Source organism: Urocampus carinirostris, chromosome 4 (assembly GCF_059441175.1).
Source record: "Urocampus carinirostris isolate Australia breed hairy pipefish chromosome 4, RoL_Ucar_1.0, whole genome shotgun sequence".
In the NCBI taxonomy this organism is placed as follows: Eukaryota; Metazoa; Chordata; class Actinopteri; order Syngnathiformes; family Syngnathidae; genus Urocampus; species Urocampus carinirostris.
In genome coordinates, this window is record NC_142352.1 from 15529623 (window position 1) to 15601711 (window position 72089).

The following is a 72089-nucleotide window of genomic DNA, read 5'->3' on the forward strand; positions in this document are numbered from 1 at the left end:
ATTTACTGTTGTCAGGCCAGCTTGCCTTGCAATGTCTGACTGAGAAGAAAGTGTGCACGGCTTGACCTTTCCATTCCTCTGCAAATTGTCTAGCGGGCCCAACCATTTATCATTTTACACTTTTAGTCACACATTTAAATTGCTGTTTATCGTGCAGAGTCCAACACAACGGTTTTCCTTATCCTAACTCGCTTACTGGAACTTTGTGGTGAAACTTTGGAAAAACAAACAAAAAAAAAGTACTACTTGCAATTATTTATCACTGAAAGCAAAGTCAAAACACGTTTAAAGGAAACAGAACCGAACTGTCACTGTCTAAGTTCTGCGATTCCTTGTTTATCCAGGTTAATGGGGAATAAAACCCCATGAGATATTCGAAAATCCGCAAACTAGCCCCCACGTATTTTATACGGGTCTGCTGGGACCCAAGGCAATAGTCAACCCCCGATAATGGTTCGCGGCTGCAAGGGTGCTGTCCATTTTAGGTGAAAAGAATGGGGGAAAAAAAGGGCCCATGCATGACACAACGTTGTTCCCTAGGGCCCAACTTTAAGCAATAGTCGACTAGGGATAATGGATTGTGGGCGCATGGGTGCGGTTCATTTTCGGTAGAAAGGATGACACAAATTCTCTGACAGCCATTGACCCCGGCCATAGTTGACTGGGGATGACGGATCATGGCCAAATTATTGCAGTATATTATTGGCGGGCCGCAATGGCACGCCTCAGCGGCCCACATGATAAAGAAATTAACTCTTCTGACTGCTGCTCTCAGCAACAGTCGACCGGGGATAATAGATCATGACCATAACCATGCATTTTATTTAAAAAGCCTTCTGCTGATCCTCACTCATAGCAATACAGGATTGATGATAATGGATTGTGGCCACATGAGTGCAGTTCACTCTTAAGATGCCAGCCTGGCAAAAATAAGGCAGTCAGGCACCACAAAATTAACTTGCAACGATAGTTGACCGATAATGTATCACAGACGCAAGGGTGCTGACCATTTTAGGCTGAGAAATGGAAAAGGGACCCACCACGTATCATACAAATTTACTCTCTCGGCCCACGCTCTCAGCACTAGTCGACTGGAAAGTGACAAAACTAGCATACAAACACTGATTTAAAGGAATTGATTTTATTTTTTAAAAAGTGGTTCTGCTTTTTGTTGTAATTATTTTCTTTTAAATGAAAATGTTTTCCAGTATATCGGAACTTCACTGATAGATTTCATATACATTTTAGAAGGAAGATAATGCTTCTTAACCCTCTTTTTGACACTTTTTATGGACATATTTGTACCTTTTCATACACCTTAGATAAAAATATGAAAAAAAAAACATTTCATTTATTCTACTATAGGGACCAATATAAGAAAATAATAAAAAAATCAATTTAAGGAATATTTTTGGGGTTTTTATCAACAAAGTGGTCCGTCAATTTGACCCAAGGACAACTAGAAGGGTTAAAGTTCTGCAAAGACACCCAGGTTCCTTTTTCTAATCTTGTATATTTTACATTGCCTTTAAGTTAAACAGTACTTCTCTGACTTTTATTTTCAGTTAAAAAATAACACAGAGGTGGGTTTACTCAATGTTCTCTGGTTGATTAATAGTAGTCAACAGATACCGTGGGTGCTTTGTGAGTGGCGCCTGGTTTTGGCAACATCCAGTGGACATATTAAACCGCAGGTCATTGTTTGGCCCACTTTTATCTTTTGCTTCTCAGCCAGGGTTGTGGGGGTTCACTTTGAAAATGTAATCTGATACATTACTAATTACAAATGGTAAGGTAATCTGGTAATACCATAATATTGCAATACTGAACTTGATTATTTCAGATTTCTTTTGTATAACTCCAATACTTAATATGCTGATAAAAGATTAAATTAATTGAGTATTAAAATAAATACAAATGTTGTATAAAACAAATCAACATTCTAACCTTGAAAAAGAAATACAGAAAACCGAGATCAGGTAGTTGCTTGTCGTCCATCAAAAATTGCTCACATTCTAACCATGTACAGTATAGTACAGGGTTTTGACCAAAAATTAAATTTTCTCTTTTATGTGGTGAATAAGATATGTTTTGTTTTAGTTCACATTGAGCCAAGTCAAGTCAAGTAATGTTTAGTTGTATAGCCCTTAATCACAAAGAGTCTCAAAGGGCTGCACAGACCACAGATGATTGCAAACCACAGACTATTATGACACAAACCCCTGATATAAAATGTACATGAGGGCAAATAGTACACAGATATTGTCAACATAAAATTGAGAGCTTATTGATTACCCAATATTGTTTTGTTATTGTTGGCTTTCTTAATTTTCAACATACTCTGGGACTTCATTTCTCTCTATCTTTGTAGTGCAGTAGCTGAGAATATGATAGACACAATTAGTGCATTATATATAGATACATGTACGGTACGTGTGAATAACTGCATGAAGTGAAATAATGGACGCTTGAAGGGATTCTCTGGAAGATGGAACGTACTCCCAGGCATTAAAAAACATTAATCCTTTAGTTTATGTTATTTCATTTATTCATACTTGTTTGTTGATGTTGTCTTGTTAGTTGCACTTTAAATTCATGGCAATTTTTTGTTGGTTTTGCGATGTCTTTAGTCATGTATTCATGTTTTGTAGTCAGGCACCTTAGGCGGCTCTGCAGGTGAAGTGGGGTTTCCTGAGTGTGCTGCGTGGGTGTGGAATGAATGAATGAATGAATGAAAGAGAGAGAGAGAGAGAGAGAGAGAGAGAGAGAGAGAGAGAGAGAGAGAGAGAGAGAGAGAGAGAGAGAGAGAGAGAGAGAGAGAGAGAGCGCGCAACAGCAACACGACTGGACATGGCAGTTGCAAACAATCTAACGCGAATGAGGAAAATAATAAAACTACAGTGGTACCTCGCCACTTCGTGGTTCCACGTTCACGGGTTCAGAGCTTTGCGGGTCTAGAAAATAATAATAATAAAATATAAAATTTTATATATATATATATATATATATATATATATATATATATATATATATATATATATATATATATATATATATATATATATATATATATATATATATATATATATGTTTGTATTTTTCTTTTTTAAGCATTTTTGAAGGGGCGTCACTACTTCACAGATTTTCACTTTTCGCGGGGGGTTTTGGTCCCCTTAACCGTGATAACCGAGGGATTACTGTAGTTCAAATTAAAGCACACCGGACTTGTCCTTTGTAGTGTGCAACAGAAATACTTTAGAATCCAATTGTTAATCTGCAATGTAATCCTTATTTTTACAAAATATACCTGTTTTTTTTCATCTTGTTAGTATAACAATACAATTACCGTATTTTCCGCACTATAGGGCGCGCCGGGTTATAGGGCGCACCCCCCAAAAATATTTTTTGGTCCTATATCTTCCATAGATAAGGCACACCGGATTATAAGGCGCTACAATGGGAACGTCGACAAAACAGTCAGATGATTCAGTCAAACTGATTACCCCTTTAACATTCCCAAAGCTTGCAAAGAAGCAAATACGTGTCGTAGACACGTGCGGATGCGGTGTCCGTACGATGTCACTCAAATGCATCATTTCAAATATCATTCCGAAGGTTAAAGTCTTGGGATTCAAGAAATGCCAACCATTCCTTAGTTTCTATTTTCTTTTTCCCTCGCAACTTTACTGTGCATATGACAATAAACACTTGGAATTGAGTTTAATTCACTCAACTCATCACAGCAACATCAAGATCGTTCTAAAACAAGATACCGGGAAAATATAAAGCCGCATAGCTCACCTAAGTTATCACGTTCAATAATGATACGCAATAATGGTCTTCTTACAACCGTGAGTGTAGTAAATCCAGGAGAGTAAAATATTTACAAATACAGACTAATGAAACATGTTTCTTTATGGCGTAGTTTAGCAAGCTTGCTATTCAGTCATCTTTTTCGGCCAATTGCAGGGTTTGTTTTGGCCCTCTAGCCTATCCGAGGATCCGAATAACTTCAGCCAATAGCGATCGATTTAACGAATGATTGACACATCTTTTTCGGCCAATTGCAGGGTTTGTTTTGGCCCTCTAGCCAATCCGAGGCTCCGAATAACTTCAGCCAATAGCGATCGATTTAACGGATGATTGACACATCTTTTTCGGCCAATCGCACGGTTTGTTTTGGCCCTCTAGCCAATCCGAGGCTCCGAAAAACTTCAGCCAATAGCGATCGATTTAATGGATGATTGACACATCTTTTTCGGCCAATTACAGGGTTTGTTTCGGCCCTCTAGACTATCCGAGGCTCCGAATAACTTTAGCCAATAGCGATCGATTCAAATGATGATTGACACATTGGTTAGCCAATGAAATGCCGGTATATAAATCCCAGCATACACCGCGGACTACTCCATGTTCGGGGGAAAATCGAGTCGGCGGCTGTTGCGTAAGTTGCGAGACCTTGCGATTTAATATTGAGCCATATATAAGGCACACTGTATTATAAGGCGCATGGTCAGCTTTTGAAAAAAATTAAGACTTTTAGGTGTGCCTTATAGTGCGGGAATTACGGTACATTGTTTTTATTCGGATTACGTCACACCATCATGCCGTATACATTCGCTGACTCCCCAAACCAGTTCTCAGAATTGTCCCGCAGGCCCCTATCTGGCCCACAAGCCATGGGTTTGAAAGTGGGCTCAACATGGGACATGCAGTGCCGGATTCTGACAACATAATTGATAAAGGTTACAAAGTTATTTGGGGAATGGGATATCATTCATTTGGTGAAGTGATTTTTGTTATAACATAGCTAAAAATAAGGTAATACATGTGAAAATGTATCCCCAAATATAAAATATCCGGACTCATTGGCAATGTCCTTAACATTTTCTGTTGAGCGTGTTTCAAAGTCAGGTAAGCAAGGAGGCGAAGACGTCACGGTGACAGTTTCGCCTTTGCAAGTGTCACATAATGCTATAATCTGTTGCTGAGTAATACGGCAACACATTTCGAAAGCTTTCAGGAACACGTTTTATCCAAAATTCCCCAAAATTGGGCCGGGTTTCATGGCATGCCGCCTCAGATATGCCTACATAGCGTGAAATTGAGTCACTCAATGTGTAAAACGGGGGGCGGGGGTTAACTCTTCTCTCAAAAAAAAAAAAGACTACATCTCCATGAGAATGGCAAAAGTATTATATGAGGATTTTTTCGAACAAATTAAATGGCAATCTTAAGTTTGTCACGATTCTTTAAGGGGAACGGTGTGCATTACTTGACCACTAAATATCACTGTATTGTGACATGCATGCGAAAATACGTGCTACAAAGCACAAGAAATAATGCAAACTACGGAGTCTCAAAGTGACAAAACTGCTAAATTTTTCTTTTCATTTTCTTGCGAGGTTTTTGATTTTTGGCGGTACCCATAGCAGCAAGATGGCTGACAGTCATGTCCACTCCCTTTTGGTGAGCCTTGTAACTTAAATGTAAATTCATCGACAAGCATTTTTTTTAGATGCATGTTTATTTGCTAGTTTATGTATTTTTGCTTACTGTTTGAATCAATATATATATATATATATATATTATTATTATTTTTTTTTTTTTCCATTTTACTTTTTTAATGAATAATATTTGTTATTACTACTAGGCAATACTCACTACCCCTTTTAAAGGGACAGTATGAAATATTTAGTTCTTCCAAGGGGTACAAAAAAACTCATTCATTAAAAAGAAAAAACAAGATTTAAAGAAGCAAAAAATACATCCACCATAATATCAATTTATTTTCATTAAAAATCATAGTCTGTAACTTGGAGATTCTACGGGAAAGAAATAGTTTGCTTCCTTTCTCAAAGCATTGAGTCGCCTTGCAATAGACTGACACATAGTGGTCAAATGTGGTGAGCACATTCGCCTAACACGCGAAAGGTCCCCAGTTTGAGACCGAGAGGAAGTATATGTTATCCTGGATGAGATGGATGAGTGCCACCTGGCTAAACTTGCCCAAGACATGCCACAATAAATGTGGTGGTAAAGGGATGCAACCAACCAACCAACCAACCAACCAACCAACCTTTAAGAATAAGCCCATCTTTCTTTTCATATTTTACGAAAAATAAAATCCGACCTATTAGGAAATGTATCAATTTTCTGGTCAGCATTTAGTTTGGATACAGCATTTTTTTATATCAAAATTTGAATGGTATAACGTCAGGTATTAATACAAAAAAAAATTGCGGCTAGATGTTATTTCCACAGAGCTAGCATCAGCATTTGTAGTAAAGGTTTGTGAAACTGGCTTTAGCTGCTAAATTATTTAGCATTATTTGCTTAAGGGATGCTGGTCGCTAAAGCTAAACTATCCATTAAAGCAATGCTTTTCCCAAATATGGATTGCTGCTACCTTTGTCAAAATATGCTAAAAATCCAGACCACGGACTCCCATAACTAAATAGAATAAGCTCTGACGATCTTTAGATATTTAGCTCAAGATGTTTTTCCAAACCACAATGGCTAGTCGGTGCATTATCGAAAATATGTACTAACTCCAAGACAGATATGGCCAGAACTGAATACTGTGCCATAAATCCCAAAGACGATCTGACAATCTTACTATTCTTTTTGAAATAATGATCTTCTTTAAATTCTTCACCATCTAATATCATTGTATTTTCCACAAACAGACCAAAGTAAACCAAGATATTTTTCTGTATCAAGCTGGCCAACATGAATTAGCGAAAATAAGTGTTGAGTCGTGGCCTCAGACTGCCAAAACTCAAAAGAATAACCCCAAAGACAATATGACGATCTTTTATTTTTTTTAAAGTAAAAATCTTGTTAAAATCTTTCACCATCCATTATCCGCGTATCGCCCACCCCTAGACCAAGGTAAAGCACAATGTTTTTCAATAATCCCGACAGCTAGTAGTTTGTCAACCAAAATTTTGCACCAAATCCCTGCTCAGGGAGTGCCACAACTGAACAGAATTAATCCCAAAAACAATGTTACCATTATAATTATTTTTGAATCAGTATTTTCTTTAAATCCTTCATGATCTGTTGTTGTTATATCACAGCTCGATCTCTCATCTCATTACCTGCACCGCTTATCCTCAGTAGGGTCGCGGGTTTGCTGGAGCCCATTCCAGCAATCTTTGGGCAGTGGGCAGGGGACACCCTGAACTGGTTGCCAGCCAATCGCAGGGCACACAGGGACAGACAACTCGCTCGCTCATTCACACCTAGGGACAATTTGGACCGGCCAATCCACCTAAAATGCATGTCTTTGGAATGTGGGAGGAAACCGGAGTGCCCGGAGGAAACCCACGCAAGCACGGGGAGAACATACAAACTCTGCACAGGAAGTTCGGTAGCTGGATTTGAACCCACACGGGAGGTTCCCAGGACCTTAGAACTGTGCCTGCACACGCGTTAACCACTGCGTTGCCGTGCTGCCCTCTTAGACTAAGTAAACAACTATATTTCTCTATATCACAATCTTTCATGATCTTTTATCCTTATGTAGGTAAATTATTAAGTTTTACCATATGGGATGAGGTAATGGGTGCGTTAGCAAAAATATGCGCTAAATCCTGGCCAGGGGCCGCCAGAACTGAATCGAATTAGCCGGTAAAATGATCTTATGATCTCTCGATTTGTTTATTTTTCAAATCACGATCTTATTTAAATTCTTCACGATAAAATTTCGTATTGCCTACCCCAAGACTACAGAAAACCAGAATATTTCTCTATATCACTCTATATCTTTTTTAAAATCATTAACAATGTTGTATCGTTTTATAAGTCAACCACAATATATTTTTTGATTTTATTGTTTTAAACCTAGGTGACTTAACGGCAGGTATCATAAACGGCAATATAACACAACTATTCCCATGATTCCCTTTGTTTTATATTAAAAAAAAACATCTAAAAAAGTCCAAGTGGCAGATGTGCAGCAATTTAAATGTCACGGAAAAGCATGTTTTAATGAAGCAGATGTCAGAATTATATTTTGTCGCCGAATAATATCGTCCGTCCAAGCAGATGTCGCAGTTTCAATTTGCAGCCAGGTGCAGCCGAGCGTGGATGACGCCGACACTTCTCCACTACGCTTGCGATGTTCAAAGTACTTTTAATTATATCCCTTTGATACTTTTCTTTATCAGAATAAAAGAGAAACCTGTCTTTTTGTGGAGCCGTTTTAAGGGTTTAATTGAAAAATGCGTAACACCTGCATACAGATAGTATGCGCACAGGACTGTCAGAAAACGTGAATACTGCAATCCCTCATATAAAGTTTTTAACATCGGCTTTGCTAGGCCCCGCTCGCAGCAAACGTCGACTAGGGATAATGGTTTGCGGCCAAAATCGTGCAGTATATTTGAGGCTGATATTTGCCCCATCGGTCACCGTTCTCAGCAATAGTTGACCGGGGATAATGGCTCACAAGAAAAATTCAATCTGCCTGTCTGTAGTGATCCATTATACCTGAACGGCCTATTAGCTTTTTTTTTTGCCTTTACTGTAATCCAGCCTCACATGTACTGATCCATTATCCCCAATCCAAAAATGCGAAAAACACTTCATTCGGGATGTGTGCCATCTAGCCCGAAAAAAAATGAAATGAAATGTTTTGGCTTTCATGTATCATCCCGATTGAAATGTTGCTGAAAATGGGAGCATAGAGAACAAATGTGTCATGCTTGGGGATTTATTTAAGTTGTTTCATTCTAAAATGAACAGCATCCGTGCGGCTGAGCAGGGAACTGCAGAGTGGACCTGTGTCGGGACTGGCAACTCTATTTGCTGTTAATTAGGCTTAAGATGAACTGCAATCGTACAGCCGCGATCAATTATCCCGTAATCCCATATTTTTGTAAGCAGGGACCACCACAAGGCACTTTTGTCAGGGGGTGGGCCACTCTGGCTCGCCTAAAATGACATACACGATTGTGACAGTGATCAATTATCCACAGTTGACTATTGCAGAGACCAAGGGCCAGCAGAGTGCTTTTTTTTAGTCCGGCCAGTTGAAGCACGCCCTTCTGGCCTGCCTAAAAAGAACGGGGCTGTTTTGGCCGGAATCCATTATCCCATGTCGACTATTGCTGAGAGCAGGAGCAGAGAGAGCAAATTTTTGTCGTATGTGGCAGCTCAAATTGTTCGTTTTTTTCCACCTAAAGTTAACAAAACTTGTGCTTCTGAGATCCTTTATCCCTAATTGCATCATTGCAAGCTGGGACCAGCAGAGAACACTTTTTCTGGCGGCTCTTTTTTTGCCATTATAATTTTTTACCGCAATCCATTATCCTTGGTTGACTACTGCTAAGGCTGGCATAGCACTTTTCTTTCCAGTTTGCTGCTGCATGCCATTTTGGCCCGCCTAAAATGAACAGCACTGTTTTGGCTGCATTCCATTATCCCCAGTCGTTGCTGCGAGCCGGGGGTCAATAGAGAACATGTAAGAAATGGGGGGGAGTTCAAATTTCCACATATGCATGGGATTCTGGTCTCCACCTACTGTAATAAACGAGGGATTACAGTATCGACGTTTCTCTTTTTACAAAATATCCCCACATTCACTTTTCATATTCACACCTATTTGTGCACCAGGTCTCCAAAAAAAGCAATCAAATAAGGGTTTGTTTAAAAAGGCTCTCCAACATCCGTGATGTATATATAAGAGCCCTGTCAATCCTTTTCTGAATTACATTCGACACGTTTATTCTGCAAGCCTTAATCATGTAAACATATTACTGTGGCGATGCCCGAGACAATTATGCGTGATGAGAAAAAGATGCCCGTGTTGTGTCTTGTTGCATTATGATTGTAATTGCTCATGCATGCCATTTACATGCGACCTTGCTGTTCCCTACTTATTGTATGATTTAAATATAACTACCAGAGTCTTAATCGATTATGTGATTAACTTTAACAAAGGTTTATTGGTCCATGAACAAAGGACCATAAATTTGGTTGGTTTTGCCATACTCCACTTCCTTGATTTAAGTGAAATTGCAATTTTACATTTTGGTATTAGTAAGTACTCAAAATTAGGTGCAGTAGACCCCCGGGGATACTACCTGAATCTGTTCTGAATTGTTTTTAAAATGTTATCTTTGATGTGATGTGGCTTGAGCTGGTACAGTGTATTAGGGGTTGAATGCAGATGTTTTTTGTATTAATACTGTTTTTAAAAATTCCACTTGTGAGGATTGTCTCGCCCCTACTAGTCCTTGTACGTTTCGGACTCCTTATCTTTAATAGTCTCAGTCGTCAATTTATTAAGGCAAAAGTTAACTTGTCTTCTTAGTATTTTTGATAAATGCAAGCTTATTTCCATGGTTATATTTCCTTCCTTCTCCCTTTGGCATTACTGCAAGCCTTACTCATTTATTTATCCATCTATTAACACTGGTCATATCCCTCGAGAGGGGTGACCAACAGCAAGACAAACACATACAAAAACAAAGAAAATAAAAAAGAGAAGTAGCAAAAAACACACACAAAAGTTTTTTGGGCCATAGCCAAACCAAATGCCCAAACACCCAAACAAATTAAGCACCTCGGCACCCAAGTTAGTCATGCTTTCGTCCCTCCGGATGAAACGGGACTCAAGAGAGCGGCCATGTCACTCGGGTCAGGGTGACACAACACACTCTTCTGTTCAACAGCAGGGCCCGACAGCTTTCACTGGTTTACCCCTGCCCCATCATACATGTGCCCATCCCATTCAAAAAGCAATATCGAATAATAAGATAAGATTCATGATGTATCATATACACATGCATTTGTTAAATACTCTTATGTCAAGAAAATTGCATTTATTCGACTTATCATTGCAAATAACGAAACATAGAGAGAGCTTAGAGCAGCACGGCGAAGGAGTGGTTAGCCCGTCTGTGGCACAGTTCTGAGGTCATGGGATCTAATCCAGGAACCAACCTTCTTGTGTGCAGTTTGAATATTCTCTCTGGGCTTGCGTGGGTTTCCTCCGGGCACTCTGGTTTTCTCCCACATTCCAAAAAACATGCATGTCAGGTAAATTGGCCGCTCCAAATAGTCTGTGAACCCTGCGACTGGCTGGCAACCAGTTTAGGGTGTTCCCTGCCCACTGCCCGAAGACAGCTGGGATGGGCTCCAGCACCCCCTTGACTCTACTGGGGATAAGCGGTGCATATAATGGATGGATGGATGGAGAGAGAGCTTAGAGGGAACTGAGATACTTTACAACCATCTTGATCAATGGGTAACCAAAACTTAAAAACTTCATGACAGCCTAGAAAAATTGTGCTTTTTCGTCACTTTGACTCTTTGTAGTATTGAAATATTGTCTGTGCCTTTTAGCACTCATTTTCGATTGTATATCCGGACAGCGACATATAGTGGTCAAATAATACACACTGTCCCTTTAACGAAGCACACAGGCTTCTGAACTTAATAAACAAAAAAATCATTGTGGGGGGTATTTCATCCATTAGCATGTCGACATTTTTATGATGCCGTGGCGCAAACTAATAGCAGAACCGCATTTTAAATGATGTCAACCAATGGCAGACAGGCATCATTAAGACACAACCCCTCTTACACAAACACTGCAAAGTTAGACTTTGCATTGTTTTTGGGCAGGTAAAATCATTTGTCATTGATGTCGTATAGGGGCGAAAATGCCGTAAAGAGGGGCTGAAACATCTTATTGAACACTGTAATAAGAAATTATTATAAGATGGGGATGCTGTATCCCAGGGTTCTACTGTATATTCAATTTCACTGTTCGTAATCTCCGTATGACTTATTAGTACTTGGTATCAGTCAGTCTTCAAAATTAGGTATTAAGTGGCTAAACCTTTGGCATTAGCTCAGGAGGTAGAACGATTGTCTTGGGATCAAGAGGTCGCAGGTTCAATTCCCAGCTTCTTCGTGTTATATGTCGAAGTCTCCTTGGGCAAGACACTGAACCCCGAATGCCCCCGATAGCAGGTAGTTGTCTTGCACGGCTAACGCTGCTATCGCTTAGTTAGTGTGTAAAATGGAAAAGTGTAAAGCACATTGTAAAGCGCTTTGGGAGGTCCTCATTGACTTGAAAAGCGCTATATAATTGCAGACCATTTACATTTACATTTAAACAGCATCCACCAAGGTAAGCTTCCATCAAAGATCCTGAAATTAACTTTATCAAATGCTGAGCACGAGAATGTGTTTCTTTCAATTTTGTCTATTCCCACAGCAATACACTTACATTGTATTCAGGCCTCAGTGTGGATCAGCCCCTGCGACTGCTACATAATAGAGTCCAGGATTATGGAGCAGCAAAAAGGAAACATTTCTCTCTATTTTTAATTTTTAAAGTAGGAACTTAAAGAAAGAGAGTTAAAGCATGACACGTTGAATTGTTGATCTCAGATTTTGCAATGAAGCTATTGAATTCCTCGCAGCAGTAATTAACGCGTGTGGCACTAAAGTGCTTTTCTTGGGAGTGCCAGAACCCACTTAGGATGACGATATTCAATCATTCCACTTAATGAGGGATTTTGACAGTATATCTGATTAACTGGGAAGAAGGATCTTTTACCAATTCCCTGTGGAGTGAAGCGCGGCAGAACAATGGCGTCAGTACTTCGACTAAACATAATACCTGCTGTTCTCAAGAGGAAAAAAACACGACCTTGCTTAAACAAATCTGCAGAGTAAAGTAGGGAACTATCCATCCACCCATTACCTGCACCGCTCATCCTCAGTAGGTTTGCAGAGGTGCTGGAGTCCATCTCAGCTATCTTCGTGCAATGGACACCCTGAACAGGTTGTCAACCAGTCACAGGGCAAACAGAGAGACAAATCACTTCCTCATTCACATCTAGGCACAATTTTGACTGGCCAATAAGACCCACGCAAGCATGGGGAGAACATGCAAATTCCGCACAGGAAGGCTGGTAGCTGGATTTTATCCCATCGCCTCAGACCTTTCAGCTGCGTGCCTCAGAAGAGGGAGCTAAATGCTAATTTATCAATGATATAATGGAAGGCACCTGGAAATAACACAAAAGGCTGGAGGAACTGATTGGCTGAAACAATGGACAGGAACAGTACACAGAAAAATGTAATCATCCAGAGACCTTATGGTTCACAGGACCTTAAACCAAGAGCGTATGTTTGATCTTGGCATTAGTAGGGACATAGCACATTTGTTATGAAGTGATCACATAATATTATTGAGGACAAAACAATGATTGCTTGATATTGGTGGGGGCATATCTCCTCTGTCCATGCCAAAAGTACACCCTCGGTATAAACCATCTCAAACAAAAACATAATGCAAAGTTGGGAACTGCTGTAAATATAATCTTACTGACAAGTCAATGAAAGACACCTGCACAGAAGACAGATGAATGGTCGACACAATGCAGAGGTAGAACAGACACAAAATGACACGAGCACATTTGATGAGCCACACTAAAAGAAACACAGGACACTATGGATAATACATAACATAGACACAAAAATGGGGAACTAAAAAAAAGCTGACAAAACAATGAGAAACTCCTGAAACAACTGTACAAGACTAAAGGAAACACCGAATGTGACTGAATTTTAGTATTTCACAGCAAAAAACACAATGATTGAGGTAACACAAGGCATGAAATAATTTTAGTACAAAGCCTGAAAAGGACCAAATTCAAAGAATTCCCTTAGTAGAAACAGAGACACCTGGACACAAGACAGCAAGAAGAAGAAGATGAAGCTGAAAGCAGACTCACAGGAGGGGACAAAAAAGACACAGAAGGACAAGGCAAGAACCGACCAGCCAGATATTTGAGGAAACACAGGACATGGCGGATTTTAAGTACCGTTACTTGACCAAGACAGAACACAAACCATTGAGCTAAATAGAAGCTAACTGAGCTGAGACACCTGGACACAAGACATGAGGTAATAGGTTGTCACAAGGGAGTGGAATAACAAGACACATGTGGACAAGTCACAACGTGACAATCCAGAGGATCAAGGAACCACAAAACATGACAGAAATGGGCACTACATGAAATTCAGTGACGAGATAAGGCACTGACTGAAATGATAGGCTGACTCAAGGGAGAGGAACAACAAGTCACAGGTCATGGAAAGACTCGATGATCCGGAGGCAATATGGGACACACGTCATGATATAATCTAAATACACAGTGGAACCTCGGTTTTCGAACGCCTCTCAGTTCGGACAAATCGGTGTTCGACCAAAAATTTCGGGAAATTCTTGCTTCGCTGTTCGGTCAAAAAATCGGAGTTCGAACGCCAGTACGCTAGGCTGCGATGCTGAGCGGCGTACGGGTGTTTTAGCCCCCAATTATGCCTCCGAAGAAGGTCGGTGCAAGCAGGACAGTTGTTCGTACAACTATTGCCTTTAAGAAAGACATAATAGCTAAATATGAAAGAGGTGTACGAATTTCCGATCTTGCTAGTGAATACAGCATGGCTAAATCTACTATCAGTACGATAAAAATAAGAAGGCTGTGAAATTGAGTGATGCGGCTAAGGAAGTTAGCGCAATAAGCAGGCAACTGCCGCAAGTTTTGGAAGAGGTTTAAAAACTTTTGATTATTTTTCTCTCCCCACCGTCCAGCACAAAGGTAAGAAATCCTATTCATAATCCTTTTTTTTATTTTTACACGTTCATGTTAGCATAATCTTTTGTACGGAAGATTACGCTAACGCGAACGTACGATGAGCCTGGGTTAGCTTCATGTTTACGTTCATGGTAAACATTCAGGGTGTTGGAACGGATTAAAACGGTTTTACATTACTTTTAATGGGAAAAACGATTTCGGTGAGTGAACAAATCGGTTTTCGAACAGGGTTCTGGAACGGATTATGGTCGAGAACCGAGGTTCCACTGTATACCATATAAAAAATGCAAAAAGGGAAACTGAAAAAATGTTTTTTTAAGGACAGACACATGGACACATGGAAGGAGGGCAACAACAAGACACATGAACACACTACGGAACACAATATATGACAATATAGTTGACAACCGCAGAACACCAAGTCGGGAACTGAATAAAAACTTGCTGACGTTACAACAACTGCTACAAGACGTGACTGAGGGAACTGGTTTGTTAACACAGGGTAGCTAAACAACAAGACACAAAATCATCCAGAGACAGATGAAACAACAAATGGTGATTAATGTATCTACTACCAGTATATAAACCATACTTAACAAAGACAAAGCACATAATGGGAAACAAAATTGAAACGTACTGACCACGAGTGTCACCTGGACACAAGACACAGATGTAGACGACAAAACTTGAGAGGCCAGACAATAGGTAACGCATGACTGCGTGAGACAAGTAACAATAAAAATGTGGGTTTAGCCAATTAGATTTTGAGTTGATGACATCAAGAACTTCATACAGGGCTAACAAAACACCAGCTCAGGGGACGTAATGCACCAAGGGGATTGCGTCGACAGCCGTTAAACAAGAAAATATACTGTTGCGTTGATTTGGTAGCAAAGGTCGGACAACTCAACTGTGTGAGCCTTTTGCAAGAGGTAACATGTTTTATCCGCCACTTTCAGCCCACGAACTACGAGTTGTACCCTAAGCTCGGCTTTCCCGAAATATTTACAGCTTAGGAAGCAAATGTGCATGGAAACGAAGCTCCATTACCAAAAATAGGGAAGACTTGTAGGCTGTGCAGTAAAATTGGGTGGTCGATAAATTATTTTAACCAAAACAATATCGACCAATTAAATCAAAGAGCCGAGTTTTTTTTTTTTTTTTTAATTCATCTTGCCACTTTGGAGCACATTTGTTTTTCAGATAATTATATCAGAGAAACAAAAAAAATACAGTCCCGTAATTTGAAGGGTTGACTACATAGCAGTTTAAAGTGTTTTTTTTTCTAAACTATTTTGAAGTTCAATACACTTTAATCAAGACACACACACTATCGGCTTTATGGAGTTTTTTTAATACTCTTCTGCAGAAGAGTCTTGAAAAGAACAGAAAACCAAAAACTTAGTGGACAAATAAAACAGAAAAATAGGATTTGGGATCTAAGCTGGGGCCATTAATATGTAAGGAAATTACTCCAAAACGTATTAAATTATCGATTTTGCATTGATTATGGATTGAAAAATGTCTAGGTACACAAACAAATGAAGAACTTGCAGTGTTAAACAATCAACTTACTTAGAGGACTGAGAATTATTTCATAGCATGTCAGAAATATTATTTGCCACTGCACCAAAAACACTTGTGAAAATCTTCTTTTGGTTTTCCTTTTAGGACAAAGGCGCATTGGCCTGCTCTGGTTTGTGGCTGCATGGAGTCTCGGCCTTCTTTGGTTCTTCTTTATGCAAGGAAGACACAAACTAGCTCGTGCGCCCCCCTTCTCTGGCTCGGGGGAAATGGTCCTTAGCTGGGCTTACATGGATCATGCGCGCCTGCCAGAAGAAAGAAAGTTTGGAGCTTGCGTGTTTGTTTTATGGGTGGGAGACGGGAGTATGACCTTAAAAAGATTGGTCGACCACAGGCCAAACCATTCATTGGGGAATTTAATCACTTTCTGTAAGGAACGCTCTGTTGGATAAAGCTGGCTGGGGTCATCGTCCCTACAACTGTGTCATTTTTGAGAAAACTGGAACTTTCATTTTGGGGACATGATGAATGTGTTGAATCCCAAAACCTAGGGAACTAATGTGCTTATTTCCTTAATTGTCACAGACCAGGAAGGGAGGCGGGACCCAATAGCGTTCGTTTGACACAGTTTTATTAAGCGAGAGAAGAGTGCTTGCATCCACGATCCGATGATCGTCGGTCATGGGTAGCAGATAGCAGGAAGTGGCACTTTCGTGTCGAGTGATAGTAGTCGTTGGCAGCGAGAAAAACAGGTCGATGGCCGGGGCAGAAGAGCAAAACAGAAACAGGTCTAGCAAAGAGGCCGGCAATAGGTATCAGGCAGGAAACAGGGCAGGATAATGTCAGAGAGTACACAAGCTTGCCTAGCTGAGAGCATAGGTTCGCAGACGGTCCGACGGGTTCCTTTCAGAAGCGAATTTAACTAAGAATGGTTGGTTTCTGTTACAGTGGATGATAAGACAGACGCGAGTAACGCGGCGCACTGTTACATTACGGTCATAGGTGTCATTCAAGGAGTGCTTCGTCCTATTTGAAAATTTAAGCAGTAAGAAGCAAGCAGATTACATTGCAGGTCTGTGTCACGGTTGCCCATTGCGCCCAATTGATCCCGCCCGTTTGGCGCCAGCTGCGGCTCGTTGACAATTGGCTTACTTCCTATTTAAGCTCAGTGCTCTCACTCACCCTTTGTCAGCCCGTCAACGAACCTCTGCACCCGCAAGACGTGTGTTTTGACTCTGTCCGGTATCCTGTTAGTGTATTCTGTCCGGTATCGATTCCGTCTATTTCTTCCTGTTTTGATATCGGTCTCCGGTCTCCAGTGTCTGGTATCGTTCCCTCTTATCTTGTCCTGTCTGATATCTGTCTCCAGTCTCCCATATCTGTTATCAATCTTGTCAGTCCCGTTCTGTCCAGTATTGACACCATGTGTCCAGTATTGGCTCGTGTAACTGGTATTGTTCTCATTGGCTTCCTGTTGTTCCACGCCAGGTGCTGTCTTTCTTTTTCCGCCCAGCGACCGCCAAATCACTGGCGTTTGTGTCATTGTGCATGACTGCCCCATTCCCGTGAAATAAAGCTTGTGTGAGAAACGTTACGAATCTGGGTTCTCCTCCTGTTCCGGTTCCAAACAGGTCTGATCATCAGATTTGGATGGGAAATGAATGTCTGGGTAAAGTTGGGGCACAGTGTTAGAACGGTGCAGCTATCATGTCTTTCAAAATTAAATGGGGTGCAGGCTAAAGTTAAAGAGAGTCCACCGTTTGCTTTTTGAGTTTTATCTTTTTGCTTCACACGTTTGATGCTATTTAGTACTTGACAAATTCAAAGTCAACAACCCAGAATCCCTGAAAAAAATATGTTGCGGACGACACATCGCTAATTCGGACTGGAGTGAAGGCCCAAGTTTAAAATTCCTGGAACGCCACTGCAATATCCAATATATCCTTTGCTTTTTATGGGGGTTAGATACAATAAAGTATCTGAGAAAGGTCAAATCTTTGAAATAGAAAAAAAAAGAAAAATGACCAGCATCCAAACATTTATACACACTGGAGCATTTGTTTCACATATAAATACCTGAGATTCCCACTCGAGCTGTACAAGCTACACAACACAAAAAACACTTTCCATACTTAGCGACAAAACCGCAGTTACCATTGCAGACCAATTAAAAGCAATTAGTCTTGGTGAGGTTATAAATTCATCAATACTAATCCTAAATATGTCAGGGCGAACTCCAAACGATGCAAGTCGGATGCCGATCAAGCTTTCTTTGGAGCGGGTCGACCGCTGGCACGAAACTGCGTATTCAAATGATTGTCTGTCTTATTTTGTGGAGCACTCCCCAGAGTAAAAAGCACATTTACACGCCTGAAGGATCTTAATTGTACTAGTCCTGACAGTTGGCCGCAAATTGATATATGCAACCGTGAAAATAAATCACAGCCAGCAAATTATGTTAAATTAGTGTAAACAGCGCACCGGTGGTTCATTCTTTTCTCTGGGAGATTTGCTGACCGATATGAGATAAAAGTTGAGTGAAAGCTAAAGGAAATATCCCCTGTACTGTTTATGAAATATATACCAAGGGATGTGATCATGTCATGAACCAGAACAGGATCAGGACCCAAATGCGTGACGTTTCTCACACAAGCCTTTTATTTTACGGGAAATGGGGAGTCATGCACATTAGGCAGCAGTCTGGCGTGGAATGACAGGAAGCCAGAGGCCGACGAGATCGATACCAATTGCCTGAGCAGATATCGGACAGGTGGGGTCGATGCAGGACGGGACGGACAGGATTGATATGAAAACAGGATATCGAAATTAAACAGGACAAACTAGATGGGAACAAAAACTGGAGATAATAATAAACGGGACAAAAATAGACGGGAACAATACTGGACATGAAAAGCAGGCAGGAAAAGTCATAACAGTCATAACCCACATCTTGCGGGGTAGAGGTTTGTTGACGGACTGACAACAAAAGAGTGAGAGCACTGAGTTTAAATAGGAGGGAAGCCAATCAGTCAATGAGCCGCAGCTAGCGCCACACGGGCAGGGGCAATTGGGCGCCATGGCCACCGTGACAGATCAGTGTTCTTTCAACATTTAGTTCAGGACTAAATGTTCATTAAGGTAGAGTTAAAAGTTTGTTCTTTGTCTTCAAATTTAACACGGTTTATTTATGGTACTCAGTTACAGTGTTTATTTAACAACTAAAGAGTAAACTTTTAACACTACAGGAGTGAACATATAGTCCAGTGGTTGGTAACCTTTTTAACCCAAAGGGCGTAAAAGCAAAAATATGAAAAAAAAAAAAAAAATGAAAGTCACATGTTATATTTTAAAGCAAAATTCACAAAAAGCACAAAACCTGCTCTCTATTGTATTTCACTGTGTGACATTAAGTGATTTTATCAGATTTGTGAAATTATAATTCCAGAGCCATTTTCCCATATCAATAATATACCGCTTAAAATTCGTCTCCCTCCCTCATTTACTCAAGAGTGTCCAAGTTCATCTTGGCTGTCATTTTTGTCCCAAATAAAGGTTTCAAAACAAGGTGCAAGCAAAGTTCTTTTGTAAATGTGTCACAAAATACTGCAAACAATAAGGCTGGCGTTGTATTTATCTTTAGCGCAGTCTGCAATGAGGGAGAGAACGGAGGGAGTGCTATGCGCTGTGTGCGGAGATGCACCCATCTCTACTGCCCAACCAATCAAATAGCTCTGAGTGGTTTGCTGGTATTTACAGTTTGTGTAAGGGTTTTCATCATGAAGTATCTCAACGCTGAACGTAATTAGTTTAATGCGGTTCTATTTAAAGAGTTTTTTAGTGCGCTACTGTCAAAACGGGGTAAGTTAGTGTGACACTCTTGACTGCAAACTCTAGTACAAAGGGCCTCGCATATACTGGACCTAGTTCCTGTGTGTTGCTTTGGCTTGGTATGTACCCCTATTGGGATTTTTTTTTTCAGAGTTTGGAATGCAGAGAAACGTGCTGTGGTTTTATTCTATCTCTGAGCCATATGCACTTATGAAAAGGGCCATATATGGCTTTGGAGCCATGTTTTCTCATGAAAAGAGCAATCTATGGCTCAGGAGCCATACAGTGCATGGCTCGGAACCCGAATATAGTCCCTATCTACAGAGTGTTAAATAAAGCTACAGCAAGTAAAATGAAACCAATTTTAGAGCATTTTATTGCAAGGTTTGTCATGCTCCTCTAATATTTCCTTACTTTAATCGCCTGCTTTTTTTAATAAGATTCCAGATTGGTGATTGGTTACGGCCATGCAACTTAGGGGGTTATTAATTCATGAGCCCTGTTCGTATTTCTTGCAAGTGTTGTTTCCATGGTTATTGTAATATTGTATCCCACCCACACGTTAAGTGTTAATGAAGCACAGGAAATTTAGATCTCAAATGAGAGAAATGCATTGTGGGAGGGAGATGAGCCAATAGCATATCTGCATCTTATCAAGCCTGGCACAAGCCAGTAGCAGACCATCACGTTATATGACGTCGACCAATTGCTGACAGGGATACTAAAAGGCATTACTCTACACCACAGGTGTCAAACAGGCGGCCCGCGGGCCAGATCAGGCCCGCTAAGGGATTGAATCCGTCCCGCGAGGCAACACTCAGAGAAGCGCAAGAGAAAGACGAGCTGCAGGTTGAAAAATGTCCACTCTTGATGTTGCCAAAGCCAGGTGCCTCTCACAAAGACACTGTATTTGTATTTATTTATTTATTTCTCTCTCTCTCTTTCTTTCTTTCTTTTCCACCCCGTTTCTCCCGCTCTGTTCTTTCACTCCCTGTCTCTCTCTTTTTCTCTTCCTTTGTTGCTCTTTGTCTCTTTCTCTCTCTGTGTCTTTTGCTCTAACTTCCTTTTTTCCTTTTCTCTCTTTTCTCTTTCTCTCTTCATACCCTTTGCGCTTTCTTTTCTCTTTTCTCTCCTCCTGTCTTTCTATTTCTCTTTGGATTTCTTTCTTCCTCTCCCTTTCTTTTTCCCCTCTCTCACGACTTTTTATCTTTTGTTTCTCACGCTCTCTCCCTCCCTCTCTTTTTCGTTCTTTGTCCCGCCCTCTCTCCTTTTCCCTCCCTCTTTCTCTTATTTCTTTATCTCTCTTTTTCTTTCTCTTTAATCTACTAGTCCGGCCCCCGACAGAATGTTTGTTCTATGGTGTGGCCCCCGAGTTAAAATGAGTTTGACATCCCTGCTCTACACACATACAAATGCCGCAAAGTTAGTATTTTAAACATTTCTCATCAAATGGAAAATGAGTTGTTTGTATTGTACAGTATAGCAGTGTTCTCGTTTGCCTGCGTTCCTGCGTCCTAGACGAATAATTTCTGCTGGGGACGCATCGTGTCAAATTAACGTGCGTCCCCGGGACACAACTTTTTTGACACGGAATTGTCATTATCATTTTTTAACAAAGATTTACCGCACTCCAAACTTTTCGTGAGGCAGATCCGCCATTGTGAGTTTTCGTCTGCACGCTGATCTCCAGTTCGAGTTGTGTCGTGAAAGTCCGTTTCTTTTTAGAGAACCGGCTTTTTTGGCTCAACTCATTAATGACAGCCAGCTCTCAAACGGCTCACCTGCTTTGATGCATTACATTACGAATTATTATGTTGTACAAAGAAGTTAAGAAAAAAAGAAAGTATAAAAGGAGAAAATGAAAAAAATACAGGTTTGTGGTGATACCTTTTAATTAGTATATTACCAACAATAATTTAATGCAGAAAATGAATTAATAATTTGCATAGGAAAATGTATTATTCTACTTAATTATATTTGCATGTATTTTTTCCTTCTACAGTGAACGTCCAAGCGACTTCATTTTTGAACTTTTTTTATAATAAACCTCATTCATGTCGAGCAACTCAGTGTCTCACAACAAAATGTTCATTAACAATATATGTGATATAAGGAAACACATGTACAATATAACATGTTAAACTACATAAATAAACACATTTGAAAAAAACAAACATTTTTTTGTATTTTGGAAGGGAAAACACGACAGTTTGTAAAGGGCATGGAGCACACTAAATTTTGGGGACCCATAGATCTCTGTTGGGACCCATAGATTTGGAGCATGCAAGTCCCCGGGACCCATCACTTTTCAGCGGTAAAATGAACACTGGTATAGTGAAGTAAATTGTTATGTTTTTTTAAATGGTTGGACCCTGAATGCAGAGACTTGAGACTGAAGCAGTTTTACATAGTTTATTACAAGTGTGGCGGCAGACAGCGGGGGCCAGGATCAGTAAGCCAATACGACAGGGAGCAAATTTCGGGAAATGAGGAGTAACATACGATGAAACTCACCGAAAGGAAATCTTGGTAAGCGCTGCGGTCCAGGGCAGCGATTTAATATATCACCAGTGTCTGAAACTCATGAGAAAAAGTTACCGGACAGAAGGGCCGACAACTCTGAAAAGTTGCCTGCCCAGCCATAAAGATGCCTGCCCCATTTTTCAAAACTTAAAACACAATAAGACAGTTAATTCCAAAAAACCCGTTGTTGCAAAGCATCAAGGATTGATTATCAGAATATTTAACAGAACAACACGTTGATTATAAATCTACTTATAACATTCATTGCATGTATACGGCATCGCTGTTTTCCATCTGCCATCAGTATATACCTGTCTTTACTCATCTTCATTCATGCAATGTTTGCGTTGCGTCGTCTGCTACAAGCTACGTGAACTCCTCTTTCCACGATGCCTTTAATGTACGTTTACATTTTGTAGCGTCATCAATTTTGTTAGCTTCTTTTGAATCTTTCTTCCGGGGCTGAGGTTTTGGCTTGATTCAAAACCACTTATCCAATTTTCTTGTGTTCTCTGTACATCTACTTTGGGAAATGATATACAAATGCACGACCTTATTACGCTCGGGAAAGTCCGGAAGCACGATGTTATTGGATTCAGGCTTCTGATTATGCAAATAGCCTAACGAACTAAATTTCCGAAATTTCCAAATCGGATGATTTTGAAATCGGAATAACGCAAACGTTTGATTTGAAAAAAAAAAAAATATATATATATATATATATATATATATATTTTGAAAAAGTTGTGGGCCACCTGGGAGGAAACGTTATCTCAGACACCGCTATCACTGTCATGCTTTTTCTTCTTCTTTAGGTTTATGGCGGCTGGCATCCATCTCTTTGGTGCATTACCGTCCCCTATCACCATATCCTTGTCACCATACTCAAATCTAGTCCCGCATTACCCAGAAAATGTAAAAAAATCCTCCGTTAGGGTGCACTGTTCGAGTCCGGCACTCCTTTCATTGATAATCCCATTACACCTTCCTGCATCAGCCCTTTCATCATTTCCTCCCACTGAACATTTTACTTTATGCAGTCCATTAATATATGCTCCACTGAGTCTTCCCTTTGACAGCCCTTACACAATCCAGTGTCATGTTTCCCCATTAGTTTCAATGTTTTGTTTAAAGAAGAGTGTCCGATCCTTAAACGTGACAACACAGTCTCTACTTTTCTGCATTCACCATCAAGCATCAACCCTTGCTGTCCTAACATCGCATTGAATCCCATACATGTGTTGCCCTCTGAACTCTCCATCCCACATACTCTGCCATTTCTTCTTAAGCAACTATCGTTAATTATACTATTAGCTTCCCTTCTGCTAATGCTCACACACATTTCAACACCTTTGTGCACCCAATGCCCTTCTCGCCAACGTGTTCGCTCTTTCATTACCCTGCACCCCACATGTGCCAGCACCCCGCACAATGTGACCTGCCTTCCCTTTCTATGTATTGTTGTGATTGTTTTAATAACCTGATTTAGAACATCCTGTGTATTTGCGAGATGAAATGTCATAATGCTTTTAAGGGTTGAGGCAGAGTACTGCAATGGACTCCGGCACTTCATCACTCTTGCTGCTGACGGACCTTAGTGCTGCCTTTGACACTGTGGACCATAATATCTTACTAGAACGGTTGGAAACATGGATTGGTCTCTCAAGAACCGTCCTCTTATGGTTCAGATCCTACCTCTCAGATAGGACGCACTGTGTGAAATGACATCTGAGCTCTTTAGTTTTACCTGTGTTCCGCAGGGTTCAGTACTTGCCCTCCTTCTTTTCAGCATACACATGCTTCCATTGGGTATTATTCGCAAGTATAATATCAGTTTCCATTGCTACGCAGATGACACTCAACTATATCTTCCAATGGAGGAATCTGCCACACTAAACTGAGGAAATTTGGAGGCTTGCCTCATTGAGATAAAAGCATGGATGTCACTCAACTTCTTGCGCCTTAACTCTGAAAAGACTGAAATGTTAGTTATTGGTCCATCTAAATGCCGTCACTTGTTCTCAAAAACAGCTCTGAACATTGACAAATGTATTATCACCCAGAATGACTCAAAAATGTAGGTGTCATATATGACCCCAATCTGTCCTTCCAAACACACCTTAAGAATATTACTAGAACAGCTTTTTTCCATCTTCACAACATTGCTAAAATTTGCCCTTTGCTGTCTCAGTCGGATGCGGAGATTATAATTCATGGGTTTGTTACCTCCCGTCTCGATTACTGTAATGCACTACTCTCCAGTCTCCCGAAGTCAAAAATCAAGAGCCTTAAGCTGGTACAAAATGCTGCATCGAGGCTTTTAACGAAGACAAGAAAGTTTGATCACATTACCCCGATTTCAGCTAACCTGCATTGGTTCCCTGTTAGCTTAGGAGGTGGTTTTAAGGTTCTGTTGGTAGTATACAAAATCATGCATTGACTTGCTCCCTTATATCTTTCAGATATAATCTCCCTCTATGTTCCGGCCCGGAGCCTTCGCTCTGAAAATGCTGGTCTACTAGTGATCCCAAGAGCCAAGAAGAAATCCACAGGTTCTCGAGTGTTCTCCAATCGGTCCCCGGTGCTGTGGAATGCTCTTCCCCCTGAGATTTGACCTGCAACCTCAGTAGAAATGTTTAAATCTACGCTTAAAACACACTTCTATCCTATTGCATATGAATAACCTATATTTTATAGTGACAATATCTGTGTATTATTTGCCCTCATGTTGGTTTTAGATCAGGAGATGGTGTCATAATAGTCTGTAGCAATAGTCTTTGATCTGTGCAGCCCTTTGAGACTCTTTGTTCCCTTAAACATGACTTGACTTGACTTGAACATATTACTGTTTTTTTGTGCCCTATTTCCACCCACTTAGGTGCCACCAACTCTACAGTCTACACTCCTAGCCCTTCACTCCCTCTTTTCCCTGTACCAAGGTATCACGATGCTCCGAACGCCAAGCTTTTATAGTGGGTTGATGAGCTGATTAGAATTAGGTATGAAGCAGAGAAGCAGCCAGCCACGCCCTCTCCCACACACGACCTGCAGAAAGGAACGCAAAACACCCCCCCAAAAAAAAAAACAGGAACATAACAGGACATGCCTTAAAGCTGTGTCAAACATGATATCCCACCAATCTATTGAACCAGGCCTGCGAGACAATGCTGAGAGAGGCACAGGATAAAAATGAGCTGCAGTTATACATACGTCAACTTTTTATATATATACCGTGGCCATATCCCCCTAGTGGGAGGTGGCTAGAGTCATTTCTGGCTCTTTTTGGGAGATTGATACAGAGGAGGGGATTCCCAGCCCCCTCGCTCAACCCAACTGAGGTGTTGGGAGTCATTAGGTGACCAAACCCCCCAATTCCAACCCCTAATGCTGAACGCCAAGCAGGGAGGCAACGGGTACCAATGTTTAAGTCTTAGGTATGACTCGGCCGAGGCTTGAACCACAACCTCCCAGTCTCGGGGCGGGCGCCATACCCCCAAGGTCACCAAATCCAGGCGCCACTCCCAAAGAAACTGTAGCTGTATTATTTTCTCCTTTTCTCTTACTTTCTCTCTTTGTTTCTTACTTTCATTCTTTTTTCCTCTCTGTATCTGTTTTTTTCGTTATTCCTCTCCTTCACTTTCTAATTCCCCCTCTTTTTTATCAGCCTCTTTCCTTTTCTTCCCTCTTCCCCTCTCTCTTTTTATGGTCCCTATTTATCTCTTTCTTCATTTTTTTCCTCCCTCTTCCCCCTTCTCTTTCTCTTTCTCTGTCTCATTTTATTTTTTTCTCTCTGTCCATGTTTTCTCTCATTATTTGTTTCTCTTGTTCCCTTTCTTTTTCTTTCTCTTTCTTTCTTTCTCCCTTTCTTTTTTTCCCATTCTGTTTCTCTCCCTTTCTTCATATCTCTTTCTCATTCTCTCTTTCTTTTTATTCTTTTTCTTACCATTTCTTCATCTCTCTCTCCCCTTACCTCTTTTTTTGGTTTTTCTCTCTTTCTCCTTTTACTTTTCCCCATCTTTCTCTCTCTCTCTCCCTCTCTCTCTCTCTCTCTCTCTCTCTCTCTGTGTATATATAGGTAGAATTATATATCTTTCTCTCTCTCCCTTGTTCTATTTCTTCTTTTTCTCTCTCTTTGTTACTCTCTCTCTCCCCCCTTTCTATTCTCTCTTTCTCTCCTACCTCTTGTTATTTTAGTCGTTCACATTAGCTTTGTTTACATTCGCTCCTCTCTTTCTCTCGGCAGTGTCATTCACACAGGCAGCACACTCAGGATCAATCAAGTTACATTACTTTAATATTATAGTATTCAGATTACCTTACTGATTACTATATTCAATAGGTAATTAGTAACTGTATCGGATTACGTTTTTGAAGTCATCCTCTTAACCTTGGTGTGCGGTATCCTCAAACTCCCTATCCAAACTCAAGTAAGTTACCTGCCAATATTTGTTCATTGGAGTGTGTAAATTGCGGGTTAATTCAAGTGTAAGTGGTTTCTCCTCGACACAATATCAATATGCTTGTAAATACCCCTGTGTTCTTTTTGGTCAATAGGGTTTTTTTGATGAGTAAATACATACTAGCAATCAATCGGGGAGTTTAATGCCACCTAATTGTGTCTGGCAGTAGAGTTGGACTCAGTTCCCTCCTCTGTGACTCCGTATAGGCCCGGTCAATAACTATTTTGATGCCCAAAAACAGAGTTTCTGAGGATCTGGTTTAAAAAGTGATGAATCTGTTATGAAGCAGTTCCACCCTTCTAGTTGTTTCGATATAATCAACCCAGTTTTAGCGTGGGCAATTCTAATATAGAGCAAGTACAACTCCGGAATGCAGAATGAATCTCTTATCTAGAGATTACAAATTGAAATTGGCGTGGAGTGGGGGATAGAAACCACTAATGATTACCCTTGCAGACCCAGACTACATAAAAATTTTAATATACTAAATACAAAAATTATTATAAAACTAAACGAAAAATAAAATGTGATTTACTTTTGGTGTGAAACAACTTGAGTTGGTTGAGTGGAGTAGCGGGTGGATGCAGGAACAAAGAGAAGACTGAGACGCTGGATTACAAATAAAAGTAAAACTTTAATTTGCGCTGATTGCATTCCCTTAAAAGATTATTTGTATAACGCACACCAGATTATTAACGGCAACCATTACATTTATAATGAAAAAACATTTTGTACGATCATAAGTCACCGACGTCGACATTTTAACATTAGATATCTGCACATAAAGTTATAGCAAACATTACATATACTTATCTTTCCCCTAAGTACCACAGCACTAAAAGCTGAATTGTTAAAAAAATCCATGCTGATCTTCATTTGTATAGTTAGTGCACCCCCTGGTAGATGATTGTTTGAAAGCACTCCATCTGTAACAGGTATGATTTCAGCAACCTGTAAATGTTTCTTAAGAGTCGAAGGAGTCAACAGCAAAGTTTTTTGCGCAACCTATTTCCGTACCAAATTATATACCTTTATGCATTCATTATGTCACGGTTGCCATGGCGCCCAATTGGCCCCACGCCGAGTGGCACCAGCTGCGGCTCATTGGCAGATTGGCTTTCTGTCTATTTAAGCTGAGTGCTCTCATTTTTCCTTTGTCAGTCCATCAAGGAACTTCTGCCCCACAACACACAGGTTTCGACTCGGTCCTGTTCCTGTAGGTATTTCCTGTCCGATATTGTTCCCGTTTATTTTGTCCTGTTTAATTTCAGTTTCCAGTTTTGTTTCTGTCTATTTTTGACCTGTTTATCATTTTATCCAGTTTTCGTTCCCGTTTAGTTTGTCCTGTTTATTTTCGATATCCTTTATTCATTATCTATCCTGTCTGTCCCGTCCTGTCCGGTATCGACCCCATCTGTCCGATATCAACTCGGGCAATTGATATCGATCTCCCCTGACGTTTTGTCCTAAATACAGTATTTTGAAGTCAATGTCGAACGAAGTTGAAAAGTAAAGTCAGTAGAGTTTGTGGAGAACCGGCTTCTTCGGCTCGGCTAACTAAAAGGAACCGGCTCTTTCGGGGTTCTAAACGGCTCTTCTGGTTGTTTTTGCTTCTTTAATCCCAACATGACCAAATTTTATGTAAAATTATGCACAAAATGACTTAAAGGAAAGGGGGGGAAATAGAACAAAAAAAAAAAAAATACCAAAATGAAAAAGTAGTGAAAAGCTAAGAAAAAAGAAACAAAAGGAAGAGAAAAAAGAAGGAAAAATGCAAAAAAAAAAGCCAGAAAAAAAGAAAAGAAAGAAACGAAGGAAAAAAGTAAATAGAGAACAAAAAGAAAAAAATGTAACAGCTAGGAAAAAATAAACACAATGGGATTTTTTTTAACGGAATTAAAAAAAATAGAAAAAAAAAAAGGAAAAAAGAAAAAAAGTTTGTGTTGCATTGAAATCATTTCCAATTATACCAAGTCAATCTTGTTGTACTTCCACTAAAAAATGTGATTAAATACAGTTATGTATCTTGCGACCGACTAAATAAGCCCCCAACAATGTTAGTCAAGTCAAGTCATTTTTATTTGTATAGCTCTTAATCACAAAGAGTCTCAAAGGGCTGCACAGGTTATTTCACAGAGTATTATTTCAGACTATTATTACACCATCCCCTGATCTGAAACCAACATGCGTCAAAAGATACCAGGAAAAAAAAAAAGAAAATCTTGTGAAAGAATTGTTCTAAAAACAAATGACGTTTGTAGGCAGTAAAACCTTAGCAATAATACATTAGTCAATTCATTCAAAACTGAAACACATTTTTGCATTGCCGGAAACTCAGCAAAATGTAACTTGATGTCAAGTTTTGGACATGTTTGATAACGATTTAGTTGCCACACTTGGGATTGCCGTTGCTCACTGTTGTTTCAAGCATTGCTCACCGACTTTGTGTGAACGCTCAGACTCCTAGAAAATTAAAGGGAACATTGGGCGCAATCCTTTCTCTTTCTTCCAATAAAACTTGTGAGAAACACAACGCAAGTGGGTCCTGTCTCCGTTCTGGTCCTGACACCGCAAGGTTTGCCTTTGTGATCGGTGCCCCGCTTAATCTTCCAAATGGACGTACTGTACATTTTGTAATTACCAGTAACAAAAGTCCTTGCATTACCCTTGATTTTATAACCCTCCGTCATTATCTTGAGTATTCCGCTTTGTTGGCCGCAGGAACAAAACGAGGTGAATAGAAGCGACGTGAAAATATTTTTTATGAGTGGTGAAATAAACAGAGGCCGCCTTCCGGAGGATCCTCCACTCTAATAGAGACGGACTGGGGATGGCTCGAGGGGGCTGCCATTTTATTGAAGCCATTGCGACGATCCAATATCTTTTCTAAGTTGGACATTATTAGACTTCAAGAGAAATTGAATGAGATGCATTTGAAATCTACGGTAAGACTCCAGAAGTTTTGCGCTAGCCTGTTATTTTTACACTATGTCAGAATGTGTAGAAAAAGCAGCTAAAGTAGAGACGAATCAATAGTTTCAATTTCGCAAGGAAAAAAAAAAATATATACAAGAAACTTCTGGGTTATGGCATAGCTAGTTTACAAGATTTTCACGTTACGAAGTAGAACATGTTTTTAGAAGATTAAAGAGAAAGAACTTTTTCTAAAAGAGATAAAGAAATAAGAAAAAGAGGGAGGGAAAAAGAGAGAGGGCAGGACAAAGAAAAAAAAGAGAGAGAGGGAGAGAGCGTGAGAAACAAAAGATAAAAAGTCGTGAGAGAGGGGGAAAGAAAGAAATCCAAAGAGAAATAGAAAGACAGAAGGAGAGAAAAGAAAGCGCAAAGGGTATGAAGAGAGAGAGAAAAGAGAGAAGAGGAAAAAAGTAAGTTAGAGCAAAAGAGGTTAAAAGACACAAAGAAAGGGACAAAGAGCAACAAAGGAAGAGAAAAAGAGAGTCACAGAGAGTAAAAGAGACAGAGACAGAGTGGGGGAAAAGAAAAAGAAAGAGAGAGAGAGAGAGAGAGAGAGAGAGAGAGAGAGAGAGAGAGAGAGAGAGAGAGAGAGAAAGAGAGAGAGAAATAAATACAAGTACAGTGTCTTTGTGAGAGGCACCTGTCTTTGGCAACATCAAGTTGACATATTTCAACCTGCAGCTTGTTTTTCTCTTACGCTTCTCTGAGTGTTGTCTCGCGGGCCGCCTGTTTCGACACCTGTGGTTTAGTCCATTATCTGGTGTGATTTGCAAAGACTTTGCAAGTCAGCGATCATACTCTATTTTTGGACTGTGTTTTTAAGCTTAGGGTCCAAGGCTAAAGTGATGCAAAAGGGAGAAGTAAGAAAAGGATAAGCATGGATAAGCTTGCAATCATCAAGAAATACGACAAAGATACTCACATCATTACCCTCACTAAAACTATGGATGGAACCAATCAAATATTGGGACTATTATTCCACAAATATGGCAATCTTCTAAGGGCATGACAATCCAGGTAAGTATGGTATCTGTTTGAATTTGAATCCACAGTCTGCTACTTCCTCTGCATCCACCTGTTACGCCGCTGTACCAGCTCAAGTCACACCAGAGCTAATTCAAACGTCATTTTTTCTTACATGTATTCTTAAAACGTTATTCAATCATGGGAAAGTATGTTACACATTTCTGACCCAAGGGTTTTTATTTATTTTAAGGTTTCATCTGGGGTAACAAGGGTTTGGAACACAATAAAAAAAAAATCAAGCGTACCTGGGTCTATCTCGGCTGCCGGGAATCAAAGGTTGCGGAGACAAGCTAGGTTTGTATCCCCTACTATATGGTAAATTTTAATTTACTTCACCTCATAACGGATTTGTTTCATATCCTGGGGTCTAATTCTCTAAAATCTGATTCCAGTTGATAAAAAGATACATGAAATATAAAATAAATTCAAAATACAAAACATAAGAAACAAAGAACTATATATAACAGCAAACAATTGTTTGAAATCTTTTTTTTAACTTCCAGTTTGCGATGTTAAAAATACACAAAAAGACTTTATATTGACAAACATCCCGAAATCTGCTTTCACCCTCTCCTCCTCCCTCTGCATCCACCTTCTAACTCCACTTTACCAGCTCAAGTCACGTCATATCACAAGTAAATTTCGCAATATCACCTTACGGTCTCGACCTCAGAAGGAAAAATAACGTCATGTCCAGGGGGTTTATTATACAAACTCCCAAATATAAATCTGTATGTATTAACAAAGCATGCAGCCACTAATTCATTTTTTTTTTCCTAACCGACTTAACTAACTGATTTTTCAGGCCAAGACTTGTATGACACGTTTACCTCGGTCATACTAAATGAATGAAACGGCTGGCAAACTATCAGTCGCGAGGGTTTGCCCCGCCATATGCGTCACGCTCCGTTGGCAGTCGAACACCTTTAGCGGCTCTTCATTTATGTGTGGAAAATCAAGCGTACCTCGGTCTCTCTCGGCTGTGGGGAGTCAAAGGTTACGGAGGCAAGCATAGGTTAAGTTTCCCATTTCTCAGCTCGATGTGTGAAGAAAGGACGAGCAGAAAAGAGGCCGTGAACGGACGCTCGCAAGTTACTGCCGCAAGGTCAAGTGTTGTCCTTGTGTGTACACGACAAATCTTTTCCAGCTCTTGGGGATACACAACTACAAATCATTAAGTATTTCGAGTACAGTGGAACCACGGTTTCTTGACCATAATCCGTTCCAAAACCGTTTTGTTCCATAACCGAAATCATTTTTCCCATTAAAAATAATGTAAATCATTTTAATCCGTTCCAACACCCTGAATATTTACCGTGAATGTTTAACGTTAACATAAAGCTAACCCAGGCTAACCGTACGTCCGCGTTATCGTAATATTCCGTACGAAAGATTACGCTAACATGAACGTGTAAAAATACAAAAATCTGGTCGTTTACAAGTCATTTAGCACCCGGGTCTCCACAACAAGTGGTGAGTGGTTCATTGGAAAGGGGGCTCCGTTCCAACACCCTGAATTTTGGGCTCCGTTCCAACACCCTGAATGTTTACCTCGAATCATAAAGCTAACCCAGGCTAATCGTACGTTTGCGTTATCGTAATCTTCGGTACGAAAGATTACACTAACATGAACGTGTAAAAATACAAAAATCAGGTCGTTTACAAGTCATTTAGCACCCGGGTCTCCACAACAAGTGGTGAGCGGTTCATTGGAAAAGGGTCTCCGTTCCAACACCCTGAATTTTGGGCTCCGTTCCAACACCCTGAATGTTTACCTGAATGTTCAACGTAAACATAATGCTAACCCAGGCTAATCGTACGTTCGTGTTATCATAATCTTCCGTACGAAAGATTACGCTAACATGAACCTGTAAAAATAAAAAAAAAAGGATAAAGAAAATAATTATGAATAGGATTTCTTACCTTTGTGGTGGTCAGCAGAAGGCGCAGGTGGAGTAGGTGTACGCACTACTTTTCTTTTTTCACCTGTAGCAACCTTGCTGCTTGCACTGACTTTTTTCGGGGGCATAATTAGGGGCTAAAACACTTTGTACACCTATATTAAAAGCGAAAGCAAATCGAAGCACGTCCGCACGCGATTAGTCAGGAAAAGAGCCATCTACACCCGTACGCACTCACGCATCACCGGCGTTCGAACTCCTATTTTTTGACCGAACAGCGAAGCAAGAATTTCTCGAAATTTTGGGTCGAACTGCGTGCGAAAACCGAGGTTCCACTGTACTGTAATCCCTCGTTTATTGCGATTGATGTGGACAAAAGAACACCAACCGTCCGCTACCCGCCCATCCCCGCAGCATGCAAAAATCATTGAAGTTGCCAATCCACACCCCGCCCCTTGACTTAGAGCACAGGTGTCAAACAGATCAGGCCCGCTAAGGGATTGAATCCGGCACGCGAGACAACACTCAGAGAAGCGCAAGAGAAAAACAAGCTGCAGGTTGAAATCTGTCAACTTGATGTTGCCAAAGCCAGGTGCCTCTCACAAAGACAGTCATTGTATTATTTTCTCTCTCTCTCTCTCTCTCTCTCTCTCTCTCTCTCTCTCTCTCTCTCTCTCTCTCTCTCTCTCTCTCTCTCTGTGTCTCTCTTTTTCTCTTCCTTTGTTGCTCTTTCTCTCTCTCTCTCTCTCTCTCTCTCTCTCTCTCTCTCTCTCTCTCTCTCTCTCTCTCTCTCTCTCTGTGTCTCTTTTTCTCTTCCTTTGTTGCTCTTTGTCTCTCTCTCTCTCTGTGACTTCTTAACCCCTTTTGCTCTAACTTCCTTTTTTCCTCTGTCCCTCTTTTCTCTTTCTCTCGTCCTACCCTTCGGGCTTTTATATTCTCTCTTATCTTCTTCTGTCTTTCTATTTCTCTTTGGATTTATTTCTTCCTCTCCCTTTCTTTCCCCCCTCTCTCAAAACTTTCTATCCCTTTTGTTTCTCACGCTCTCTCCCTACCTCTCTCTATTTCTCTTTTTTTCTCCCGCCCTCTCTCCTTTTCCCTCCCTCTTTCTCTTATTTCTTTATCTTTTTTTCTTTCTCTTTTATCTATTAGTCTGGCCCCCGACAGAATGTTTGTTCTATCGTGTAGCCCCCGAGTTCAAATGAGTTTGACACCCCTGACTTAGAGAATATTGTAATTATTTTTTTCACCTATTCATCCTGAATGCTTTTTTCCCTTTTTTTTCTTTAAAGTCCTTATATTACATGTTTACCCCCGAGTTGCATACAGACGCTGCCCGAGGTTCTGCACGATCGTTCATAAGTTGAATTTGTTCGCAAGTCGCTTTAGTGCTAAATTTTGTATGTTTAAAGTTTATATAAGTATGTTAACGTCTTGTATAAGTAACCTGTATTGTTTCATACTAAAAAATAAACATTTTATAAAAAAATGTGTTTTATAAAGATAAATAAAGTTGAGTTCAACTTACTTTTGGAAGATACCCTTCAAGAGGTCCTCTTCCGTGGTAAAAAGTGGCCGAAAAAACCCTTTTTTTCTCAACCGTATCAAGCTTTCTTATTCCACTTTAATTTTAAAAGAAACAGCTTGTCTCTTCTTAACACTTTACACCAGCCATATTGAATAGATGCACGAGATATTAAACAATAAAAATGTCAACATTATTGGCCGCTAGAGATACAGTAGATGTAGTACAGTATGTTTACACACAAACTAGGAAGTAGAAGCCAGATTTTTTCTTGCTGGTTGAGCTCTCACAGTGCCACCACACGCCGGTAGCGGTGGAAAGAAACACTACAGCAGTATTTTTTAACCCTTGTTGAACCAAGGTAAATTTCTGAGGCACAGGTCCGTAGAAAATGTTTGAAAATGAAGTTATGTCGAATATTTCACTGTACTACCTCATAAGCAGATAATTAGTATATAAAAAGAAGAAAACAATACGTAAAATAAAAAAGAATGAGGTTCTTTATTTATGTATTTATTTTTTACAGTGCAATCTTAAACTGCTTTGTTAAACAATTTAAATTATTAAATGTACTGTGCTACCTCATGAGCAGATAATTACTAAAAGTATATAGATCTACTGCCACCTACTGATATGGATGACTATTACGGTTCCTTGTCTGAAGATAGCAAAAATACTGAATAATAGCCTGATTTTTTTGGAAAGATAAAATCGGGCAGACTCCAGCGGCACACTAGACAAGGTCTCACAGCACATTAGTGTGCCCCGGCACACTGATTGAAAAACACTGTACAAAAGTACCGTCCTCTACTCGGAAAAAGGTGCACACAATACAACATCTAACTTACAGCAATGTCCGGATATTTTTCGACATCCCGAAAAAAAATGTTCATATCTACCATTTTACATAAGTCAAATGGTCGTACGTAGGGGAGCGTCTCTTTAATTCTACAGCGTTCTACAGCGTTGATATCAATGACAAGAAAGACAATTCTTATTCTAATAATGGATCGCTGCCTCGGGGCTGCTGTTCTTCTTCGGGGCATGGGAAAAAATAGTGTGAAAAAGATTTGCTGGCGGCTCCTACCTTCAACAGGAGTATACGTGAGATAATGGATTGCGGCCAAAACAGTGGGAAACAATGGCATGAATCAGGGGACCGAATCCCCCAAAATGCACTTTGGCGGTCCCCGCTTGGTTAAAATTGATCGCGGCCGCATACGAACAGTTCACTTTTTGAATGGAGGAAAAAAAAACGCAAAAAAGAGCCGAGAGGCCTGAAAAAAAGTGCACTCTTCCGATCCCTGCTCACAGCAATATGTTTAATGAAGTGCCCTTGCGCTTTTGTTGCTTTAACAGGTAAGGTAAACGAGAGGCTTAATTCCTTAAGGAAAATGATGTCAGCGGGGAACAGTCCTAGAAGGAAATTAGTTACAATAAACGTAGCAGTTTAACAAGAAAAGACTAACAAATAACCTTTTCCTCTTTTTCTCAAAACAATCAATATTCCATGTACGTCACACGTTCCTAGACCCCATAGGCAATGACAACATTGTTGCTGAAAATAAGCAATTCCTTTTGAATGAGTTTTATTTTTTGTGGACCTAGTGAAAAGTTGGTGGGGCCTCGGGAGCCTATCAACCCGGCAGTGCATTTAACACAACTGTACATTTTAAGCCTGGAGGGCTTCACTGTGCAAACAAAAGCCATATCACCCTGCTCGAGAACATAAAACATTATAAGCTATCTTCCTTTGTCCCCTGGATTTAAGGTTTTATTTTAGAATAAAATAAAGTTACAAATTGTAGTGTTGCTATTGCTAGTATAACATACCCTAAAATCTTCAAATGGCAGTGTGTAATAATTCACTTCTAGAGGTCATTCGAGCTCAGAGAATCATTACAGATAGCTGAAGGATACCGCTTAGCAAATTTTGGAAGATTTCTCCATATGTTCTTGCCTGAGCAACGATAAAATGTGTCAAGAACCAGAACAGGATCAGGACCCACTCGCGTAACCTTCACATACAAGCCTTTATTTTACAGGAAACGGGGTGTCATTCACGTTAGCCAGCCGGTCTGGTGTGGAAAGGCAGGAAGCCAGCGACTGATGAGATCCATGCCCGAGTTGATACCGGACAGATGGAGTTGATACAGGACAGGACGAGGCAGACAAGACGAATCAGGATATCAAAAATAAACAGGATAAACTAGATGGACAAAAAACAAAAACTGGAGAAAATAACAAACAGGACAAAAACAGACAAAAACAAAATTGGAACCCGAAATTGAACAGGACAAAAATAAACGAGGACAATACCGGACTGGAAATAGCAACAGGAGAACAGGACAGAGTCAAAACCCACGTCTTGTGGGGCAGAAGTTCGTTTGATGGGCTGACAAAGGAAACAAGAGAGCGCTGAGCTTAATGTAGACAGAAAGCCAATCTCTCAACGAGCCGCAGCAGGCCCCACATGGGCGGGGCCAATTGGGCACCATGGTAACCATGACACACTCAGGCGCGGCCAATTGGGTGCCATGAAAAAATGATCAAGTGAGTAGGACCTTTAGCTGCTGTAAAGAGCCAATACGTTGGTCAGAGATTGTGCAACTGGCTAACTTGAGCAGCTTCTGCAAACTACTGAAAAGGACAATAAAAACAATTTATATGCCAAGCATCAAGACCCTGAATCATGTAACTTAGTGACTTGAAAGGCTCGATAACAAACAGTGGGAAAACAGGTCAGAAATGCCAGAATCATGGAACTCAGCGATGTCCGCTTGCTTGGCTAGCTGAGGAAGGTGAGTGCCACTAAAGGACAAAGCAAGATTTATTTACACGGAGCAGCCAACTATATCAACAGCGTTGAGCCAGAGCCTTCAGCCAAGTGGCTAGAGAAGGAAACAATATATAAGAAGTCAAAGATGCCCGCATCACAGAACTATGTGAGGTTTGTGTGCTGTGGAAGAGGAGTGACACTAAAGGACGAAGCAGGCGCAGCTAATAACAATAGCAGCCAGCAGAAAGCCAAAGCCTGCAGCTAAGTTGCTAAAATGAGTGGCTAGACAAAGAAACCGTACACAAAGGAGTTGAAGATTACTGAGTCACTGGACTCAGGAACCTTCATTTGCACGGCCAGTGTTGGAATGCAAGTGACGCTCAGGATTGAGGCAGCTAACAACAGCAAGCTATTGCATGCAGCCAGGTGGATAACATGAGTGGCTAGAAAAGAAAACTGCATGAAAAAAAGTCAAAGATGACAAGTGCATCATGTCTAATTATCGGAGCTCTGCGGCATTTGCCTGTATGACTTAAGGCGAGTGACACTGAAGGACAAAGAAAACCTGATTTACATGGAGCAGCTAACGGGTTAGTGGTGAGCTATGGGCTGCAGTCAAGTATCTAACATGAAGGGCTAGAGAAGGTGTTGAAAAAAGTCCAAGATGCCTGAATCAAAGAACTGCGACAATGAAGGAAGCTGAGGGTGCAGCTAACAATAATAATAGTGTTTTTTGGTGAGCAAAGTGGCTAAGATGAGTGGTTAGAGAAGGAAACAGAGTGGAAAAAAATGAAAGAAACATTTACAGTGAGCTATAGCCTTCAACCAAGTGGCTAACATATGTGGCTAGAAAAGAAAACAGTGTGAAATAAAATTCAAACGTGTCTGAATCACGAAACTCAGCGACCTTAAGTTCCATGACCAACTGTGGAAGGCTATTGACACTGAAGGACAAAGTAGGCTTTATTTACACAGAGCAGCTAACAATAACAATAGCAGCTAGCGGCGTGTTATCATTTGGAGCCAAGTTGCTAACATGAGTGGCTAGGGAAGGAAACGGTGTAGAAAAAAGTCAGAATTTAGTTACCATCACATTTATAGTTAGGTTTTTTTGGTGCGCTTTAAAATTCCCAAAATATGGCAAATAAAATCAATAATAACACTACTCCCATAAACAGAAACAGATTTTAATCCAAATAAAGAAAGTCATTAACATATATAGAGAAAAATAATCGGGGTAGGAACATGTATTTTGAATCATTATTTATCAATAGTAATTCATTTACATGAATGACGTCTTGATACAGCTGCAGATAAATCTTTGAACACCTGTGTATCATCTAAAATTCTGACCCTGAAACACCTATTAGTCCACCCATTAGAAGTCCACCTTCACTCCACGTATCATCCTGAATCAGATGTACCGGTTAAAGGCCGTTAGGTGCATAAAAATACCTGTCCACCCCATACAATCAGTCAGACTTTAACTTGGAACATGGCGAAGACCAAAGCGTTGTCCAAAGGCACCAGGGACAAAATCCGTGCAGGGAGCCTCCACAAGGCTGGAAAGGGCTAAGGAGCAATTACCATGCAGCTTGGTGAAAAAAGGTCCACTGTTGGAGCAATCATTAGAAAATATGACTGTCAATCTCAATCAGAGTGGAGCCACTAGCAAGATATCACTTCGGGGGGTCCTAATGAATGTAAGATAGGAATCAGCCTAGAACTACATGACAGGAGTTGGTCAATGACCTGAAAAGAGCTGGGACCACTGTTTCCAAGGTTACTGTAGGTAATACACTAAGACGTCATGGTTTGAAATCATGCATCACGAAAGCTTAACCTAATTAAACCAGCACATGTTAAGTCCCGTCTTAAGTTTGCATATGACCATTTGGATGGTACAGAGGAGTCATGGGAGAATGTTTTTGGTCAGATTAGACCAAAATAGAGCTTTTTGGTTATAATTACACTAAGCGTGATTGGAGGAAGAAGAATGAAGAGTGCAATCCGAAGGACACCATCCCTACTCTGAAGCATAGGGTTGTAGCATCATGCTTTGCGGGTGCTTTTCTGCACACGGGACAGGATGAGTGCAATGCATTAAAGAGAGGATGAATGGGGACGTGTATTATGAGATTTTGGGAACAACCTTCTTACCTCAGTCGGAGCATTGAAGATGGCTCGTGGCTGGGTCTTCCTACACGACAATTAACCGAAAACAGCCAGGAAAACCAAGGAGTGGCTCCGTAAGAAGCATATTCTAGCATGGCCCAGCCAGTCTCCAGACCTGAACCCAATCGAAAATCTTTGGAGGGAGCTCAAACTCCGTGTTTCTCAGCGACAGCCCAGAAACGGATCTAGAGAAGATCTGTGTGGAGAAGTGGGCCAAGATCCCTCCTTCAGTGTGTGCAAACCTGGTGAAAGACTACAGGAAACGTTTGACCTCTGTAATAGCAAACATACTGTACTGTACCAATATTAACATTCATTTAATTAACATTCAATACTTAATTGCAGCTTTATCTCACAAATAAATTGTTACAAAATCATGCACTGTGATTTCTGGATTTTTCTTTTTAGTTTATCTCTCTCACAGTAGACATGCACCTACGATGACAATTTGAAACCCCTCCATGATTTCTAAGTGGGAGAAATAGCAAATTAGCATGGTGTTCAAATACTTATTTCCTTTACTGCATATGATTCCTGCAAACGGAAAATAAATTCAACCCAAATGAATGAACCTGATTAACATTTATATAGAAAAAGCCTTAAGGCAACACACAAATAATCAAAATAAATACAAAAGGAACAGTGCATTGATCTTTATTAGCTTTTAATTTTCCATCTTTCCCTTTCAATACATCTGCTTATCTTTACATTGTTGTGTAAACATTTTACTACATCCGTTTTCAATAGTCCCCCTGATTGCTTTCTGTTTCCATTAAATGATTACAAGAACCACACCATTTAATAAGCAAAACACGCTTTAAAACATAAATGTTTGCGTTTATTATGACCTTGCATTTTCCAAGGGCAAATTGGACTCAAAAACATCAAATAAATCGGAATCTAGAGAGAGAATATATATTTTTTTATTTTCAGTCATGTCACAAAGGGTTTCTCGTCCGCCTAACTGGAAGAGCAGAAGACACTCTGCGATTCTCTGTCTATTCCCTGGACGGTGGCCCTCACTGACCCTCCGGCAGTAATTTTAGACTTCATGTCAGCCGTGCCAGAGAGCCAGGTCTCGCTAATTCAAGGTCATTCTATTTTCTTATCGTTTTATCGTAGAGAACAAAAAACCCAGCTCGTTTTAGGGCTTTGCTAGGTTGGCAACAGTTGAACATTATAAAGCCAGGGTTTGTACGGGTGCTCGAAATCTTTTAAAATGTTGGGTTTTCAAGGATTAAAAAGTGTTTGAACATAATTTGACGTGCCTGTAAATGCTTGACATTCATGCCATATTTCTCAACAAGTCTGCTTAAAAATGACGCCAACACTCATCTCTGGTGGCTTGGCTTCATTACTGCATTTCTTTTTTCCTTTCCGATTGATTATTTTAATGCTAATGGCTAAGGTAGAACATTTACTTTGAAAGTCTTTTGAAAGTTCTTGAATTCGTCCATAAAAAAGGTGTGCAGTTTTGCCCACGGTTCTGCTCTTCCGTTATGGCTTCAAAGAACATTCAATTGCTAATTACAAAAGGTTGCACTCGTTTCTCATTGGAGGCCATATGTCCTTTGGAGTGGGAAATTTGAGTGCGAGTGTCTCCTTGGAAAGAAATGAAGATGGGTCAGATGACAGATGAAGATGATTAGTCTTCGGTTACTGATTATGAAGACACGATTAATGCAAATGGATTTTTCGACAGTTTTCCTTTGCCATTTTGTGTTTCGACATTTTGTGTCTCTATCCATCTATCTATCTATCTATCTATCTATCTATCTATCTATATCTATCTATCTATCTATCTATCTATCTATCGATCTATCTATCTATCTATCTATCTATCTATCTATCTATCTATCTATCTATCTATCTATCTATCTATATCTATCTATCTATCTATCTATCTATCTATCTATCTATCTATCTATCTATCTATCTATCTATCTATCTATCTATCTATCTATCTATCTATCTATCTACCTATCTATCTATCTATCTATCTATCTATCTATCTACCTACCTACCTACCTACCTACCTATCTATCTATCTATCTATCTATCTATCTATCTATCTATCTATCTATCTATCTATCTATCTATCTATCTATCTATCTATCTATCTATCTATCTATCTATCTATCTATCTATCTATCTATCTATCTATCTATCTATCTATCTATCTATCTATCTATCTATCTATCTATCTATCTATCTATCTGTCTGTCTGTCTACCCTGTTTATATCCCTCGAGAGGGATGACCGACAGCAACACAAAAACATACACATACACAAAAACAAAGAAAAGAAAAAGGAAAAAGTAGCAAAAAAAAAAAAAAATTACATTGGCCAACCCAAATGCCCAAACACCCAAACGAGTTAAGCACCTCGGCACCCAAGTTGGTCATGCTTCCTTCCCTCCAGATGAAACAGCACACAAGAAAGCGGCCAAGACACTTTTCTGCTCAACAGCAGGGCCCGAAAGCTTTCACTGGTTAACCCCTGCCGCATCATAGAGGTGCCCTGCCCATCCCTTATAACATGTCTGAACATCCCACTATCCTTTTACAACACATCTTCACTCATTCCTATCACCAACAAGAGCTCTAGCTTCCACTATATGGAAGATATAAACAGAAACAAACAAGTGTGATACATCGCAAAACATAAGATACAATGGTAATCGAACCCATGTTGCGACAGTGAGTGTGCCCGATCCCAACCACTAGACTACCAGTCATATCGACTACATATGAAAAGGCATTCGATTTTATATCATTTTTACACTTTTTATTCACGGTACCAGTAAAAAGTCATCCTGAAAGATATAAACAAACCCCAAAAAGCAAAATGAGGGTAACGACTTAGTGTATCTGATGGTGAATTTGACTTTGAAAGACATTAAGTAAATCCCTTGTTAATTTTATTTTGGTATTGTGTTTCTAGTTTACATTGTCAAATTATTTTAATGTTAATACCCAACACTCATTCAACAATGTTTTTTATTTACAATGTTTATTTTGAACTCGGAAAAAGTTAAGCTAAATTGTATATCAATTTTTAAACAAAAATTAAGGGTTGTACACAAATAAATATGGTACGTACTTCCAGAAGTATAGCCTCACTTAACAAGCGCCTTTACACTCAAACCAATGAGAGAACTCACTCCCATTTCCTGGATTCTTCATAAGTGGGTTCCATTGTTACATCCTGAGCTTTCCAAGGTGATCTCCTGGATAGCTTATAGCAAAGACTTTTACTGTATATGTATGGATACAACTGTCATTTTCCCTGGGGTCTGTGTAGTGGGTGGTAGAAACGAATTGGTAATTAAAGAATGCCTTCGGAACCCCTGGAACCCCCGCGCCCCGAAAAACAAACAAAGATGAAAATAACAAAATACCGTATGGTAATTGGTCCTAATATGTTTCAGTAAAGACATTGACTCTACTTTCAGTGTGATGTGACTTGAGCTGGTAAAGTGGAGTTAATGGGTGGATGCATTGCGGGGACGGAGGATAAAATATGAAAACTGATGTTGTAATGCTCTTGGAATACTTTCCTTACTGTACTGTACTGTAATCACTAATCCTATTAATTTTCTATATTTCTTAGTAAGGGTAATAAGGTGTTTGCCTTATTGGTTTTACTTCATTATTTCAGGCTCTAATTCCATAGTTATCATCTTTTTGCTGGCCATTTACCATCAATTCAAGTCTTCATGACTAATAACTAAATTGTGAAGCTTTTTACACAAGATTTTGATCTGAAAAATATAGAAATGGAGCATTGTGGGGGGAAGATACAGACGAGTATCTTATATGACGTTGACCAATAGCAGATACACATCCTAACGACAGAACTCAAACAGTCATACGGAGATTGAATTTTGAGCGTGTAAAATAACTTGTAGATGTTGCTGTCATGATTATTGATGTGATTCACCTGTGCCCGCTTATTTGGCGCCAACCGTAGCGGGTTCTGACTGGCTGTCCCGACTTAAACCCATTCTTGTCAGTCCTCTGTTGTCAGTCTATCTGCGAACCTCTGTGTATACAAGGCAAGCCTTTTTTGACCCTGACTCCCACCTGTCCCGTTTTTGCTCCCGTTTGTCTCTGGCTACAACCTGTTTTGATCCTGACCACATCGTCTCTCCCATATGGCTTACGACCCATTTTTGTTCCTGACTACGTCTACTCTCCCGTACTGGCTCACGACTCGTTTCCGACCCCAACCAGACCAGTTTTTCTGTCCCTGACACCGCCATGGCTCGCTACGGTAGATCCACTTCCGTGTTCGGATCACAACCCGAGTACGAGAGCGACTTGCTTTCCATGTCCAGCGATCACCGGATCGTGGGCGCAGCCCCTCCTCTTTCCTTCAATAAAACTTGCAGTAGACACAATTGGGTCCTGCTTCCATTCTGGTTCCGATTGTCGCAAATAAAGTATTTGATGTCCAATAGCGGGGAAAATACTATAAAGAGGGGTCAAAAAACATAAAACGTAAAAAAAAAGAAAAAAATACCCTTAGGTGGGGTGCCATAATACTGTTGCCTACAGGACCAACTCCAGACTGGATCTATATTTTAAACCATCTACACTTTCTCTATCGTAACAAGAGTAGATTAACCCCCCTATTTACCGTAAATTCCGGACTATAATCCGCTACTTTTTTCCCAAACCTTTAACCCTGCGGCTTATTCAGTGATGCGGCCAATTTATGTAATTTTTCTAACAGCCGCCAGCGGCGCTCGAGTACAAAAGGTAAGATTTAGACCGGTGGAATATATGCGCCGAGGAAGACTGCAACTTCTTAGCTTGTGCACAAATTAAATTAGCGTAGACATATCCTTATCATGCAAGTTCCAAAAAGAAAGGCACATGACGTAGCTTTCAAGCTAAAAGCAAACGAGCAGTCCGATCAAGAAGGAAACAGAGCTACTGCACGTAAACTTTGCGAGCGTGTTGCTAGCGTGTTTTTGAAAAAGGGAGCGTGGGACGACGTCCATAAGACAAAGTCTCTTTCCCATACTGGGGAAGACGACTTTTATGACTTCAGTTATAAGGAGGAAGATGAGGACGGTTTACCGTGCGGTATGTTTTTTTAACAGACCCGTTTGATGCGTTGCGAGCGTGTTGCCAGTAGCATTTTGCTACCCTTCACAGGCACGGTTTGGGATGAAAGTTATAATATTATAATTAAAGCTTTCAAAACTCTCTCGGTGTACCGTCTTTCTTTTAATATGTGTAACCGATGTATAATATGTATTTGCACCTGTATATTTTTGTAATAAATTTATTTGAGACACTTATTCTGATATGTTTTGCGAATTAAAAAAGAGGGGTGGAGCAAACGCGGGCTGACAGGAAGTGGGGTAAAGGTGAGTGAGACCTGTTGTCGCGGCGGACAATAGTGGATATATATTTTTCCCACCCTTACCTTTGGAAATATAGACTTTTTTTTCCTTGGATTCGTTTCAACGGGTACCCGGACTCTACAGGTCTGCATCAAACTTTAAGTACCGGTATAATTTTCTTTTCATTTTGCCGGCTGTGCTTTTTGGACTGTGTACTTTATATTCAGTTACAATCGCGGGACTCAAAGCCGGGTTTGGGCTAATTTTGTGAATGTGTTTCATGTTTTAACGTGGGCGCATGCGGCTTATATACAGGTGCGGCTTGTGTAAGTACAAAATTGGTTTTCCTCTTAAAATGGTGGTGGGTGCGGCTTATTATCAGGTGCGCTCTATAGTCCGGCATTTACGGTATTCCTTTTTTGCTATAGTTTAGTTTATCAATCTGTAAGAAGAAAATTGCTATTCATCAAATAGAAAACCGAAATCATGGTGGGACACACAATGTCAAGTCAAATATATTTATAGTCCGTAGCCGTTAATCACAGAATCGTCTCAAAGGGTTTCACGGGCCAACTGCCAACAAATATTAATGATGCCAACCCGCAACGAAAGACTAATTTAGTTCATTTCGGACTAATAGACTAATTTTTCAACATTTACATGCCAGGGACCAGCGCCTGTAATACTGAATGAAATGTATGAATATTCTGTAATTGAGGTTAAGGCAATTAGATGGGTGTTTAAATCAAGCACTTTATAACATGCTACTGTTATTGAGGTTCTATACCCTAAATGAGTTATTGCTCCCATTTTGATCTACTCTATTCTTTTGATAATACATATGTGATGGTTGTTCAGTCCAAGGACTCGCCAAGCGCACATAATAGGTTTTGCTCCACTGTGCGTCATTACGGGATTGAACCCAGTCAACTCCCGATCAATTGAAGAGTCTCTTTTCATTCCCAGGGGAACGTAGGCGGTGGAGGTTCCTGGGTTTACAGGAGCCGGATCTGCGTGCAGGAGATTGTTGTGCGTTTAGACGAGTAAACTGCGAGATTTTCCCTCAGGGATGCATGTAACATGGACAATTAGAGACCACCTGGTCCTTTAAATGTGTGTGTTTTAATGAGTTTGAGTGAACCCTCCAGTTCCCCCTTGACTTGCATACCACGTTTATGTGCACGGAAAAGTGTCACTAGGATCTAAACCACAGGTGGCAAAAAGGCGGCCCGCGGGCCAGATCGGGCCGGCTAAGGGATTGAATCCGGCCCGCGAGACAACACTCAGAGACGCGCAAGAGAAAAACAAGCTGCAGGTTGAATTAAGTCAACTTGATGTTGCCAAAGCCAGGTGCCTCTCACAAAGACACTGTACTTGTATTTAATATTTTTTCTCTCTCCCTCTCTCTTTCTCTCTCTCTCTCTCTCGCTCTCTCTCTTTTCCACCCCTTTTCTCCCACTTGTCTCTCACTCTCTGTGTCTCTCTTTTTCTCTTCCTTTGTTGCTCTTTGTCTCTTTCTCTCTCTGTGTCTTTTAATCTCTTTTGCTCTAACTTCCTTTTTTCCTTTTCCCTCTTTTCTCTTTCTCTCTTCATACCCTTTGCGCTTTCCTCTTTTCTCTCCTTCTGTCTTTCTATTTCTCATTGAATTTATTTTTTCCTCTCCCTTTCTTTTCACCCTCTCTCACGACTTTTTATCTTATGTTTCTCACGCTATCTCTCTCCCTTTCTCTCTTTTTCTTTCTTTGTCCCGCTCTCTCTCCCATTTCCCTCTCTCTTTCTCTCATTTCTTTATCTCTTTTTCTTTCTCTTTAATCTACTAGTCCGGCCCCCGACAGAATGTTTGTTCTATCGTGTGGCCCCCAAGTTAAAATTAGTTTGACACCCCTTATCCAAATGAATCGTTTACATGCCAAACCAATTCCTACGTATACTTTTGCGAGTATTCGGATTATGAGTCCGAAGTGAAAGTGACGTTGTCATGATTACCTAAATGGAGCCACCTGGGGTAATCATCTGACGCGCTGGAATGCGCTCCCTGATTGGTTTATGTTCCCTTTTTAAGCACGCTACGCGGAGACCTCTTCGTCTGAGGATACTTCTGTACCCCGTATGACTCTCCCGTTTACCTGTGCCTTCTTGTTTACCTGATTCTGCCTGCCTGCCTCCGATCCGACTGCTTCCGTCCCACGCTACGATCTTCTCTCCAGTCCCGGTAAACTCGACCTGCTTCCGTCCCACGCTACGATCTTCTCTCCAGTCCCGGTAAACTCGACCTGCTTCCGTCCCACGCTACGATTGGCTACGTGTTCCGAAGTTGTCTTCACGGCGTTGCTGCTGACGTTCGACGGTCATCGCGTCTCCCGCTAACCCTGTACGCTTCCCCAAATAAAAGACTTGTAACGAACGCTCTGGGGTCTCCTGCTCTGTTCTGGTCCTCCTGACAGACGTCATGGTTGTCGTTTCTGCATTTAACTTTTGATGTCATTTTAATGCTGATGCTCTCACCAAAATTAACACGGTACCGTGCCCCATTGCTGTGTCTTACCTGCAGGGTTCGTACAGTTGGCTCAAATACTTGAAAATGCTTGAATTTTAATAAGGTACTTTTTAAGTGCTTGTAAATGCTTGAAATGATTACCATGTATCACAACAAGTCACCTTAGAAATGACACACAAACACTGCTCTCTGGTCGTTTCGCTTTGCCTTTGCGTTTTGTCTTCCTCCATGATTAACGGCAGCCGGCATAAAATTGCATGTTCTTACGAATTGTCATCGCTCGTACAGGGCGCACTCAAGTGGTGGATTCTATCCTTAAACAGGGCACGATGAATTGTGTTTTAGTGCAAGGAGTACGTCTTAATTTTGTACATTTCATATGGACCAGTAAAAAAATCTAGGACGCGATTCCCAGTAGCAAATTGTAATGAAAATAACTTCCTGCAACTGAAAAAGTAAAATAAATATTACCACCATTTAGCTAAAAACTTTTAAGGGGAGAGACATGTCTCAAAAATATTCACACACGTATTCAGATCCACAAATATATTCACAATTTACTAAAATCTAAAAACCACATGTCGTGATAAATGCACATGAAAGAATAAACATCACAGATAATAATAATAATAATAATTTCCTTTGTATTGTCATTCTTTGTAACAATGTACACAGAACGAAATGTCGATACACCTGACCCGTTGTAGCGAGCCGATGCAGCCGCAGCCAACAGAGGGCGCCGCCATTTTACCAATTAGGTATGACTCGGCCGAGGCGCAAACCAGCGACTTCCCAGTCTCAAATATATTTGTGGATTCGAAAAATACAGCAACTACACCAGATTTCTTCTTGTAAAAGTACTGGAGGAATTAAAAAGTTAGTTTTTAAATGTTCAAAATGTAAAGGGTTTTGGATAATACGGCATATGTGAGTGAGAATAGGATATAACTGTGTCCAGTTCAACCCCTGGTTGGGGCAATCCAGCTGTAGGAGGTGTGCCAGACCCTAACCCAAAACAGTGCAGTTAGATTTAGGCAGGCTACAATGGCACACTTTAGCGGCCATAACTGAAAAAATATTTGCTGCCCCGTGCTCTCAGCGATAAATGACCATGGATAACAGATCGTGGCCCCAAATGTGCTTTAAATTTTAGAACGGCACACCCTCAGGTGAAAGTACCTTCTACCAGTAGCCGCTTGCAGGAATATACGGTTCAGGATTGTAGGAGCACAAGTGTTGTTCAATTTACCGTATTTTCCGCACTATAAGGCACCTAAAAGCCTTTATTTTTTTTAAAAGCTGACCATGCGCCTTATAATACAGTGCGCCTTATATATGGATCAATATTAAGTCGCAAAGTCTTGCAACTAAGGCAAGCAGCCGCCGACTAGATTTTCCCCCGAAGGCTAAGTAGTCCGTGGTGTATGCTGGGATTTATATACCGGCGTTTCATTTCCTAACCAATGTGTCAATCATCATTTGAATCAGTTACTATTGGCTAAAGTTATTCGGAGGTAAAGGGGGCAGATCCTTCTTTATCATTTACAGGCTCGCATAGGCTAAAGGGGCGAAACAAAGCCTGTAATTGGCCGAAAAAGATGAATGTGGTGGGGAGGGATTTTGTGAGGTTTGTTGTTCTATATTCTTTATCAATTATCCATTATCCGTTATCGGTCATGTCATAATACACTACAAAGCCAAGGGGCCGAGACACTTGCTCTCAGCCAAGAAGCTGAGTCAAGGTCCTAGCCACAGAGCCAAGCAGCGATCAGTGCAAATGCATCGTTCCCGGAGGTACTGCAGTACCGGGCTGATGCGTAGAGTGGACAGAGCAAGCTCTTATTCCATCTCCCGATTGCAAAAATCAAACCGTCGTACTTGGATAGTACACAAATCCAGAAGCGATAGTGTACAAATTCAGAAGCACAGATGAATGTGAATCACACGTTGGGTTGCACTACGGCATAGAGATAACATTTTTACTATTCTGTATTTGTAAATATTTTACTCTCCTGAATTTACTACACTCACGGTTGTAAGAAGACCATGGTTACATATCATTATTGAACGTGATGGCTGCAAGAGAACTTAGGTGAGCTATGCGGCTTTATATTTTCCCGGTATCTTGTTTTAGAACTATCTTAATGTTTCTGTGATGAGTCTATTTTTAAACTAAATTCAATTCAAAGTATTTATTGTCATATAAACAGTAAAGAACCCCGTTTCCCTGCACAATGAAATTCTTACTTTGCTGTCCACACAGTTGCCAGCAAAAAATAAAATGGAAATTAAGAAATGTTTGGCATTTCTTGAATCCCAAGACTTTAACCTTCCGAATGATATTTGGAACGATTCATTTTAGTGATTGGTGACATCGTACAGTTACTGTTTCCGTACATGATTGAGGCACGTATTTGCTTCTTTGGAAGCTTTGGGAATGTTAAGGGGGTAATAAGTTTGACTGAACTATCTGACTGTTTTGTCGACGTTCCCATTGTAGCGCCTTATAATCCGGTGCGCCTTATGTATGGAAAATATAGGACCAAAAACTATTTTTTGGGGGTGCGCCCTATAACCCGGTGCGCCTTATAGTGCGGAAAATACAGTAGTCAAAAAAACAGTAACGGCCAAAACAGAGCTATTGTCCACGACAAAAGTGTGCTTTGCAAGCCCTCGCTTGTATCAATGTGTGATCGGGGATCGCGTATCAATCGGGCCCCTCGTGGTTTTTTGATCGTCTTGAACATCGTTAACGATTGACGTTGACTGATCCCTTCCGCTAAGTTGACGCGGTTAAAGTTTACCCGCAACTTTTCACGATCGATTTCCTCCTCGTTTCCGGAGGTTGGTAACATTAGATTTGCTTTCTTGGGTGACACCCACTGATGGGTGACGGATGTTTTATATATAGAGACTAAATGAAAATCCCCCTCCCCACACTTGGGTCTGTCCTTTCTATCATCTTCTATCAAATAGGCCAGATAACCTCAGAGCCAATGACAAACGCTGACAAATGGCTTGTCTCCGAGCACCTGCGAAAAGATGGAACTGACAGACTCCTTCACCTTTTTCTCCGAGCGTTTGGTTGTGGCGAGGAGTGATATACTGTAGGACGTGGCTAGAGTGTAAGTCACGCTCCTTCCGTTTCCACCGTCTATATCGGTCATTGCCAGTCAAGTCTTGCTTTTTTGCCCTATCAACAGGGTTGGGAGGGTTACTTAAGAAATATAATCCCATACAGTTACTAGCTACCTGATTAAAACTGTAATCAGCCATGTAATCAAAATACCATAATACTGTAATAGTTTAACTTGATTTCTCCAATTATTAATATAGTCACATTCAATGTTCCCTCTAATTTTGCACGGGTCTGAGCGTTCAAACAACGTTGGTGAGTAACGCTTGAAACAACAGTGAGCAACAGCAATCAAAAGTGTGGCAACTAAATCATTATCAAAAATGTCCAAAACTTGACATCAAGTTACATTTTGCTGAGTTTCCGGCAATGCAAAATTATTTTTCTCTTTTGAATGAATTGACTCATGTACTATTGCAAATGTTGTACGGCCTACAAACGTCGTTTAGTTTTACAATTCTTTCACAAGATATCCATTTCTTAACATTTTTGGGGGCTTATTTAAGATACAGAACTGTACTTAATCACATTTTTAGTGGAAGTACAATGTTGGCAACAAGATTCACTTAATTTGAAATTGGAAATTATTTGAATGCAACACAAACCTTTTCTTCTTTTTACCGTGTTTTTTCTCCTTTTTTTGTTACTTTTTTCTTTTTGTTCTTTATTTACTTTTTTTCCTACATGTCTTTCTTTTCTTTTTTTCTGGCTTTTTTTCTTAAATTTTCCTTCTTTTTTCTCTTCCTTTTGTTTCTTCTATTCTCAGCTTTTCACTACTTTTTCATTTTGGTATTTTTTTTCTTTTTTGTTCTATTCCCCCCTTCCTTTAAGTCATGGTGTGCATAATGTTACATAATATTTGGTCATGTTGGGATTAAAGAAGCAAAAAAAACTTGATGTAGGTTTTAGATCATGGTATGGTGCGATAATCCTCTTAAATCTGTAGAGCTCCTTGAGATTCTTGTGATTAAGGGCCATACAAATGAGCATGTCTTGACTTGACAAAGTCCTCTCTAACCAGCCCCTGTGATAGCATTTGCTGTATGCTGTCTGCAGCAAAACACAATTCACGATAAGTAGATGTCAATGACAACAAAGACAATCAAATTCAAAATCTGTGTAACTTTGAACCAGCGATAACTGAAGCGTGAATTAACAAGGGGTATCTAAATATTTTTATATAAAATTGGAATCCTGCAAAGTAATCCTTATTTTACTAAATGTACCTGTCATCAGATTACGTCTTTTTTTCCTGTAATTGTAACGAAATGCAACCACATGTTTTTTGTATCCTAGTCATGTAATGCATGTATTCAGTTATTCCCCAAGCCTGCCTATCAACGTTGTTCAGCGCTTTTCCTGTTAAACCTAAAAGGTCATTGTCGCGTGCTTCCATCCTGCGCCATTAGCGCGCTCGACACATATCCGCAACAGTGTACAGATGGCTGCTAATCTGGCCGGCGGTCCTTATGAACCCTCGCCAATGCCCTGACCGCCGGCCACTTCGCTCCGTCTGTCAGTGCATCTCTGCAAGTGTGGCCTTAAATCAGCTATTAATCTGAATATCCCGGCATTTTGCTCTCCTTGGCCAGTAAACCGTGTCTATTTTGCCAGAAGAAATAGACAGTAGACCCCGGGGTTATGCAGTCGTTTATTTATGATGTTTTCATCTTACATTGTGGAATTTTCTTTATCGTCATTGAAACAAACATAGCAAGCTTTGTTTATGAGATTACACGGTTAGTGTTGGGTTCTCTACTGAAAAACGTTCATTTGTAACAATTACGAGTTACTTCATTTAGAGTGGAGCTCAGGTACCCCCTAGATTACTGACACCAAAAAACAACAAATTACTCCCGGACTAACTAGTTACAAATTACCCTGTGTACTCGCAAAGAAGCCAACCGCCTGAAAATGCTTTATAATAGCCAATTCATAAATGAAATTGAAGAAATGTGCACATTAACCAGTGAAAGCTGGAAGGCCTTCACATGTATTTGCTTATGCTATCTTGTGAGCTTGCAAACTAACACATAGACAAAACACTCCATATCCATGTTTATCTATTGGCTTCGAATCGCTCGTATATCTCTTTCTCTATCTCCGGTGCTATGGTTTTCTTTTTGGCAAAACAATATTCTTCAAATAACAAGAACAACATTTGGAACACGTTTACCGTAGATTATGTGCTTACGTTTGCCTAATTGATGGAGTTAGTTTGTTGTTCCTGAGTAAACGACGCATCCCCTCACATGTTGCCTACCATTCGCTACTGCTGACACACAACCAAATGTATGCATACAAGCTAACCCCAAGATGACAGTATTTTATTTTATAGATGTAAATTTGCCTTGGACTCGAGTCAAAAATGTCCGGCAGCGCTTTTACTTCCCGAGAGTATATATATATATATATATATATATATATATATATATATATATATATATATATATATATATATATATATATATATATATATATATATATATATATATATATATATATATATATATATAACAACCAAAAACCTTCCTGTGTGGAGTTTGCATGTTCTCCCCGTGCTTGCGTAGGTTTCCTACGGGCACCCCGGTTTCCTCTCACATTCCAAAAACATGCATGTCAGGTTAATTGGCCGGTCCAAATTGTCCCTAGTTGTGAATGAGCGAGTGAAGGTTTGATCCCATGACCTCAGAACTGTGCAGCACCATTGCGCTGCCGTGCTGCCCATGTATATATCCATCCATCCATCCATTATCTGCACCGCTTATCCTCAGTAGGGTCGCTGTGGTGCTGGAGCCCATCCCAGCTATCTTCGGGCAGTGGGCAGGGTATCATATTGGTAATTGCACTAGTTTTAAATGATATTTTACTTTTTAAATTGTAAGTAAATATGTTCACTTTAAGGGATAGCTTTGAATTTTATTGACGGGTTGTGTCTTGCCAATAAAGGCGTTCTATTCTACGTACCGCAGGGAAAATATTTGCATGACGAGAAATTTTGTTTCCTTGACTATGTGCTTGAGACGGCGCCACCATAACTATTGAGTTGTACCTTGTAGGTGAGTACCCATTGTCGAGTCAAGTCAAGTCATATTTATTTATAAAGCCCTTAATCACAAAAATGTCTCAAAGGACTGCACAGGATTACAATTACACAATTACCTGATCTTAAACCAACATGCGGGCAACCAACAACTCAAAACCTCAGCGTGAGGAAAAAAGAAACCCTGAGAAGGGGCCTCACAAGTGGTCATGTTGGGATTAAAGAAGCAAAAACAACTTGAAAAACCGTTTAGGACCCGAAAGAGCCCTTCCAGGATGACCAGGGTGAAATAGATTTAGCATTACAGTACACAAACATAGTAAACGCTAGGTACCATTTGAAAATTTGTCCGGAAAGTGCATTACAGCAACAACGCCCCCAGCCTGTAAACTAGTCCAGAAAGTCAATGACGGCCATGACGCAGCAACTTCTGATCGAGGGTTATATGTGACATGAGACGCATTAGTCCCAAAACTGGACATGGAACTCCAGGATGAACATGTCATAAAGACTTCAAAGCCCCATATTACAGCATTTTTTCTACAACAAGACAAAACATTTTGCCCAAAAAGTTAAAACATTTAAACTTTGGAGTTGGGGTTTTGGGGTTTTTAAGGGTTATTGTTCTATCTTCGTTATTCATTATCCATTATCCGTTATCGGTCAGTTCATTATACGCTACAAAGCCTAGGAGCCGGGACACTTACTCTCAGCCAAAAGGCTAAGCTAAGGTCCTAGCCCTAAAGCCTTGTTGCGATCATTGCGAATGCACCGTTCCCGGAGGTACTGCAATACCGGGCCGATGCGTGGAGTGGACAGAGCAAGCTCTTATTCCATCTCCGGAATGCAAAAATCAAAAGGCCAAGCTAAGGACCTAACATCAAAGCCAAAGGCCAAACTAAGGTCCTAGCATTAAAGCCTTGCTGAAGGCCAAGCTATGGACCTGGCATCAAAGCATACAATACAGTCCAAAAAACTTTGGAGTTATGTGCCCATGATGAGTTACCTCCCTAAGATGCCTGTCTGCCATATGTCGACATCATCATGAAAATACATTTGTCTGAACTACCTCCAACAATTGTTTTTTTCTTATTCAGGTCAGAATCTCGTGTGTTTCGTTAAGACTTTGCAATTTGTTAATACAATAATGTATTTTTTGTACTGTATTCTTTCCCAAGACATGCAGTGATGCTAATATAATGAGCAATCAGAATAACCATGGAAACAAAACTCGAAATACGAAAAAGGCACAAAGATTGCTATCCTGTGTCATGGTTGTGAAAAAAAAAAAAGCTACGAATTTGTTGTCGTATGATGGAGAAAGTGCTCTATAGGACCAAAACATTTTACGTATCGTAAATTTGAAATATCGTGAGGTATGGACGGCGTATTCTGTATTTAAGTTTCATGTTGACCAAGATTTCGGATAGTGTGGTTAAGTTTACTTATTTTTTCATGTTATAGTCCACATTTTCTTGGTAAGAGAAGGGAAAATACTACCTATTTAAAAATAAACATTATATAATGTGGTTAATCTGTTGTTTTACATAATTATATTCAATATTTTACGACACAAAATAGATACATAAGTTGAATAATGCTTAAAAATTAAAATCTAATCATTGGCAAAATGTTATTTTTTTACTTATGTATAAACTTTTAGTAAAATAAGAAAATAATTGCATTAGTTTTTATTTCTTGGGGCATGCTTTTCTCAAACGGCGTGCACTTCAGACAGCTTGTTTGAATTGTGATACAATACTGTATTTCTCTACTGAATTCCTTTATCTAAGGGAGCCATGACCTGCAGGGATGGTAAAGGGAGAAGCAAAAACATAACACCAAATATTATCAATCATCAAGATGTACCAAGGATTATGGCAGTAAAAAATGACTATAGATAAGTATGTGATTACCAGGGTTGGGTAGGGTTACTTTAACTTGATAACTTTCAATTACTTTTGGATTACTCCAATAACAAATATGCTAATAAAAGAAACTAAATATGAATAAAATTATGACTCACAACACGTGGTAAGCTTTCTCTCTTGGCTTTGATTTCTTTGATCTCCGGCAAAACTAACATGAAATGCGACAGAAACAAAATGAATATAAATCCAAACAGCTTGCCAACATAATTTTTGCCGTTCCATGTGTTCCATTACTCCCCAAGCCTGCACAAAATTTAGTCATTTTATTCATATTTAGTTTATTTTGTCTTCTATTAGCATATTTGGTATTGGAGTAATCCAAAAGTAATTGAAAGTAATCAAGTTAAAGTACCCCCACCCAACCCTGGTGATTACACAAACAAAGTATTTTTAAAGGATTTCAATTTTCGCTAGTTTGAATCTTCATCAGACAACTTTCGATTTAACAACTTGTTATTCTTCTGGACGTAACTTTTGTGTGTTTTTAACGCATATTTCTTAGTTTTTGCTTAGTGGGTTTACCATAAAAAGAAAACCTGAAAAACATTGCCTTCAGCGGACAATTTTATCTGGAAACACACACGGCGCATCGTTACACAAGAGTACATACTTCGCCTCGGAGTTTATAATAACCTTACCTTTGCACAGACAAACAAGGTCCCCGGAGATGTGAGACGCACTGTTCACTGAGTACAGAACAAAACATAGCTTAACAAATAATGCATCAGTGTTTCACCAAAAGGATTTTTGTGTGTGTGCAGTAAGAAAACAGTGTGCAGCTGGGACAAAACGCATCAAAATGTGAATGTTGCATCAGAGCCGAATATGTTGTTTTAGATAATAATGGCGCCCGTGTGCCGGCTGATACCTGCCTCTGCAATATGCCGTCAACAATCACCATTTCCTGTTCTCTGTCATCTATCAGCGGTGCACACCCTGAGAGAGTAAACAATTGTCGCTAGCTTATAAATCATACGGAAATAGCGTTTGATGTTGATGATAATGGCATACAAGCATATTGGTTATATTTTCACAGTTTGATAGAAAGTAAGGTTTTATAGAATTTACTGTCATTATGACGAACTTAGATGGAAAAACACGTTTTTGGGGGGCATAACGAGGGGTTGTTCCGGCAATCCTTTGTTTATTGTGGGGAAAAAAATCCCTTGGTGATATGCAAAAAACTGCGAGGTGACAGCCATCCTATATTTCATATGCACGATGCTGACCCCTGTGCAGCAGTAGCTGACCAGTGAGAGTGGATCGCGGCCGCAGTGGCGCTGTTTATTTTAGGCCTTGAGAACAAACAAAAAAAAAAAAACTGTTGCCACCCATGACACAAATTTTCTTTCTTGGACCCCATCCTCATAAATATGGAAAATGGATAGCGGTTGCAGTTCATTTTAGGTGGGCCATAATGGCACGCTTCAGCGACTGAAACGAAAGAAAAATGTGCTCTGCCAGCACCAGCTTTCAGCAATTGTTGACGGGAGATAATTAACCGGGGAAATGGATCACGGCGAGAACAACAATTTAATTTTAGGTAGGCCAGAAAAGCACAACCCTTACAAAAGTGTCTTCTGCCAGCACCCTTTCTAGACATTAGTCGATAAGGGCCCGGTCACACAGCCGTTTGCGACTGAATCGAGGGTAAAATGTTGCGTTTTTTTTTTGCCCGTGTTTGCTCGCGATGGAAAATGCGCAAAATTGGCCAACCCGCTGTTCATCGGTGGTATGCCCGCAAAACAGACGCCGGCGACTGTTCCGCTTCCTCATCGCGTCATTTCCGCGTCATTTTCTCGTGTGGACCACGGGTATAAAAGCTGCCGAGCCGGCGTTATGCGGAGGAATGCATCTTTGCCGAGATTTGCATCCCCTCGCTACTACAACCACTTTTACCTCGTTTTATCTAACTTTTATATCACTTTTAGGGAATTTAATGGCGAACATATAACCAAAACCACTTCGTCTTGCATTTGTTGGGAATGTAATACAACTTAAACCATTCCGTCTTTGTATTTGATGTGAATGTAATCGAACGGTAATGCACGCCGTATACAAATCACTTTTGAGCAGGTAACATGTTTATTTTGCCTTTTTCTATTCAAATCGCTCGTATTGAAACTGTTATGCACTCTACTATAAAGCTTATTTCTGCATAATAAACTTTACGGTAGAGTGCATAGCAGTTCTCAAAAGTGATTTATATACGGTGTGCATTACCGTTCGATTACGTTCACAACAAAAACAAAGACGGAATGGTTTAAGTTGTATTACATTCCCAACAAATGCGAGACGAAGAGGATTTGGTTATATGTTCGCCAGTACATTCCCTAAAAGTGAGATAAAACGAGGTAAAAGTGGTTGTAGTAGCGAGGGGATGCAAATCTCGGCAGGGATGCATTTCTCCGCATAACACCGGGCTGTAGAAAACATAACCGCTCAAGACACAGTCCCGTGAAGATCAAGATTTCAAGCTATGGCACCGAAGAAGCCAATATGTTATTATTGTAATAGTTTTTTAATTTTTATTTTATTATCTTGTTATGAAATGAAAATACATGTCAAGAAATAAAAATGGATTAAGACGAGGCCACTACGGTGACGGGGATCCATGTTCACCACTTGACGTCTCGAGCACAACTGACGTGTGCTCGGCAAATCGCGCTGTATGTACGCGGAGAAAGGCGTTTGACCGTCACACGCGTAACACGCTAATTTCACGTAATAACACCGCGATACAGGCGCAGAACATGCTATGACCGTGCTCCACCCACGATTACCCGATGAAATTTCGCGTCCTACCCACGTGTAACCACGCCCTGGCCGCGGCCATAGCACGTCGTTCCGCGTCATTTCCGCGTCATTGCCTCGTGTGGACCACGTGTGCCGCCCGCGGTTAACACGTGGTCTAAAGTTTTGAGCAGCGCAAAACTTTTTCGCGTGGCCAACCGCGTGTGAATTTCCGACCGCGAGTAAAGCACTGCTGTATCTCGTCTATATAGATAGATAGATAGATAGATAGATACTTTATTCATCCCCGAAGGGAAATTCACTTTTCCAGCAGCATCCCTAAGCTGAGAACAATCGAAAATAACTGAGAACAATCGAAAATAACACGGGAGCTGCTGGAGTGGCTGCCATTCGTGACGGCGCCGGAGAAACGATTCAATTTGAATCATGTACAAACAAACAAACAATTGAATCATGTACAAGAAACGATTCAATCTGAATCATGTACAAACAAACAAACAATTGAATCATGTACAACAAACAAACAAAATATTTATGTTTCATGGCGATCTCAAAGCGTCAAACAGCGTCTGCTTCACGAGCAGAATTTTCTGGCCGTGATTCAGCCTCGATACGCCGTGAAAGGCTGTGTGACCGGGCCTTAAAGTTTTGACAATTTAAGAAACGTAACGCGATTGGGTCCAGTTTCCGTTCTGGTCCTGACATGGGGTGAGTTATTATGTAAAAACAACCACTAGCTAATGCTTTAAAACAAAAGACAAAGTGATATTACACATATATAAAGCCCTCTAAAGTGGTTCACAAAAACATTGGACGTGTTCTTTTAGGAAATTTTCATTGCTGTCAATAATAATTTCCTTTTTGGCAACTACAGGCCGTAAGCGTGTTGGAATAAAAAGAACATATATTTTACCAATGTTTATGGCGGGAACACGAAGGTGCAGTCTTCTCTCATAAAAAAATAAGGTGAAACTATAAAAAGGCATGTAGTCATGACGGATGCGTTTGCTGTCACCAAAAGGGTTTTTTTTCACTGTTTTGATATACAAAAAGGTCCTTGTCCTTCACGGAACTGAATATATTTTGCAGTTGCATCCCCCCAAAAAAAATCTGTATTTGGTAAGAATAGAGAAAGGCCAAGCTTACTTGAGCGTTGAGGCTGAAATGTAAGAAAGATGTTTGGGATGTCTTTCTGCGTTTGGATCAAAAGCGTGCTCGGAGGAAGTCGATGCACGCTGATATTGAAAGGAGTAACCTTGCCCTTTTGTTGTCAGTCCCAATTCTGTGGAAGTTTCCTCACTAGTAACTTTTAGACAAATTTGGCGACATATTTGATGAGTAATGTAGGAAAGAATTCAAAAGGATAAATGCATAAGGTCTTCCCAGGTTATTAACAACCAGGGTTGGGTAGGGTTACTTTAACTTGATCAATTTCAATTACTTTTGGATTACTCCAATACCAAATATTCTAATAAAAGACAAAATAAATGAAATATGAATAAAATTACAAAATTTTGTGCAGGCTTGGGGAGTAACGGAATACATGGAACGGCAAACATGATGTTGGCAAGCTGTTTGGATTTATTTTCATTTTGTTTCCGTCGCATTTTATGTTAGTTTTGCCGGAGATCAAAGAGATCAAAGCCAGGAGAGAAAGCTTACCACGTGTTGTGAGTCATAATTTTATTCATATTTAGTTTATTTTGTCTTTATTTTTAGCATATTTGGTATTGGAGTAATCCAAAAGTAATTGAAAGTAATCAAGTTAAAGTAACCCTACCCAACCCTGGTTCTGACAGACGGAGCCTTGATGTCGTTTTAACGTTTTTTCAAGCATCAGGTGGGATACGTTTTCAAATCAAATTGAACTTTACTTTTCGCACACTTTTCAAACAATGAATTGCAACTCAAAGTGCTGTATTAAAAATTCAGTGTACAATAGGAAAAAAATGGCCCTTTTTTTCCCCAACCAATAGCCCGAAATATCAAATACACAGAAACATACAATGGATGAATTAGAATAAAAATGAAATAATTATAGAAAATAAAATAATACCATGATGGCAATGGAACAGACTATCCACGTAAGGAAAGGTACCATCAAAGCACACCACACCAGTGCGTGAAATATATTAAAGTAGAAGGTCAGAAGAAAAAATAAACTACATAAAAATAATCAATTGAAAAGCCATATTGAAAATATCATGTGTCCTCGTGTTCAATAACTTACATTTCTGCAAATGGTTAAAATTTTCATAGTTTGTGCCGTGTCAAATTCAAGCTGAACTTTTATTTTAATTTACTGGGTAAAAAAAAAAAAGTCATTCTCAGGTATGCTCTCGTACCTGAATATTCGTGTTGGGTGGTTCAGAAAGCGCCTGAAAACAGTGACCCTTGGCTGAACCTAATTGGCGAGCTGGACCGACATCATCACTTCTTGTGGCATTTTCATTACGAGGGATCCCATTCAGTGGCCATTCTACACCTGCATGTCAACAAAGCTGCGTTGACACCCCAAATTTGTCAAACTAATGGAAACAGCATCCACTGAAGGTCAGTGATGTTTCATGGTGACGAATACTAAAAGGAAGAGAATCTTAAGGAGCCTTCCAGGTGACTACATTAAAATGGACGGATTGTAGAACCTTGAAAATGGATCAATACACTGATGGATCTGTTAGCAGAGTCTGAACTATAAATATTTCTTTCAATCACAAAGAACCCGAAGTTAATCTGTAAAAATGAGACTAAACACCGCTACCGTTTAATTATCAGGTGTATATTTACCTTCATCTGGTACCCGTTATAGCCTCATAATCCAGATAATAATCAGCCGTCTTCTCTTTAGTTTTGTAGCTGTCGATCTTCGACATCATCATTATATCATCAAGTGTCCTATAAATAAATCAGCATCAGTTGGTTTTGCTCCCTTTCATTCCTTATGCATGTCTGCGCTCTGTGCCGTCATTTTTTTCATAACGCAAACGCAACCGTAACGGTTGTTACACTTGTGAAGAATTTCAAGAAAATTCCACTAAGGCATGCGTGAATTCAGATGTGTTTAATTTGTTGAGAAATTTAGAACCTGTCCCAAAATTAGATGAAATTACGTGTTGAGTCTCTCAGAAAAAATGATTAAATATCAGAGGTATCTGTCAAATGGGAAGTGCCAGTGCCACCCAGTTTTTGCCATTTTGACTCCTTTTTTGAAGGCCTACAGAAAATGTTGTTTTTTAGCCATAGGATACATCAAAAGAAACTTGACACTGTATCTTTTAATCGAAAAAAAAAAATGTTTCTAGCGCTTACCATTGTGTAGTAGACAACAGTCAAACAGTGATAAGTTTTTTGCAAATATTTGTTTTCAGGAGGAACTTTTTGTGAAAGGATGCATTTCAAGCAGAAATTTCCATTCAGTGTTCAGTTTTATTTTTATTTTTTATTTTTTATTTTTTTTGCTCTTGTAAGACCTCCTATATCTAATCATTGCTTTTCAAAAACACCAGGTCACTTTAAATAACATTTTATTGCAGGAACACTGAACTTATGGCTGATTGATACATGAACTTTGCAAGAACCTTTCAGCACCCAATGTTTCTTTTGACGCAATCAAATGATTTTGGTCACCATGGGGATACGCTTATATGCGAATATACACGAAACGTCATCCCTCTCTGCCCAAACAATGACGAAGGGACTCTGTCATTCTTTTAGAAAGAAACAAGCTCGAAGAGTTAACTACAGTGGCTTGCGAATCTATTTGTCCATGGTTTGGGCCTGCTTTTCTTCAGCAGGGACAGGAAAGATGGTTAAAATTGATGGGAGGATGGATGTAGCCAAATACAGGACCATTCTGAAAGAAAACCTGATGGAGTCCACAAAAGACATGAGACTGGGATGGAGATTTGTCTTCCAACAAGACCATGATTCAAAACATAAAGCAAAAGCTACAATCAAATGGTTCACCAAAAAAGATATCAAGGTGTTAGAAGGGCCAAGTCAAAGTCAAGACCTCAATCCAATTGAGAATCTGTTGAAAGAACTGAAAACTGCTGTTCACAAACACTTTCCATCCAACCTCACTGAGCTCGAGCTGTTTTGCAAGGAGGAATGGGCAAAAATATCAGTGTCTCAATGTGCAAAACTGATAGAGACATGCCCCAAGAGACTTGCAGCTGTAATCGGAGCAAAAGGTGGCCCTACAAAGTATTAACTCAATGGGGCTTAAAAGTTTTGCACACCCACTTTTTCGTTTTTTATTTGTTAAAAAAAGTTTAAAATATCCAATAAAGTGTATTCCACTTCATGATTGTGTCCCACTTATTGTTGATGCTTCACAATAAATTACAGTTTTATATCTTGATGTTTGAAGTCTGAAATATGGCAAAAGGTCACAAAGTTCAAGGGGGCCAAATAGATTCACAAGCCACTGTAACTTATCCATGTATTTGCTACTCTGACCATACTGCTTCACTACGCCTGCTTGGCATATGGGGCCGTCTACACACTTCAATAGCTGGTTACAGGAAGCAAGACAAGAGAATGGGGGCTCCCTTGATGTGCGGACAAAGATCTGATCAAAGCCAATCCTGCCATTTAATGATAATTTAACATACCAAAATCACTCCCGAAGGCTTGATACTTCCTGAAACTGACAAAAATTTGTGTCATGCAGCCAACTATTTCATTCCATTCTTTCTGCCTAAAATGAACAACACCCCTGCGGTCGTTGTCTGTTATCCTTAGGTGACTACTGCTGCAAGCACGGCCAGCAGAAGGCATGATGAAACTAGAGAGGATGTGGGGGGCTATTTTGTGGATTTCCACATATCTCAAGAGATTCTGGTCCCCATTGACTGTGATTAACCAGGGATTACAGTCATTATAATAGTCTTCTCATGGTAAGTCAAAAAAACAGGGCTACAAATTAATAAATTAGCCATTGAATAATTTGAAAAACCCCATTACTGCTTTGCTTGCCAAGCTGGTGACCATCGCTGGGGATAATGGGTAAGGGAAACCCTGTTTATTATCATCACTACAAATCACAACCGATATTCTGTTTTCAAAGGCTTGTATTCAGAATGGCGTTGGACTGTGTATCCCCCTCGTGATCCTAATCACTGCTCCCCAGCGAAGGAGGAGAGGTGACAAACAGAGCTATTCATCATCTGCAGCTTCTTCTAGCTAAACTGTTTTCCAAGCCCAACTCTCCAAACTTTTCCCGGCGGTCTATTGTTTACGAGCACGTACTCCAAATTTACACCTGCCGTTTATTTTATGAAGTGTCTACGGAGGGCACCAAAGGGAGGCGAGGGCCCCGTGTCAGCATATTTCCCCGCACCGCCTCTATAGTGTAATGTATTGCCTAGCGGGGGTTTTATTTGGACTCTCTGTCTCTGTTTTTCATGCGCTATTGTTTTATACTAGCTGCTTTTCGAAATACAACGTGATCATATTACTTGGATCTCTGCGGGGGCCTTATATTAAATGATTGGATGTTATTTACAAAGGCCATGGGGAAAGGAGTGGAGGACTCGGAAAAGGGAGTAGGTTGAGTAAACGGGGCGAGGCGCGGGAAAGCACTGCCTCAAACTTGCGCGTTTTAATGTAATGAACTAAAGCGGTTGTGTAATGGCTTCAATTTAAGGTGAGTTCATTATACGTAATTGTTCCATTTATTTGCCTGGGTTCATTTTTTAGACGCGCTAATGGTAAATGCAGATCATTTGGAATTGTTTGGATCGTTCCGCTCACAGCGACACGGCAGTCACTGTTGTTGTAGTGCCGTGGATTTATTTTTTGTTTTAACAGGTTTTGTTTGACTTAAGTCTGTGAAGTTGGGCAGATCCATTTTGGAGTTATGGTGGATTTGAACATTTGTCGTTTGTAATCGCATATAAGTCAATTTTAAAGACTATCAATTTATTTCAATACTAAAATCAGGGGGTCTGCTTATATGCCATTATCCATCCATCCATTATCTGCACCGCTTATCCTCAGTAGGGTCGCGAGGATGCTGGAGCCCATCTCATCTATCTCCGGGCAGTGGGCAGGGGACACCCTGAACTGGTTGCCATCCAGTCGCAGCGCACACAGGGACAGACAATTTGCTCGCTCATTCACACCTTGGACAATTTGGACTGGCCAATTCACCTGACATGCATGTTTTTGGAATGTGGGAGGAAACCGGAGTGCCCGGAGGGAACCCACACAAGCACAGGGAGAACATGCAAAGTCCACACAGGAGGTTCGATCTCATGACCTCAGAACTGTGCCGCACACGCGCTAACCACTGCTCCGCCTTGCTGCCGCTTATATGCTCAAAAAACAAAATGAACATAAGGGGATGTAAGCCACCCAATGACCAAATGTTCAGAAGATGGAAAAAATGTGTCTTCTTTTAATGAACACAATTTGAGTGAGATTATAACATTATAGTAACTTAACTATCTCCTGGCCATTTTTTAATGTTTTATTTTCCATTATAGCTGCCGAAGTAAATGTGTAGTGGTTCGTTAAATGATGATCAAATTGTTTCTTTCATATTGACCGTGCTGTATCCTCGCCAAGCTCCTCCTTGTTTTGTCGATCAGGGCCAGAACCATTGTGTTTGAGAGAAAACACATCTCCTATTATTTTGAGTCCGTACGTTTCATTTCCTTTACACAAAAAGTTGGGGATAAGGGGAAAGAAATGTGGAAAATGGTGACAATGTTAAAGATGGAATTGATAGTGAAACACTAAAATGGTGATTGAGTGTCTGCCATCTTAGTGCTGCTTAAAGGTACAATAAGTGGTTTGAAATTGTTTTTTTTTTATCTTTTCTACCAGTGTATTAATTATTATCTATAAAGTTCAATAGTTATTGTTGTTGTTGTACACACCGTTATTTCAATTAACATCTTTGTTTGTAGATCTGTCAGAACCAGAACAGACGGTAGACCCAAACGTGTAACGTTTTACACCAAGCTGTTTTGCGGAAGCGGAGAAGTCAGGCACGGGAAAACAAACGCCAGCATTTTGGCGATCACTAGGCAGGAGAAGCAGGAAGCACACGAGATCGGAGTGTAGTCGGAGGGCGGAAATGAGGTGAGGAGCCGGGACGCGAGATCGGAGCGTGGTCGGTGGGCAGGAACAAGTCGGGCAGCCGGGAAGGGAGATCGGAGCGTGGTCAGAGATCAGGTAATCGGAGACAATCGGGAAGCCAGGGACAGGTGATCGATACAGGATACAGGACAGGTCGGGAATAGAACAGGAGCCAGAGTCAAAAATGCTTGCCTTGCAAGTGCGGAAGTTCGCTGACGGACCGACCAGGAGTGAATGAGAGTACTGAGTTTAAATAGTAACAAGGCACATGTGAGGGGAATGGGCAAATCATGACAAGATTAGGCATTTGTTTAAATATATCTCTAAGCAGTCACACATTTAGGTCTGCTTCTGCATTTGATTTTGGTGTTTTCTACCCTTTTATTTACTTGCTATCGTTGAATCAGTGTGCTTTAAAAATGAACATTGATCAGGAAGGAATAAAGATTGAAGATTAAAGTTAATACATTTTTTAATCAGAACGAAACCTCATACATGAATCAATAGCATGCAAAAAGACAATATTAAATCGATAATGACTTAAACTATACCATAATTTGTACAAAAATAAAATGATCTTTAGATCGTCTTCTGTAGTTGGACTGGATATCTTTGATCAACCAACCACTAGCCGCATTGACAAATATTATCGCTTTGGTGACTAGCTTAACCACTCTAGCATCACTTTAACAGTTGCTCATTGATTTAGGACCTGATACTGGTGTCACAAATGCTAACTACTATACAAGATTTGTAAACTTGACGGCCACTGCTACTGCCAAAAACTCTAGCTACGCCTAATGTGAGGTTTATCGAACTAGCCGCTAGGTTTTTGCATTAAAGCTTAATGTTTAATCGTAAAATGATAATTATAAGAAATCAATTGAAATGGCTTTTTTTTTTAATTTAAATAAATCATGAAATAAAAATAGTCAGAAATGCGATAATTGGTCACAATTTTTAAGGGGGGGAGGGCTAATTTAGATTAAACAAACATCGTGATTAAGTTTAAAAAAAATGGTGATATATTTTTGCTATATGACCCACCCCAATAATGGCAACTGATGCTTAGTTCAAAAACAAAAACTGATATTGTGAGCATTGTAAATGAGACTGCTAGCTGCTAATGCTAAAATTGCTCAAATTTAAATGCAATACTTATTTAAAAAGTAGATACATTTCCTAAAACGTTTGCTTTCTGCTTCTTTTCAAGAAAATATGATATAAAAATGGCCACACATATGATAATTATACACTATTTTGGGGGGGAAGAATCGTGATGTAAGCGAATCCAGCAAAAAAACGACATATTCCTGTTTTTCAACGATGAACATAGGCTTGCGCACAGGCTGATTTTAAAATGCCTTTGTGGACTTTATACGTTGTGGCATCCTGCCTGCTTGCGCCGCTTTGTCCTCGACAGATGCTGGGGTAATGATTCTAAAACAAGGTCAACGTCTCCCTTGTGGTGCTTTTGTGTCCAGCTCCCTTTTCGACAAAGGTGAACACAAAAGACCTCGGCTTTAATTCTGTATGCACAACATTTACGTGGAATGCAATACTCACTACGTATTCTGTAATCCCTTGTAACTTCGTGCTTTGTACGTTGCAGCCTCAGTGCATCACGGATTGTAAAATATTATGAGATTCGTTATCCCTGATCGCATATACGGGTCTTACAAAACTAATTTTTGTCTGGCCTGAAACCTTTTTTTAGCCGTTCTGTCCACCAAAAAGTGAACTGTACTCCTGCAGTTGCGATCTGTTATCCCCGATGAAAAATTGCTCTGCTTGGGGCCCAGCAGAGTGCATTTTTCCAAGAGTCAACAACAAAACAGGGCCACGACAACAAACACGAACCTAGCCGTAAATATACCAAAATGATCATGGCAGGCTAGCTTGCTGCTTAAGAGGGCTAACTGGGACGATCAGTGGAAAAATAAATACGGAAGGCTAGCGGACTGAAAAGATGCAGTAAGCAGCCAACCTACCCAAGAACCTACAACGAAAAACATCCATGGCAATAAACACGAACCGAGCGATGGGGACCTCAGACTAGCTTACTAGGTGACGAGGCTAAGCTGGAAACGACCTGGACGAGGCTAACCTGGACCAAACAGATAAACTGGAAGCCTTTTGCAGCCAGGACGCTAACAAGGAGTTATCTGGATAATATCATACCGATTGCAAGACACACGGAGAAAAGAAGCAATGGAAAAGCCACAAATGCAATAAATGCAATTACCTTAAAGAAGGCGAGGGCAAAAAGGGAATGCACGCTGTACATGTCTGGAGGGCCTGGCACATGGAATATTTAGCAACATATCTCCGTGATTGTGGGGAGGAACACCGCAAATTTTATTCTAATTGAAACAAAACATGATCTTTCATGATCCCATTAAAGGTTACCAGAGCAATACCAGAGGAGAGCGATATACTAATAATATTTAAAACTGAAGGTCCCAAAGATATAAGATCCCAAAGAGATCTTATCAAGAGACGGATCACTAAAACTGGAACAAATTGACGATCTGCCACCCCGACCATATTCTACAACTTTTCAATCTGTAAAGGGACAGTATGTAATACTGAGTGCCTCCTAGTGGAACACAATTTTTCATTCAGTAAAAAAAAAACACATTGATTTGAATACAAGGATGAATACATTAACTAGCATACTAATGTTAATTTTTCTTGAACAAAATCATAGGTCGACACTTTTTTTACATCGTGGAATCCCTACCATGAGTTATCTTGCTTTTATGCTGTGTTCTGTGGCACTGGTTTCAGTTCGCATTCGTCAATTCAGTGCCATCTAGTGGTCAGATATTACGCACTGGGGCTTTAAGCTTTGCTGATGACACCCAACTCTACCTCTCCTGCAAACCAAACTCCATACCCCCACCTCCCTCCCTCACCTCTTGCCTTTCCGAACTCAAAACATGGTTCACAACAAACTTTCTCAAATTAAATGCCAATAAAACAGAATTCCTCCTTCTTGGCACCAAATCCACTTTATCCAAAGTAAACAATTTTTCTCTCAACATCGACAGCTCCTTAGTGTCCCCCTCCCCCCAGGTCAAGAGTCTGGGTGTCATCCTGGATAGCATGCTTACCTTCCACTCACATATCATCACCATTACCCGCAATGCTTATTTACACCTCCGCAATATTACCAGACTCTGCCCTTCTCTCCCTTACCACTGCTATTCTCGTCCATAGTCTTGTCACATCCCGCCTTGACTACCGCAATGCTCTCCTCTTCGGCCTTCCTCAAAAGTCCCTCCATAAAATTCAGCTGGTTCAAAACGCCTCTGCTCGCATCATCACAAAAACATCTTCCCAGCAGCACATCACCCCGTTCTCCAACAGCTACACTGGCTTCTTATTCAGCATCGCATCAGCTACAAACTGATCCTATATGCATATATGGCCATTCACAACCTGGCTCCTCCTTACCTGTCCGACCTTCTCCAGGTGCACGTCCCCACTCGCTCCCTCAGATCTTCGTCCTCCCTCCGACTGTCAGTGCCCCCTGCCCATCTGAGCACCATGGGAGCCAGAGCCTTCAGTTGCGCTGCTCCCAAGCTTTGGAACAATCTACCTCCGGACCTCCAAAACTGCACACCTCTCTCCACTTTTAAGTCCCGTCTAAAAACATACCTGTTCAGGACTGCCTACAACACATAGCTTCTCCATTTCCTATGTTTTTATGATTTTACGTCTTGTTTTTATTTATAATTTCGCTTACAACTTTTTAAATTGTATTTTTTTTCATTGTTTGTACAGTGTCCTTGGGTGGCCTGAAAGGCGCTTTTAAATAAAATGCATTATTATTATTATTATTATTATTATTAAAAGATAAGATGCAATTCCAGAATTTTCATTCAAAATTTCAGAATGAGTAAACCGTTAGGGTTAAGTTGCTGAGTAGTGAGAGCTGCTACGGCATCAACCAAACATTTTGGATTATTTTTATCTACAGCAATACCCAGAGAGAAATACGATGGTTTTGCTGAAGCATGATCTATTTTATAATTCATAGAGCGGTTTCACCAGACCTGCCGGAAAACCTCAGGCCTACTAGTGCGCAATTGTTGTTCAAGTTTCCTGAACGATGTTTGAGTGACCTGGTCTCTTCAGTAAACCCAGGCTTATGCTTTTTTGGTCGAAAATAAAGTCGCAGCGGCGCCACGGAGTTGAAGACATTTACCAAAGCGGTATTTGAAAAACGTGTTATTGATTCAGCAGGCCAGAAATACGAAGGGAAAAATGCAGTTGCCACTAGTAAGAGTTTCAGGACAGTAGATACTGAAGCAGCTATTGCGGCTGCTTACAACCTTGATTTTCCTTATCACAATATACTTTAAACAGCACCTCAAATGTAAAAAAAGATAATGATTAGCATTAGCATTAGTATACTGTAACACCAACATATTTGAAGCTACCACGCCTCGGGTCGGAATGAGGTCTACAGTATTCCCATCTTTGTGAGTGGGTACATCGACTAAATGATTAAAACCAAATCAATTAGCAACTGGAATAAAACTGTAAATGAACTATATGGGGAGTTTATATCAATATTGAAATTACCCATTATTATCACTTTGTCAACCTAAGTTAGCAGGTCAGACAACAGTTCTGAAAATTACTTTTCAAAAAAGAATAAGGTCCAGGAAGATTATAAGCAACTACTACAACAACTAATCAAGAACTTCCAGATTCAATTCAAGCACCCCCAAGAAAAAAACGTATAAAGCTGTCTTTTCTTTAATAAAGAACAGGATAAGCTTTAATAAGATGGAAAACACTAGAAAAACACAAACATTTAAATAATACAAAACAAAAATAGAATAGAATATAATGGAATTTACTTTTATTATCATTCTTTGTAACAATGCACACAGAACGAAATGTCGATATAAACTTTTCACTATTCCCAAAAAAGTTATGATGTCATGACCAGAACGGAGACAGGACCCACACACATTACGTTTCTCTCAGTTTTATTAGGATGAAGGGCAAGGATTGCACAACGATCTGGTGATCGCTGGTTGCGCGGAGCAGGTCGCTGAAGTGGCACTTCCGTGGCGAGCGATGGCGGTGTCGGGAGCGGAAAAAAACAGGTCAGTAGCCGGGACAGGAGAGCAAAAACTAGGTCGAGATCAGCCACGGGTCAAAAGCCAGGAGAGGAAAGTATACATGGTCAAGATTTAAAAACAGGTCGAAGCCGGGAAACAGATGGGAGCCAAAACAGGAGTGAGTCAGGGTCGAAAAGCTTGCCTAGAGTAAACTGAGGTGCGCAGACGGACTGACAACAGGTGACAGATAGATGGGGTTTAAATAGTGACAGGAAGCCAATCAGTGTCCAACAGTTGGCTCCAAAAGAGCGGGCACAGGTCCCTTGCATCAGTAATCATGACATATGAATTGATACTACTCGAGTTTGAGAACACTGAGGTAGCTCATTTATCTATTATTTTATCATTTATTACTCATCTAAATGACTGAAGGGGGAGTGGAAAAGGAGAGAGATAAGACACTGTGGGAGTAAAGCATCCCCAAAGCTCAAAACCTAAAATGCCCCTGGATTAAAGCAACATGTTTTGCTATTCATCATATTAAAATCATAATTCACCTCACGTGCCTTTAATGGTCGACGGCGGGTTATACTTATCGAAAGAAACAAGGAGCAAAAGTCCCTCATGTGCGTTTACGTGGGTTAGTGTTGTGGCACCCCGCGACCTTTTGCTGACAGGGTAGGAGAAAAACATGTGTAGTTCCCAGCTGCCACGACACGCCGATATCCACGGGCGAGGCCGATTGGGCCTGTGGGAAAGCGGCAATGGGGGTCGGGCAGAGTGAAAGGCTCCAGATGCGCGAACACCTCGGAGCCACACGTCAACCGTGGCCTCGCTTGACACAACCTACCCTTGGGGCAGGTCGCTGCTTACCCACTGCCGAGCTGCAAGGGAGGACCTGTTTAAAACTTTCCCATGAGACTCATTGCAGACAGGATATTGGGTCAACCATTAATTGTACAATATTTCCTATTTAAAAGAGAAGAAAGGCTAGGAGTTGTCGTCAGACCATTCATGTCCAATGTTCCCTGTAATTTTCCACGGGTCTGAGCGTTAGCACAAAGTCGGTGAGCAACGCTTGAAACAACAGTGAGCAACAGCAATCCCAAGTGTGGCAACTAAATCATTATCAAACATGTCCAAAACTTGACATCATGTTACATTTTGCTGAGTTTCCGGCAATGCAAAATTATTTTTCTCTTTTGAATGAATTGACTCATGTACTATTGCAAAGGTTGTACAGCCTCCAAACGTCGTTTGTTCTTACAATTATTTCACAAGATATCCATTTCTTTTTTTTTTTTACTGATATATTTTGTCGCATACTATTAACATTGTTGGGGGCTTATTCAGTCGGTTGCACGATACAGAACTGTACTTAATCACATTTTTTAGTGGAAGTACAATGTTGGCAACAAGATTGACTTGGTATAATTGGAAATTATTTGAATGCAACACAAACTTTTCCTTCTTTTTTCTGTGTTTTTTTCTACTTTTTTTTAAATCCTTTAAAAAAGTCTCATTGTGTTTATTTTTTCCGAGCTGTTACTTTTTTCTTTTTGTTCTCTATTTACTTTTTTCCTACGTTTATTTCTTTTCTTTTTTTCTGGCTTTTTTTCAGAAATTTTTCTTCTTTTATTCCTCTTCCTTTGGTTTCTTTTTTTCTCAGCTTTTCACTACTTTTTCATTTTGGTATTTTTTTCTTTTTTGTTCTATTCCCACCTTCTTTTAAGTCATTTTGAGAATAATTTTACATAATATTTTGTCATGTTAGGATTAAAAAAGCAAAAACAAACTGAAGAGCTGTTTAGGACCCAAAAGAGACGGTTCTTTTTAGTGAGCCGAGCCGAAGGAGCCGGTTAAC

The 72089-nt window shown here is 40.2% G+C and overlaps 2 pseudogenes; both read right to left on the reverse strand.

Moving 5' to 3' along the window:
• Positions 1 to 48963: 48963 nt before the first annotated feature.
• Positions 48964 to 49097, reverse strand: LOC148366932 (U2 spliceosomal RNA; annotated as a pseudogene).
• Positions 49098 to 54131: 5034 nt separating this feature from the next.
• LOC148366933 (U2 spliceosomal RNA) lies at positions 54132 to 54272 on the reverse strand (annotated as a pseudogene).
• Positions 54273 to 72089: the final 17817 nt, after the last annotated feature.